Source organism: Rattus norvegicus, chromosome 8 (genome assembly GCF_036323735.1).
Source record: "Rattus norvegicus strain BN/NHsdMcwi chromosome 8, GRCr8, whole genome shotgun sequence".
NCBI lineage: Eukaryota > Metazoa > Chordata > Mammalia > Rodentia > Muridae > Rattus > Rattus norvegicus.
Window position 1 is genome coordinate 47,342,095 of NC_086026.1, and position 72,089 is coordinate 47,414,183.

Here is a 72,089-nt window from a genome sequence, read left to right on the forward strand (position 1 = left end):
ACAGTCAAAAACTCTGAGAATTGTTCCTGTCTAAAAGTACTGCATGGACAAAAATGGATAAGAGATGGAGAAAGCAGGTCCAGTGACAGGCCCAAAATTGGAACCATCTCAAGGGGAGACTCCAAGGACTGACACTATTACTGATGATTTTTGTGTGCTTATAGATAGGAGCCTAGCATGGCTGCCCTCTAAGAGATCCAACAAGCAGATGACTGAGACAGAACCAGATACTTACACCCAACCAACTGTCTGAAATTGGGGATCCCCGTGGTTGAATTAGGGAGAGGCTGGAAGAAATTGTGATAACCCCATAGGAAGACCAGCAGTCTCAACAATCCTGGACCCCTGAGGTCTCTCAGACACTGAGCCACCAGCAAGGCCACATACACTAGCTAGTCCGAGGTCCCTGATGCATATACAGAAGAGGAATGCATAGACTATCTTCAATGAGGGATGATGCACCTAACCCGTGAGAGATGTCAGGCCCCAGGGAATGGGGAAGCTTAGTGGGATGTGAAGTGTTCTGGGGGTATAGGGACATCCTCTTGAAGAATGGAGAGGAAGATTGGGATGAGGAACTCTTGGAGGGCAGAATGACAGGGGCAGGTGACCACTGGACTGTAAAAAAAAGATAATAAAACAAAGACATGTAGAAAAAAGGCTGATTGTCTCTGGCCTTCTAGAGCTATATCAAGGAATGCTTGCTGATAACTTCAAAAAAAAAATTCCTAAAACTTTTTTTTTGCTTATTTTATAGTCAAAACCCAAAAACCACTACCTTGTAATGGGGAATTAAGGAAAAAAAATACTGCTATTGCTCCCTTCTCTGTCCACATAGACAGCTGCCTCTCTGGCTAGGCTGGCTAACTCTTTGTGAACCAGAGAAGAAGTAAATGAAAAGAACTAAGATGCTGTATACACAGGCAAATTATATATATATATATATATTCACATTCATTCAAATATTAACATATTCATATTTTTGTTGGGTCCAGTTACCTGTCTCATGCATTCCACAAGTATTCATGCACTCATACATACTTACACATATACCTACACATGTATGTATAGACAGATGGACATATATATTTGGATGGATGGATGGATGGATGAATAGGGTAGACCATTCAATGAACAACTTTATTTCTTTTTTCTGACCTTTTTATACCTTTAGAAAATTACCTCAGAGATAAAGTGTTAAATAAAATGAGAGTTACAGAAGGATGATGATATTAAGTTCAAATCAGTGTTTCATTCTAATACACTCATAAATTCAAAGCAAGTTTTTTCATGAATTTGCCTTCTCATAGTGCACACCTACATACTTGACCCTAAATGTTTTTCTTTTAATACAAACTTGTCCACGTCTATTTCTCCTTTAAGTGTGATTATGAAAGCTGATTGTATTTTTTTATTCTTTCTTCTCTTACTATTATGAGGATTGGTCACAGTCGATTCTTGATTCTAAACTTACTACATATTTCTAGCAAAGCAACTAAGTTCATCTTTAAAAAGTTTCCCCCTAAAATTATTTGAATCAAATCAGGAATTCTACTGGATATAGGATTGGTAAAGACACTTCCCCTACCTGTTGGTTGCTTTTGTCCTATTGACAGTGTCCTTAGCCTTACAGAAGCTTTGCAATTTTATGAGGTCCCATTTGCTGAGCATAAGTCATTGGTATTCTGTTCAGGAAAATGTCCCCTGTGCCAATGTGTTTGAGGCTCTTCCCTACTTTCTTGTCTATTAGTTTCAGTGTATCTGGTTTTATGTGGAGGTCTTTAATCTGCTTAAACTTGAGCTTTGTACAAGGAGATAAGAATGATCAATTTGTATTCTTCTTCATGCTGACCTCCAGTTGAACCAGTACCATTTGTTGAAAATGCTGTCTTTTTTCCATTGGATAGAGAAAGAATTCTCAACTGAGGGATACTGAATGGCTGCGAAGCACCTAAAGAAATATCCTTAGTCATCCGGGAAATGCAAATCAAAACAACCTGAGATACCACCTCACACCAGTCAGAATGGCTAAAATCAAAAACTCAGGTGACAACAGATGCTGGTTAGGATGTGGAAAAATAGGAACACTCCTCCAATCTTGGTGGGATTGCAAACTAGTACAACCACTCTGGAAATCAGTCTGGCAGTTCCTCAGAAAATTGGGCATAGTACTACCTGAGGACACAGCTATATCTCTCCTGGGCATATACCCAAAAGATGCTCCAACATATACCAAGGACACATACTCCACTATGTTCATAGCAGCCTTACTTATAGTAACCAGAAGCTAAAAAGAACCCAGATGTCCTCAAGAGAGGAATGGGTACAGAAAATGTGGTACATTTACACAATGGAGTACTACTCCACTATTAAAAACAATGACTATGTGAAATTCTTAGGCAAATGGATGGAACTAGAAAATATCATCCTGAGTGAGATAACCCAGTCAGAAATGAAAACACATGGTATATACTCACTGATAAATGGATATTATCCCAAAAGCTTGGAATACCTAAGAAAAACCACATATAATATGAAGCTCAAGAAGTGTGGGGCAGTGGGCTGTGAAAGATATCCTGATTCCTGTTAGAGACAGGTCAAATTCCCAGTGATACAACAGGAGCACTCCCAATCTCCCAGGAGATCAGGCCCCTTTCATGTAGCTACAGCCACCCACAAACCCCTGTAGAGAGGTTTGAGACAGATCAGTCATGTAGGGCAATGCCCCAAGCTCTTCCTCCACAGGTGAGGCCATGACCAAAGGTCACTTAGGCTCAAGACAGATCAGTCACATAGAAGTAGGATCACATCCCCAAATATGTAGATCAGGTATTCCCAAGCTCTCAGGCCAAGCCAATAGGAAGTACCTGCTGTCAGACACTGACCCATTGCAAAATTCTATTTAAGCATCCTGTTCAGAAGGATTAAAGGTGTGCAGGAATTACTCCACTGTCTGAGAGCTTCTGTCATAAGAGGTGTAACATTGCCACTTCGGGAGGAGATCTGTTCTCCCAAAATTGCTGCCAGAAGCTCCCGTGTACCCTTGCTGGCTTGTCAGTCTCTTGCTGGCTCAGCATGGCTTGAGCAAGGGAAGGTTGCACCAGCTGCAGAGGCAGCAAAAGCAGTTACCCCTTCCTGCCAGAGTTCTCTCCCCTTCACATGAACCCACACACCTAGCTGGACCAGAGATCTCTGTGGAAAGCCTCCAACCCACAGGCCAAGAAAGAAGGAAGACCAAAGTGTGGATGCTTCATTCCTTCTTAGAAGGGAGAACAAAATACTCATGGGGGAAATACAGGACAAAGAGTGGAGATGACTGAAGAAAAGGTCATCTAGAGGCTGCCCCACTTGGGGCTCTATCCCATATGCAGCCACCAAACCCAGTCACTATTGTTGATGCCAAGAAGTGCTTACTGACAGGAGCCAGATATGGGTGTGCCCTGAGAGGTTTTGCCAGACCTCTACTGATACAGAAGAGGATGCTTTCATCTAACCATTGGACTGAACAAGGGGACACCAATGGAGGAGTTAGAGAAAAGATTGAAGGAGCTGAAGGGGTTTGTAATACCATAGTAAGAACAACAATATCAACCAACCAGACCTCAACAGATCTCTCAGGGACCAAACCACCAACCAATAAGTACACATAATGGGACCCATGACTCCAGCCACATATGTAGCAGACAATGGCATTGTCCAGCATCAATAAAAGGAAAAGCCCTTGGTTCTGTGAGGGTTCATTTCCCCCGTGTAGGGGAATGCCAGGACATTGAGGTGGGAGTGAGTGGGTGAGAGTGGGAGCATCCTCACAGAACCATGGGGAGGAGGAAGGGGGTATGAGACAGGGGGGAAGGGGAAAACATCTGAAATGTAAACATATAAAATATTCAAGAAAAATAAAATTAAAAAAGGAAATTCTGTAGAGCCACCAATTCATCTGAACATCATTAATTCATGAGTTCAACTTTATGTTGATCTCGTGGAAATCTGATCAATAGGGTATGCTAATGTCCAGAACTTATTATATTAACTTAATAATGACAGGAAAGGCACATCAGGTGAAAGAAGCAATCCTGAGATGAAGAATTACTTGAACTTTTCGCATTGAGCTTGCCTGTTGCTGAGCATACAAAAATGGTGGGCCACTTCCAGGAAGGCCACTGCTAGCCTATCATAGATGGCTGCTGACAGTTTTCTTGCTGTCAGACATTCTGAAAGAAGATAAAACGCCAATGTGGTTTTTTTTATATTTTATTGTGGTGGTGGTTATAGTTGGTATTGTTTTTCTTTTACCTTCTGAATCCTTCCCCCACAAGGACAACCCTCACAGAACCAAGGGCTTTTCCTTTTACTGATGCTGGACAATGCCATTGTCTGCTACATATGTGACTGGAGTCATGGGTCCCTCTATGTGTACTTATTGGTTGGTGGTTTGGTCCCTGAGAGATCTGTTGGGGTCTGGTTGGTTGATATTGTTGTTCTTACTATGGTATTACAAACCCCTTCAGCTCCTTCAGTCTTTTCTCTAACTCCTCCATTGTTGTCCCCTTGTTCAGTCCAATGGTTAGATGAAAGCATCCTCCTTGTAATCAAAGCTGTCATGAAATTTCAGAAATCCACTTGTTTCTACCTCCCAAGTGCAAGGATACAGTCTTTAAACTCCATGTGTGATTTCATGTAGTTTTGATTGCAAATTTCCTGATGGATAAGCAGTATGCATACTTTTCATATATTTATTAGCTATATAATTTTTGGAGAACTTGTTCTCAATTCATTTGCTCGTTTAATTATTTTGTTTGTTTACATTTTTGGAACAGTGGATATCAAAATAAGGGTCCCGTGCACGCCTGGCAAGCATTCGTTCAATGTGCCTCATTCGTGGCTCTTACCCATTTGCTAATTCAATTAGTAGTCTTTGTTTTTAGGTTTTTGAATTTGGCTATTTATACAATGTCAGTTGAATAGCTGTCAAATATTTCTCTCCTATTCTTCTATTCTAGCTGTCTCTTTATATCACTTAGTATTTTTCTTGAGAAGCATTTTAACTTTATGCAATTCCATTTATTAATGCAATTATTTTCTGTGCTATTGGAGACTCATTCAGAATGTACTTGTCTGTGTTCAGATATTGAAGCATATCCCTGGTATTATCCTCTAGAGATTTCAAGCATTTTTGCTCTGTTTGAACAACTTCGGTAAGTTTCGAGTTGATTTTTGTGCAGAGTAAAAGAGGGGAATCTAGTTTCCATCTTTGGTATGTACATAACATGTTTTCCGAACAGCATTTCTTGAAAAGGATGTCTTTATGTCACTATAAAGTTAGCGCCACTGTGCTGAAACATAGAAGACCACTGATGTACATGCTAGCCTATCTTTTATGAACCCCTTTTCCACATCTACACAGAGGAATATGGGGCTATAAATATAAATAAAGGTGAGGCACATTATGTTACTTCTTGACAGGTTCATAGTAAGAAAGCGCACAACCTGGGTTTAAACTCAGAAGGACTTAAAGTTTCTTATTTAATCTTTCTTCTGTTCTTTATAAAATGTCTGCTGAAAGTTAAAGAATTGCATATAATAAAATCCCAGAAGATTGTAGGAAATCCTCAGAGATAGCAAGTGATTATGTCCTTGGCTTTTCTTCTATTAGACTTACATAGTGGAAAAATTCCCAAAGGAGAGAATACAACTCTGCCCTGGGAGCTCGGTACTCCTAGGGAAGTTGAAGATTGGGTAAAACTTCAAACCCCCAAAGATTCAATGTTAGGTTTATAGTGTCTATGATATACAGACTCAGAAGTTTCTATCATCAAAGGGTTCATACAACCTGGCAGGAAATCCTAAAGGTGAGAAAAATTTTCTGGACAAGTTGATCAGAGAGACTGAAATCCGATTGAGGAGATATTTGTAGCTTTTTACATGTTCTTTTTTATTCCATCATTCAGGTAGGAGAAAAATAGAGATAAACTCTCACAGAAATCATGACATTTCCCCCAGTGAATGGCTTTTCAAAGGCCAGTGTTGGATCTGTTCTGATGGAAGTTAATACATTTATCATCGGACACCAGAAACTTTAGGACACTGGGAAGAAAGGGCTCTTGCGCTTCAACAGCAGTAAATGAGCCAGGAAAAAGGTAAGGTCTGAATCACCCGTGGCTTGATAATTTTTCCTTCGTATACAAAGCCATATAAATGATGGGATCTGCAATAAGCCCCTGGATGACTTCTTTTGCTCTGATTCATTAGTGGAGGCTAAATAATGGGGAAATGTTCAGCAACATTCTTCTCAGCACTATCTCAGGGCAGAGTCACTCCTTGTGGGTCAGGGCTTGAAAAGAAGTTCCTTGGATGCCTTGCTGTGTTTCTGTAGACAGGTCTGAGACTAGAAACACTGAACTTCAGTTCCTTTTCAGGGTTTAAGGTGCAGGTTTCCTTGATAAAATCACCAGGTTCTGAATGATGTTTCTACAGGTGCAACACATGAAGCAAATGGTCATGGAAAATCACTCTTCAGTGTCTGAGTTCATTCTTATGGGACTGACAGAGCAGCCTGATCTCCAGTGTCCCTTGTTTGTCCTGTTCTTGGTGAACTATACAGCCACTGTGGTGGGAAACCTGACTCTGATGACTCTCATCTGTCTGAATTCACATCTTCACACACCAATGTACTTTTTTATCCTCAACTTGTCCTTCATTGACTTCTGCTATTCATTTGTTTTTACCCCCAAAATGCTGATGGGATTTGTTTCAGAACAGAACACCATCTCCTTCACAGGATGCATGACTCAGCTGTTTTTTTTCTGTCTTTTTGTTAATTCTGAGTGCTATGTGCTGACAGCCATGGCCTATGATAGATATGTGGCCATCTGTAGGCCTCTGCTGTACACAGTGGTCATGTCTCCCAGGGCTTGTTGCCTGCTGATGCTTGCTGCACACTTGATGGGTGTCTCTTCTGCTTTTGTCCACACAGGGTGTATAATTCATCTCAGGTTTTGTGGTTCAAAAGTCATCAACCACTACATGTGTGATACATTCCCCCTCCTTGAAATCTCCTGTGGTAGCAACCATGCCAATGAGCTCGTGAGTTCTGTTTCTGTGGCTGTGGTTATTCTTCTCTCCGGCCTCATTATTATATCCTCATATGCTTTGATTATTGTTAATATTATCTATTCGTCATCATCCAAGGGTTGGTCCAAAGCCGTGAGCACATGTAGTTCTCATATAATAACTGTTGCCCTTTTCTACGGATTTGGTCTGCTTGCCCACATCAAACCATCATCGTCAGAGTCTGTAGTTCAGAGGAAATTTTTTTCAGTAGTTTATACTTTTGTGCTGCCTTTGTTGAACCCCCTTATTTATAGCCTCCGGAACAAGGATGTCAAACTTGCTGTGAAGAGAATACTAAAGAGAGTTACAATCTAAGTGACGTGATTGGGTTGTAGACATAATCCATCTCTGACTTGTCTCCTCTTCACTTTTCTTCCCTCTTCGCTTCTTCTATGGTACACTTTCCTTCTCTTTATTTTCATTTCTTGACTATAGGAAAGGAATATTTCCACTCTAATACATTTTTCTCTTTATCTTTGAAATGCTGTTACAGGTTTTTCTCTCTCTGCTTTTATGTGAATATGGTTCCAATTTTCTACTATACCTTGTATCATACACACACACACACACACACACACACACACACACTTCCCCTTCTCCTTCCTCTCATGTCCCCCAACTCTGTCTCAAATGCATTATTTCTAATTTATTTAACACATATTCATATATAATAGCATCTATATGTGTAAGTAGAACCAGCTTAGTTTATTTAGAGTTACTTATATATCTATATGTTTAGGGCTGAGGCTGACTGCTCAGGATCAAATAGCCTCTCTGAGAGATCATCTCAGGGGAACACTGAGTTCTCCTATACTAAGCAGCTATCCATCGCCTGTAGTTCTTTATCTATGGGTGGAGCCTTGTGAAATTTCACTTATCTACTACTGCATATCCAATGTTACAATTGTTTTTGTTGTGCAGGTCTTCCTTAGGCAGCCATATTTTTGAGATTTCATGGGTACGATTCCCTCATATAAAGAAGATAGTATCTCAAGGCCAACATCTGGTCTTTTGCCTCTTGAAACCTTGTCTGCCCTCATCTGTGATGTCCTATGCACCTTAGGTGTCGGAGTTATAGTGTATACATATTTATTAGTGAGGGGGCAACATGTAGTCAGTCTTTCTTTGTATTGTGGTTGGTTTTGGACTTCTTTAATAGTTTCTATCTGCAAACAAAACAAAACAAAACAAAAACCCTGTGGCTTTAATGATTTACCTGTGAGTATAAGGGTGTATATTTGGAATGTATTGACAAATTATACTGGTTTGGAGGAGGTAACAGTAGTCGGTTGTCCTCTATGGTCCGTGGCTTTACCAGCATGATCAGTTGTTTGGCTAGGTTTAAAGTATCAGGCATCAATTCCCTCATGTTATGTAGGACTTAAGACACTTAGAGAGTTGTTGGTTGATGCCATCATTGCACCCTTAGTGGTAGCTTGCTGTCATGGCCATTGTTAGTCATAGGCTTTGTAGCTAGATCTAGCTATGACCCTTGATTGTTTTCTTCCTTGTCAGTTTATAGAAAAATCTCTTAAAGCTAGTCCCCACAAAAACTTCAGTACTAGATATGAGAAGCCTTCTCTTGAGTGATTGTTCAAGAGAGTTGAATAGATTCTTCCCAGTAATTTAGGACATTCTTCTGATCCTTTGTCACCTCTCAGAATTTCATAGCAAGTCCCTATTGCTTCAGATACCCAAACACTGATTTTCAGAATTAGAAGAAATGAGCTGGAAATGAAATTTTATTATTTTAAACTAATACTACAAATTGTTATTTTTAAAATATATTTTATCCATCCAAGAAACCACAGAGTGTTGACTGTTTTCTAAATAAGTTCATCTATGCTTTAACTTTCTGAATCATGTCTGAATTTGTAGAGATGCATTTCCTGTTTAGGGGAATTTATTATCTCTACTTGCATTAAAATTGAAAATAAATATTAAAAATGTTAGAGTGTAAAATCATCAATCCTTTGAGAATTTTTCAGAGTCTTGTAAAAATATTTCTAATTTGTGGTTTTAAACTGTATACTTGTAGTTTTTACATATTTGAAGATGGATTTATATTACCTTTCTTCCCATCATTTTCTTCAAATCCAGCTGATATTGCTGTTCTAACAATGTATCTGAATATAAACAGAGTTACCATTAGATTCATCTGTGGATTATGTACGTGGTTTATTTTTAAAAAATTCTTGCCTATTGAACACAGCATTGCACATAATACTAAAAATACTATTTTTCTTATTATCTGACTAGAATTCTCTTTTACAACAAAAGATTCAATGCCAAAAAGTAAGCCACAGCTGTGAAATATTTCATTGATAAAACATATTTGTGTTCATAGTTTTAGGTTTGGTCATTAACATCAATATGCATATGTCACCATATTAGTACATATTAGTACATAATATTGTGTTCATGTACATTATTAATATCACAAATAAGGAGCAATCAGAAACTTTTTTAATGCGTAAGCTTTATTTTTCAAAATTTTTCCTTTGAAAAAATACCAGAAGTATTGTTCCATGCCATATTTTAAAAGATACTGTTAAATATATCTCTTTCTGTACTGCGGATGTGAAAATGGTTATAAGAATTCCTTAAGAGTCCGCAGTTGATGGTATGTGAACATGTAGGCAGGCCTCTAGTACCCCAGATTTTAAAACAGTGAATCCCATAAAGACCTGGAGGTATAGAAAGCGAATTGTGACAGAACTAGCGGAACTTCTTCAGATTTGTTCCATCATGAGTTCTAAAGTAGGTTTTATGGGCATGGAAGCACTGACAAAGGTGTTCACCGAACAGACATTACTACAAGGCTTTGCTGCCAGAGAGAGAAAAATGCATGTATTTCCATGAAGGAGCAATGTTAGCCTGAAGCACAACATTTCATTGTTTTAATTTTTTAAATTAGTGATGCTTTTTCTGAAGGAAGAAGCTAAGGAGTTTTGCTAAAGACCTTTCATTGAGGCACAGTGATCTTCCATTCTTTCCTTTTTAGCAATTAATTTACTTTGCCTCCAGAGACATTTCACAAGGAGCTACCCCTAGACAAGGATCAAAGGTAATCAATGGCTGCTGAGGATGAGAATTAGTCCACCTCAGGGGGAAAATAACCTTGATAGTCTATCTTATGTTTTTTATTTTTCTAAATAACACCTTTTTTTAACTTTTTTCATTTACTAATAAAATTTTCGTTGAACAGAAAGAGGTAAATGTAGACTGCTGTCTGTAAGCAGTTGAGAGCCGGTGAAAGATAAGGCTAGAACCTGTGATTGGACAGTGAAAAAAGAAGGTGGTTTGAGAGTTTTAGAGTGGGGACAGATGGACAGAGAGGAGGAGGAAGATGAAGAGATGAGATGGAACTTATAGGAGAGGAAGACGAACCTGATCCACGTGTCTTGAAAGAGTCACGGGTAGCTATGGCTATCACAGAAGATCAGTAGAATAATAAAAGCAGTTGCCCCATCTAGGAGTGCAGCTTGGGTTTATGTCAATTGAGTTTTGAATTATTTGTGTGGACATTTCGGTGGTAGAGAATTTACTAATGTAAATTTGACTGATAAATTACAAGCCTCTGAAGTTTTGATTTTACTGAATTAAAGGGATTTGTGACAGCTAGCTGAAGGGGGGCAGGTGGCTAGGAAGATACAGGGAGTTTGACAGCAGGTGAACCAAGGGGAACAGGGAAGACCACGGCTTGCAGCTCCCAATGGGGGAGAGGAGATCATGTTACTGGAGTTTAGCTGGCATTGGTCTGGATTGTTTGTTAATGATTGCATGTAATAATTATCTTATGGAGTCTGGTTAACTCACCTGTGCATTGTCAATTGAGGACAATGACTTTTCTTCCCTTTCAATCTATCAGTTTTCAATAATGATGCATAGACACCTTGGACCCAAGGAGCCTTTCTCCATCCAGCGCCTGAGTGTTAGCAGATCCAGTCTTCTCGAGGACTAGTTGAAACAACAACTTTGCTGCTATTTCATGATTCCAATGGCTCTGTCACATTCTGATGTCATAAAAGACTATATACAAAGCAAAATTCTCAATCATTACAAATGAAGAAAATAAGGTATTATACAATCGGGCAAATATAAAAAATATCTATCTACAACCCCAGCCATACAGAAGGTAAAAATCAGAAACTCAAACCGAAGGAGGTTACCTACAATCATGAAAACACAGGAAATAAATAATCTCAGAGAGGAAAACTCAAAAGAAGGGAAACACAGAAACATACACATGTACCATCACCACCACCATTAACACTACTACCACCACCACCACCACCACCACCACCACCACCACCAACACCAGCAACAACAATATATCAGGAATAAGCAAACATTTGTCATTGATATCTCTCAATATCAATGTCTGTAATACCCCAGTGAAAAGACACATATTAACAGAATATATGTGAAAACAGGATCTGTCCTGCGGCATCCAACAGGCATACCTTAACATCAAAGATGGACATTACCTCAATGTAAAGGGTTGATAAAAGTTGTTCCAGGCAAATTGTCCTAAGAAACAAGCTGATATAACCATTTTAATACCTAACAAAATAGACTTTAAACCACAACTAATTAGAAGTAATAGGGAACAAAACTGCATACTCATCAAAGAAAAAAATCCACCAAGATATTGCAGTTCATAACATCTCTGCCTCAAACACAAGGGCATCAAAATTTGTAAAAGAAACACTACTACAGATTTAATCACATATTTAACAGCATACACCAATAGTGGGAGACTTCAGCATGCTGCTTGCACTAATGAACAGATCATCCACACAAAAACTGAATAGAGAAATGCTGGAGCCAACTGGTCATAAAAAATGGACTTAATAGATATTTAAAGGACATCTACACCAAAAAAAATTCACTGCCTTTCATGAAACTTTCTCCAAATTTGGCCACATATTCAAATAAGTCTTAAAAGATAAAATAAAATTGAAATAATTCCTTGAATCCTACCAGACAACTACAAATTAAAGATGGATATAAACAAGAATAGAGCATAAAGCTGAAAAACTCTTATGAATAATAAAGTGGGTAAAGACTGGGGTAAAGTAATAAAAGACTGTCCAGAATTTAATGATAATAAATACACACCATATTAAAACTTACAGAAAAACAATGAAAGGGGTTATGAGATACTAGTTCATAGCAGTAGTTGCCTGCATATAGAAACTGGAGAAATTTCATACTATCAACCTAATATCACACAGGAAATCTCTAGAACAGAAAAAAGACTTCACATGCAAAAGAAGTAGATAACAAAAATAAATAAATAAACTAACTGCAGGCTAAAATCAATAAAATAGAAACAAAACTAACAATATAAAAGGTCAATAAAACATTTTTTTGAGGAATCGAACTAGACAGACAAGCATTACCAACTAGATAGAAAAACATCCAAACTAACTAAAATATATGGAGAAAATATTCAATTGAACAAAATCATAAATAAAAAGGGGGCATAAGAACAAACTCTAAGAAAATCCAGAAACTCATAAGAACACATTGAAAAAACATATACACTTTGGCGAGGGAGGAGGCAAGGGCACTCGATTTCTCCACTGAGGATCTTGAATGGGTGAGAAGCACATAAAGAAATGTTCAGTATCCTTTGACATCAAGGAAATGCAAAGCAAAACAACCCTGGGATTCCTCTCACCTTGCACCATTCAGAATAGTTAAGACAAAATCTCAGGCGACAGTACATGCTATTGAGGATGTGGAGAAAGAGCACCATTCCACCATTGCTGGTGGGTTTACAAACCGGTATAACCACTCTGGAAATTAATCTGGCGATTCCCTGAAAAATTGGGAATAGTTCAACCTGAAGAACCAGCTGTACTACTCCTGAGAATATACCCAAAAGATGCAACATTATACCAAAAGGACACATGCCCCACCATGTTCATAACAGTCTTATTTGTGATAGCTATAAGCTAAAAAACAACCCAGATGGCCCTCAACTGAAATATGGATACAGAAAACATGATTTATTTACAAATGATATTCAGCTATTAAAAATGAGAACATCATGTCTTTTGCAAGCTAATGGATTAACCTAGAAAATATCATCCTGAGTGAGGTAATTCAGATGCAAAAAGCCATGCATGGTACGTACTTATCCAGGATAAGTGGATATTTACCAAAAAGTACACTATACTTAGGATAAAACCCACTGACTGTAAGAAGTGTAACAAGCAGGAAAGCCCAAGTGAGGATGTTTCAATTCCACTTAGAATTGGAAAAGAAATAATCACAGGAGGCAAAGGGAGAGAGCGATCTGGGTGGGAGAAGGGAGGGAGAAGGGATCACGTTTGGAAGAACAGGAGAGAAACCCAGAGACCCAAGAGAATGAATGGAAATAAGCAGCATGAGGGAGAGTGGAGGGACCCTCTGGAAAGTACCAGAGATCCGGGAGGTGAGAGATTCTCAGGACTCATTGGAGCTAACCATAGCCAAAATGACCAACAATGGGGAGAGGGAACATGAAGAGTCCACCCCGAGTAGATAGACAAGTCTCAAGTGAAGGAGACAGGGCTTCTAACCCAGACTCAAATTTCTGACCCAGAATTGTTTCTGTCTGCAAGAACTGCAAGGACAGAAATGGAGAAGAGACTAAAGGAAAGGTGGTCCAATGACCAGTCCAACTTGGGATCCATCTCGGGAGGAGGGGGAGTGAACCAAGGCCTGACACTATTATTTTATGCTATGATATTCTTACAGATGAAAACCTGGCATGGCCGTCCTCTGAGAGGCCCTACCTGCAGCTGCCTGAGACAGAAGCAGATACTTACACCTAACTATTGGACTAAAGTCATGGATCGCCATGACTTTAAATTAGGGGAAGGATTGAAGAAACTGAAAAGGAGGCAGTCTCAACCAATCCAGACTCCACCAGGAGCATACACAGGCCAGTCTGAGGCCCCTGGCACATATATAACAGATTTGCCTGGTCAGGCCTCAGTAGAAGAATCCTTGAAAGACTTGAGGCCCCAGGGAATAGGGAGGCTTGGTGAAGGGGAAGCACTCCCTAGCAGACAAGGAGGAAGAGGAACAGGATGAGAAACTGTAGGAGAAGGACAGAAAGGGGGCAATGACTGGAATGGAAATAAACACAAGTTTTTAAAAGTATCTTTCTAAATGTTCCTCCACCCTCCAACCCAACCCCCAGCATCTCCATATTTCCTTTCATTCTCCTGGCCCTCTGGGCTTCTCTACTGTTTCTCCCAAAACAATGATCCTGACCCCCTTTTCTTTCTCCTTCCTCTCTCCAGCTCCCATGGTTATCCTAGGTTATCCCTCCCCTGCCTCCTATGATTATTTTGTTTTCTCTTCTAAGTGGGATTGAAATCTCCTTACTTGGGCCTTCCTTCCAGTTAAACTTCTTAAGGTCTATGGGTTGTATCCTGGATATTCTGTGTACATTTTGGCTTATATTTACTTATCAATGAGTGCATACCATGTCTGTCCTTTTGTGTCTGTGATACTCAGGATATTTTCTAGTTCAATACATTTGCCATCAAATTCATGATGTCCTCATTTAGACACCTGAATAGTATTCTGTTGTGTAGGTGAAGCATATTTTCTGTACCCATTCTGTTGAACAGGACATCTGGGTTGCCCCAGTTTCTGAAAATTATAAATAAGGCTGTTATGAACATAGAGGAACAGATGTCCCTGAGGTATTGTGGAGCATCTTTTGGGTATTAGCCTAGGGGTATATAGTTGAGTGTTCAGGTAGAGCTATTCTCAATATTCTTTTTTTTAATTGGATAATTTTTATTTACATTTCAAATGTTATCCCCTTCCTGGGTTTCTTGTTCATAAATCTCCTATCCCATACCCTGTCCCCCTTCTTGTATGATAGTGTTCCTCCACCTAACCACCTATTCCTTCCCACCTCCCCACCCTGATATTCCCCCTACTTGGGGATCTAGCCTTGGCAGGATCAAGGGCTTCTCCTCTCATTGGTGGTCAACAAGGCATTCTTTGTGTATATTAGATATTAGCCCTCTATTGGATGTAGAATAGGCAAAATCTTTTCCTAATCTGTTGGTTGTTATTTAGTTCTAATGACAGTGTCCTCTGCCTTACAGATGCTTTGCAATTTTATGAGGTCCCATTTGTTGATTCTTGATCTTAGAGCATAAGCCACTGGTGTTTTGATCAGGAAATTTTTCCCCTGTCAGGTCCCTCAAAGCAGAAGTGGTGGTCTTACCTCTGCTCCCTGGTGTGTCCTTCTGAGGGCATGAGGAGGGGAGTTAAGAGGGTAATAAGGAAGAAAGAGAGAGAGAGAGAGAGAGAGAGAGAGAGAGAGAGAGAGAGAGAGAGAGAAAGAAGAAGAAGAAGAAGAAGAAGAAGAAGAAGAAGAAGAAGAAGAAGAAGAAGAAGAAGAAGAAGAGGAAGAAGAGGAAGAAGAAGAGGAGGAGGAGGAGGAGGAGGGGGGTGAGGGTGAGGAGGAGGATGAGGAGGAGAAGGAGGAGAGTAGGAGAGGAGTAGAGTATAGACCAACCATGAGCATGTGGAGAGAAGTGGGAGGGGAATGGAGAGAGAAGGGACAAAGGAGTAAGAGAGAGCAAGAGGAAGCAGGAGCAAGAGAGAGTGAGGAGGGGGCAAGCAGCCCATTTTATAGTGTCAGGCATATCTGGCTGTAGCCAGGTAACTGTGGGGGTGGATCTTAGGCAGAATGCTAACATTCCCCCATTTTGGTTTAATTAAAAGAGAAAAATTAGAAGTGATGGTGGAGCAGCGATGGGGTCATTGTGATATCTGACTGCTTCATGCTTGTTTTGGGGTGACGTGTCTCTAGGGAACTGAAAAAAGTGGGAATGGGATATTTGTCTAGTCTTAGAATTGGCTGTTTCCTTGTTCTTCAGAGTCTGTGGAACCATCTGAGGATAGGGCCAAAGGAACAGGTTCAATAGAAGCGTCTGTGTTTGTGAGAGGAAATTGGAACATCTGGAGGTCCCTCCTCTGGAGCTGCCCCAGGTATAGTAAGTGCCTGGATTTGACAAGATGCTGAAACACACAAACACGCCCACCCACACACATACAATACATACATACACACACACACACACACACACACACATACACACATACACACAGGGAGGGAGGGAGGGAGAGAGAGAGAGAGAGAGAGAGAGAGAGCAGATAATAAGTATAGACAAATAAAATTCTTTTCTTAGATGTATATTTGAAACCCAGAGGAATCCTGCCCTCTGAAATAGGTAGTAAGTGGGGACTTTAGACAGATGTACTTATCTGGGTGGAATCGATTTTGTCCATAAGAGGTAGGTTTGAGTAGGTTTCTTGTAGCTTATAAGTTACAAAAGAGATGACAACATGAGTTAACAACATGAACATTCTTTAAGATAAGCTTTTTGTGGAGCAGAAGGAAAAACAATTTGTGATTACAGTTGGATCATATAGTAGAAAGTTTAGCAAGAAAAGGAAATATGAAGCATTTAACCAATAAAAACTAAGTTTAAGTAAGGAAATAACATTACATCTATGAAAGCTTATATCTGAACTGATTGTTAGAAACTGAGTCTCTAGAAGTCTGTTTCTTAATTGTTCAGCTACAGTTACCTTAGCTATCAATGTAGTCACAAATCTGGGGAAGAATAAACCATAATCTAGCAGTCATATATTATTTTTAAAAAATGATAGAGCCTAGTAGTCAGTAGTTCCAGTGGTCTCAGTGGTCTTCAGGGCAACTTGGGCAGGGTCAGTCTAGCTTTCAAGCCCAGAAGATGCAGAGCCTTTCCTCTATGGAATGGAAACATGTGACCCAAGAAATGAGTTACCTTAATTTAGATAAATCATTTGACTCTGAGGGTATCCAGTTTGTCCTCTGTGTTTCTCAGTGGTTATCACAGCACAGTCCAGGCAGACTCTTGAAGCTGTGTTCATATCTTCTGAGACCTTGTGGGTCAAACTGTTAAAGGCTTTGGGAGATTCTGTCTGTCATAATATTAAATATATATTAATAATTACCAGACTTCTGACATATCTGTCATATCTGAGTTATATAACATGTGCCTATTAAATTACACATTTGAGAATGTATATAGTAAATATAGAACATTATAATTCAGTGGCAATAGTAAAAATCATTTACCAAGGTACCAAAGCAAGATAGGAACATTACAGGTTTCGTAAATAGAGTAGGAATAAGTAAACTGTGCCGTGGGTGAGACCATGTCAGGGCAGATTCAGTCTTGTGACACTGAGCAAGCAGGCAAGCTTCCCACTGAGGGACCAGCCACCTGATGGTCTAGTATAAAATAGTTTATTCAGGGCATGGAGAGGATGGAGAGGGGAGTTAAGAGGGTAGTAGGAGAGAGAGAGAGAGAGAGAGAGAGAGAGAGAGAGAGAGAGAGAGAGAGAAGAGTAGAGGAGGAGTATAGAGGCTGGCTATGAGCACTTGGAGAGAATGTGGGAGGGGAATGGTGAGAGAAGGGACAAAGTGGGAAGAGGGTGAGAGCAACAGAGAACAAGAGAGCAAGAGACTGAGTATGGGTCAAGCAGCCCTTATTATAGTGTCAGGCATACCTGTCTATTGCCAGGTGACTGTGGGGGTGGAACTTAGACAGAATGCTAGCATTGTTTGAATTAATTTTATATCTAGTCATTTTGCAAGAATTGTTTATCAGCTGTAGGAGTTTTCTGGTAAAACTTTTGGTGTCACTTATGTACACTATCATATCTTTTGCAAATAGCGATATCATGACTTCTTCCTTTCCAATGTGTATAACCTTGATCTTTTGTTGTCTTGTTGCTCTAGAACTTCAAGTACTATATTGTATAGATAGAGTGGGCAGCCCTGTTTTGTCCCTGATTTGGGTGGGAATGTTTCAAGTTTCTCTCCATTTAACTTGATATTGGCTGTTGCTTTTATTATGTGTAGGTAAATACCATGAACTCCTGATCTCTCCAAAACTTTTAACATGAATAGGTGAGAAAGAGAAAAGGGTGGCAATATCAGGTATAAGGGAAGACAATAGAGAATCCTAGTGGGTCAGGAGAGGATGAATAGAAATATGCAGCTGCCCGGGTGGAGGGGTCAGGGAAAATGCTGGGGGGGCCAGCCTCAGCAGGGGTCTTCTTTCTTGTTTAATTCTTCTTGAGGCAGGGGAGGGGGAATAGTGTGGGCTTTGTCTTACAAGATTTGGGGGTAAGACTGTTTTACCGATATATTTAGGGTTGCTGTATAATAAAAAGTTTACTTATTTAAGTCTAAGTTACTATGCTACTGTAGGTGATTTACTTAACTATGTCTGTGTTACTATGATACTGTAGCTGACTGGCCTTCTGTGTTCCTCTGAGGCCAGAAACTGCAGTCTCTGACACTTAGCACCTCATTCTAAAACAGCAGGAGATAAAGTAAAGGATTAATTGCTAGAGCCTTTTTCCCTTTTGTCCAGATGCTTCTTACTTTTGGGGCTAGGGGGAAGTTTGGAGCAAAAACCTTCTATTGAACCTGTGGAATGTGCAAACTGAGCAGACAAAACTATCTCAGAAAACATCAGGTGTCTGGGACTTCCCATAAACTTGAGGCCTGCGAGTTTCACAAGATTTTGGTGAGTAAACACCCTATTCAAGAAGTGTCCCAACCACGGTAAGGGCGGGACTCTCCCCCACCCCTTTTGTGTACCAAAGATGTCTCCTCACCAATGGACTCCAATGAATTCAAAGGAAAATAGGCGATCACCAATTAATTCAAAGGTAATAAGCCCTGCCAATGAGAAATAACCAATTCATGCTGTAACCTAAAGCCTATACCCTGAAAAAGTATAAAAAGTGTGCGCCTTTGTTCTTCATTGTTGCCTCTGCCCCAATTGCAGAACGACCACAGGGCACTGGATCTATAAACCTCTTGCTTTTTGCATCGCGTTTCTGTGTCTCTGTGAGTGGGACATCCTGAACGTAGGGCTCAGGGGCTTCTCGAGTCTTACAAATCAAGAGAAGAGAATAGTGTTTGCACTAGGAAAAACTTTTACATAGGCAAGTATGCACATATTCACATAAGTTCATATACAGATTCATGAATGTGCATTATTTATACATTTCCACTCAGACCAGTTGGCCTTGCTTGCTTGCATTCTCACAATTACATTTTACACACACACACACACACACACACACACACACAGACACACACACAGACACACACACAGATGCATACATTCTCAGGCTTACATACTTACACACATGTTTATACTTACATATGCATATGGAACAAAAGACCAAGCACCAGTGCAGAAAGAACTCATTTATTCTGGATGAAAAATGAGGTCCAATCTTTATCGTAAAGAGAATGTAAAAGCTTCTACACTTTCAGTGCTAAATGAATTAAATCCAAGTTTTTGAGGAAAAAGCTTGTTCCTTTTAATAAGGCCTTGTTATTAAGCAAGGACTTGTTCTGTCCCATGATAAGGAGAAGCCTGCCTGCTCCTTCTGCTCTCTGCAGCTTCTTCTTTTTATCTCTTTCCCTCTGCATTCTGCACATTGCTCTCTTAGTAGTTTATGTTATCTACAGCTTCTAAGTTATTCCACTCTGTATTCTCCTTCTAATCTTGCTCTCTCTTTCTGTTCTGATGTCAGAAATGCTCTTACTCTCAATGCCTTTTCTCCCAAAGCTGTGCCTATGCTTCTAAGTTCTTGAGTTCAGTTCTGTCTAAAACGTGTTCTGTCTAAAATCTTCTCCTCAGCTAAGTTCTTCTGTTAGCTCGGTTCTTCTTAGCTTACTTCTGACTCTTCTTTTTGTCCTCAGCACTTAAACAACTTTCAGAATATATGACTACATGTTAAAAAGTTCATCACAAGTTTACATAAAAAAATCAAATCATAAATTGAAATAGAAGTGCACAACAGAGGATGTTGACATGCCTATCCATTAGGAGTAATAACCTGGCTAAACGTCCATCACCTGTCACAGCTCTACAGGTTCATTGAAGGTTTAAAGCTATAACTATGTTATTAGTGAAGTTTTGGATAAATAAACCTAGTTAATATTATCTTCCATCCTAGAACCTGTAATAAATCATTATTTTCCTTTTTATGACCTTTGGATTTTTGCAATCTCTTGGAATGTGCTCTGAGTAGGAGACAGTCTGGTTACTATCTAAGAGCAATTAACTGCTGTGACTTGGGAGACTGGCAGAGTTCTCATTGCAGTTTTGACTATCAGAAAAAGACCTAATAGCAGTCCCACTATAAAAGAGCTTAATAATCATTTTTATAATATTAGCAATTCTTATAGGATTATCATTAAGGCTTAAGAAATAATTTATTTGTCTATATAGCATCAGTACAAATCAGCACATCTCTGTGGATCTGCAGAGATCTGCTGCAAAGGGATGGGCTATTACTTAATGATTGTTACATATGTTTAATAATAACAGGAAAAGCATATTAATAGCAGGAATCTTTCCTAAATGAATTACCTTAGAGTCTTGTTAAATCAGGATGAACCTGTCACAAATTATATAGTAATCCCAAGCAGGACATCTCAGGGAGATCACCCGCTAGTTATTAGCTTGTCCCATTATGGCTCCTGACAGAAAATCTATAGAAATTCCCAGAGACCTGGGATATAAGAGACTCCTAGAACTCAATGGGGTGATCTTAGCCAAAATGCCCAACAACGGGGAGATGGAACCTGAAGAGACCACTTCCTGTAATTAGACAGGGGCCCCAGTGAAGGGATGGGGACACCAACCCACCTTCAACATTTTTGATCCAGAATCACTCCTGTCTAACAGATATGCAGGGGAAAAATGGAGTAAAGATTGAAGAAAAGGCTGTACAGTGATGGGCCCAACATGGTATCCATTCAATGAGCAGACAACAAATCCTGATACTATTACTGATTCTATGTTGTGCTTGCGAGAGGTTTCCTGCTGCAGTAGATGGAAATTCTGAGATTCACAGTCAGTCATTCATTACTCATAGAGTTAGATGTTGAACACATACTTCTCAATGGTATACTTCATTAAACCTCCTCCCTTAGCTCTCAGGGAAACCCATGGAAGCAGAGCAAGACAGAGTGTAAGAACTAAACACAATGCAGGACTACAAGAGAACAGAGCCCCCTGTGTCTATTGAGCAAATCTCATATGAAGTAAAAGAGAATCAAGCAGCAAGCAGAAGGACAACACTGATTCACCTCAAGCTCTGTGCATATTCTATATTTCAGTTTAGTGTTTTTATGAGACCCTTGAGTGTGTAAATGAGTGGATCACTGATTCTTGTGATTTTTCTTTGGACTGTTTTTCTACTGTTGACTTTTTTTGTTTGTTGGTTATGTCTTAGAAGTCTGTTTGTTTCCAATAAAATAAAAAAAAGGAGTGGATCGAGATGGGAGAGGAGGAGAGGGGAGAGGAGGAACTGGGAAGAGGAGAGGGAAGCGAAACTATAATGTGGATATATCAAGAAATGTATTCAATACACTACAAATTCTACAGAAAATTAAAATTAATAAGTAAGTTAGGGCTGGGGACATAGTTCAATGAGAAAGAGCACTTGCTTCACAAGTGGTTTGTTGGACCACAGTACCCAAGTAAAAAGTACATGTGAATGTTCATATAAAACAAGTTAAATGCATAAATAATTTATGTCATAATATCATTTAGATCAAATATAAAATATCATCTCTGATTTAAGTTAAGGTTGAGTAGAAATGTCTTCATCTCAACAACAGATGATAAGTAGATGAGAGAGAGAGAGAGAGAGAGAGAGAGAGAGAGAGAGAGAGAGAGAGAGGAGGGAGAGAGCCCGATAATAATGCAAAGTATTTATATACAAAAGGTGACCCTTTGATTTTTTTTCGGAGCCGGGGACTGAACCCAGGGCCTTGAGCTTGCTAGGCAAGCGCTCTACCACTGAGCTAAATCCCCAACCCTGACCCTTTGATTTTTTTAATGATTAATGTTTTAACAAATTATTTAAAGTCATGGCATGGTAATTCTTTTAGATTAAATTTGTTTTAATTTATCATCTCTTAGTAGTTCTCAACTTCAAACTAATCATCCTAATGGCACCCATGCTTTCACCTAATTTTCTCAGCCATGTAGCACTCATAGAATGTCTTAAAATTATCACAGAAATCCTTTTGATGGCAACATGTGCATGTGATGATGGGAGGTGATATTAACATGGAGGGAGTGTTTCCAAAGTGGCTGTTTTTGCTCCATTATTAGTATGGTCCCACAATATGATACCTACTTCAAATATCAACAATGCCAAACTTGAGTAATGACTTATCTGAATAAGAATAATGATAAATAATAAGCATAATGAAGGGTGACTAACACTTATCAGCCCCAATATTCATACATTTAGGAGAGTACAGACACATTTGTGAATCATTTCATTGAATTACACAGTAAGACAGCTTTTTTATTTAACAGTATTTCCATATTTTTTTGCAGTGGTAAATGTGAACCACAGATTTTATATTCTAGAAAAGAATTCTACAATGATATAAAACATAATTTTTATGAATATCTTTTACAACTATATATAAACAAGCGTCAGAGAGATCTGCAGTTTTGTAGTTACAGAGTAGGAAATCTGGATTTAAATTTATACTGACTTGAAATCTTCCTTGTATTAAGTTTTTGTACAATGTTACTCAGTGGTCTAATGTTTATTACTTTAATCATAGAAAAATTACAAATGGCAAGTGGGTATGTCCCTGGACATTAGACTTTCAGAGTTGTGAGAAGTATAATGAGTAGAACATGAAAGGAGGCCAGTAACAACTCTGCCCTGAGGCTCCAGTACTCCTGCTGGGAAATTATACTATCTCTAAACATCCAACACTAGTTATCACACTGGATGCACACACAAACTCAGTGACATCTACTCTGTAGGGCTCATCCAATGTGGGAAGAAATCCCACAGGAGAGAGAATAATTTCATGGCCTGCCAAAGAATTTTCTCAGAAATCCTGGTCTTATGATACAAACTCTCATTTAACTCGTGTGATGTTTGAGAGATTCATACAAGATAATTATTTCCCTTCCTTTACATGAAAATAAAATTGTGGTGTATTCTCAAATATAGATCATGTTCCTTCTCATTATACTACTCCTAGCATGACAGAGGCATGTCTATACTAATGATTATAACCTGCTTCATTGTTACCTCAAACCGTCTCTAGACAGTGAAAAGGAAAACCATCATGTGTTTTGATAGCAGAGAAGATACAGAAAATCAAGGTGAGCAGTAAATAATCCATGCTTTCTCAATTTCTCTTCAAACCTCTGTGGGTTAGTTACATGTTACAGTTTTTCAGTAATTCCTAGGAATGTCTAGGAAAACCAAGGGAAGTAATGTTCAGAGACATTGGGGTTCTGTGTGCATTTTTTTCTGGATGCATGGAGATAAAATAGGTGTGAGGAAAGGGGAAATGTTTGAGGCAAAAATGTGAATAGTAGTGCTATTTGTATGATTTGCTTGTATTCACTAAGCACCAAATTTAGTAGGCAGGAACTCCAGTTCTCACTCTGGGATCAATGATGGGACACTTATTAATTATGTCTATTCTCTTATTATTACAGATGCAAGTCATGAAGCAAACAATTATAGCAAATAACTCTTCAGTGACTGAGTTCATTCTTATGGGGTTAACAGTTCAACGAGAGCTCCAGGTGCCCCTGTTTGTCCTCTTCTTGTTAAACTACACGGCCACTGTGGTGGGAAACCTGAGCTTAATGAATCTCATTTGCCTAAATTCACACCTACACACTCCCATGTACTTTTTCATCTTCAATCTGTCCTGCGTTGACTTTTGTTATTCATTTGTTTGTAACCCCACAATGTTGAGGAGTTTTATTTCAGAGGAGAACACCATCTCCTATGCTGGATGCATGAGTCAGCTCTTTTTATTCTGCTTTTTTGCCAACTCTGAATCTTATTTGCTGACAGCCATGGCCTATGATCGATATGTGGCCATCTGTCATCCCCTCCAGTATACAAGTGTCATGTCCCCTATGATCTGCGGACTCTTGGCTTTTGGTTCTTACTTCATGGGTTTTGCTGGGGCCATGACTCACACTGGGTTTATGATCAGGCTCAGTTTTTGTAATTCTAACATCATCAACCATTACATGTGTGACATCTTCCCTCTCCTTTGGATTTCCTGCAGTAACACCTATGTCAATGAGCTTGTGAGCTCTGCTGTGGTTGGAACTATTATCATTTTATCTACCGTCATTATCTTTGTCTCATATGCTATGATTCTTTCCAATATCCTTCATATGTCATCAAGTAAGGGTTGGTCCAAAGCCTTGGGCACTTGTGGGTCTCACATCATAACTGTCAGTCTTTTCTATGGATCCGGACTGCTTGCTTATGTCAAGCCATCCTCTGCCGAGACTGTGGGCCAGGGGAAATTTTTCTCAGTATTTTATACTCTTGTGGTACCCACGCTGAATCCTCTCATTTACAGCCTCAGGAACAAGGATGTCAAACTTGCTGTGAAGAAAACAATGAAAAGAATCACAAGCTAGTGAACAGTTGTGCTTCTATATTCCTGTCCTACCGCATTGCTTTATCCTCTCTGTCTTTTCATTACATTCTTCTCTTCTATTTTCTTTAATCTCTCTTTAGAATCTGGAAAACATTTCCACTGTAATCTCTTTCTTCCTGCTACTATGAAATGTAAACTTGTGTCTAATTTTTTCTGTCAGAGTTGTTTTCACTTTCATATGGCTCCAGATCAAGACCCTGTTCCCCTGCTTTTTCTTTTCTTAAAAATAACAGTGCCTCTGTTTTTTTTATATGCCTGATCTCAAAAGAAATTCATGAACTGTCATCTTTATGTTCTCTCTCTCTCTCTCTCTCTCTCTCTCTCCTTTCTTTCTTTCTTTCTTTCTTCCTTTTCCTTTCTTGCCTTTCTTTGACAAGTTTGGTTTTCCTTGCTTGTTTATTTCCTTAGATAACAGTCAGTTTCATTAACTAAGTTGCTTAGATGAGATAAAAGAGGACAAAAATGTACATATGGTGTAGCTTTCAATTTTTCAAGATTATTTTGTGTCCTTTAGAGAGGTTTTGTTATTCCAGACCTTTAGTCTCACATTTATAATGAAACTCTGTATTTTACTCAAATAATATTTGATTCTTTCAAGACTCTCACGAGGTTATCAGCCTAGTTCACCAAAACCATTTTGATAATACACAAACAATTTGATTGCCTTGTTGAATCCAGCTGAAATTGTCACTGTCTTTCTGTGATATATTGATTGTCCAATGACTATTCTCTAAATGAATAATTACATTCCTCGGAATAGAACACAGGGCAATTTATTTCCTCTGTTCTTTATATACAAAATATGCAGTTTTGTAAGAACAATATATTTGTTTCTTATAAAAACCAAACCATGACTTCACTTAAGGTTTTGGAATATAGTGTATGCATACTTTTATGAGTTTATTTCTCAAGGCCAAGAGTAATACGTATATCTAAATTATTATTTCTATAGGAATCTGGACAAGGAAATAGTTATATAACTCTTTAAGGACACATAGCTTATGAATCAAAAACTAGGATCTCACCCATTTTATATAGGTGAAGAAATGCCAAGGCAGATGATTGTGAAAAAAACCAACAGACCTTCTGTAAAGTTATTTCATAATGATTTCCAAAGTTGACTTTCTGTCAGAAAATAGACTCAGCCATGATGCTGGGTTATAGAGATGATGAAAAGTTTAGGATAAGTTTTAAAAATGAAACTGTTCTTACACTGAACATAGTTTTTTAAAAAGATTTATTTATTTATTTTATGTCTTAATACACTGTAGCTGTCTTCAGCTACATCAGAAGAGGACATCAGATCCCAGTACAGATGGTTGTGAGCCACCATGCAGTTACTAGGAATTGAACTCAGAACCTCTAGAAGAGGGACAGCCAATGCTTTTAGCCACTGAGCCATCTCTCCAGCCTTACAGTGAACCTATTTAAGCGGCACAGGCATGGGACACAGAGTAATATTTTTATTCTCTTTTATGATTAGGGATCCTAATTCTAGGATGGTGAGACTGAGGGAGATTGAATAAGCTTTTACAAGGAGTCACGTTCTCTAAGTTAAAAATATATTTAAGTAGCCTAATTCATGTGACATATTTGTTTGTAGAGAAAAATGACTTAGCAAGGTACCCACAAAGCAGTTAAATATAGTGTGCAATACGTTCTTTTGGGTGTGTTAACAGGAGCAGAATCAGTTCAAAACACATGACCTTTCGACTTTTTCTGGGGTTGCAAGTATATACTACTTTTAGTTATTCTACTTAGGATATCAACAATAGAACAAAGAAACACTTGAACACAAGTCAAGCTGGTAAAACAATGAATTTGTTGGGGTTGCTCACAGGAGTGAGGATGATGGGACATTGACAGGGATATGAGAGACTCAGATAGAGCTGCTTCGCTGATCATCCCTGGCCTCATGAACAATGGCTCACTAAATGCCCGAAACTAGCAAGCAGTCAACTCTACATAGAGCGTTTTTCCTTCAGAGATCACTTACGAGTAACTTTTTCTTGTGGCAGTGAATTGTGAGTATTGTGAGCATCCTGAATATTAGCAGCATTGTCTTTTCCCCCAGGAGAGATTGTTTCACTTTGGAGGAAATATTATAAAAAAGAGTGGTTATGTGTGCTCTGCTGAACATTTAAACTGTGATTCTTTTATTTATGTTGACCATGATATTTGAAAAGATCTTAAACACTTGTTTGAAAATATAGTCTGAAAAATCACTATACCAGTTAAATCTTCAAATCAGTCTTATTAAAATTATTTGTGCTAGAGTTAAGCATTTATATTTATTATAATATTAATATGACTAACAAATGTGCTTAAAGTCAATGTCTCAAGAATATTCTATTTTCTGACATGGTACTTCTCACCTGTCTCCTGAATGGAGGTGAATAGCACTGGTGGATGAGAACTGGGAGTAGCCACTAGAAAGTCCCAGAGGCCAGGGTACAAGAGATTCCCAGGATACATTAGGGATGACATTAGCCAAAATTTCCAACAAAGGGGAGATAGAACCTGTAGAGACCATATAGAGTGGTTGGGGATGGCTCACAGTTGAGGGATGAGGCCACCCACACAACTCAATAGTTTTAATCCAGAATTGCTCCTGCCTAAAAGAAATACAAGGATGCAGAGACTGAAGGAAAGGCCATCCAGAGTCTCCCCTCCTGGGATTCATCCTGTATCCAGACCAAACACAGACACTATTGCAGATGCCAAGAAGTTTATGCTGACAGGAGCCTGATTTAGCTAACTCCTGAGAGGCTCTGCCAGAGCCTGACCAATAGAGATGTGAAAAAGTTGTGAAAAATGGTTTGAAATCTACTTACATACAAATACTTTAGTAGACATGCAGACTTTCTTAAGCCCCAGAGTCAGGTACGTAAAACCCAAACCTAAAATGTACTTGAACAAAAAGTAAATGTTTCGTTTACAGTTCAAGAAATGAAATGTCAATATGGAGTCTTTTCTCATGAACAGCACAGCCTGGTGGAATGCAAATAATAATAAAGTATGACTCAGTTCAGTGAAGTAAATGGACTTACTTACTTCTGTGATTTGCATATATTTATAGTTAGTCTTCATACAAGTGTGTGGACACACAAGGTGTGCACGTACATGTGTGTGTGTATATAGATGCAGAAGTAGAAGTAGGTGTAGAAGTCAGGAGACTTTCACCATCATTATCCATGTATTCTTTGAGTCTCCCAGTTGACATCTGAGCTCAGCAAAATAGCAAGTCTACATGTTAAGCTTGCTCCTAAGATATCCTGCCTCTGCTTTCTGAGTGGCACCTATAGGCAAATCAAGGTACCCATCTGGAAATTATGTGGATTCTCAGATTTGTTCTCCATTTATGATTCTTACATGGCAATTACTTTATCCATTAACCTATCATCTCAGTATAGAGGTTTATTTTACAATTTTAATTACCTTTATTGATCTGGAACATGAAATAATCAATTATTTAAATCAACTCCAAATTCAACAATATTTATGACTACAATTTTTAGCCACAAACTTACATAAAAACTGAACCTTAGTAAACTCCTCTTTCTTGGAAGGAATGTTTCAATTCAAAAGAAACATGTACAAAAAATTGAAATACCATACTTAGCATACAGATACAACCTGTTTGCTCTAAGTGTAACATTGATCTCAGGGTAACAAAGTCTGCTTTCCTGTCATTTAGAATAACATGACTACAGATGTGCTGCACAATACAATTCGTTACACCAGGTTACCATCGGGACAATGCTCTGTGAAACTTATCTGTGTTCATGACAGGGCCCATTTTTATATAATGTATAAATCTTGTAAGCTGGATCTGGAAGAGATATTTATTTTCAATTAAAATATAATTATACTATTGCCCCTTTTCTCCTTCTTTTAGCTTCTCCCCAATTCTCAATGCACTCTTAAATTAATGGCCTCTTTTTATTATATACATACATAATATTTATATCTGTTCATATCTATATCTACTTAATCTATCATCAAGCATAAATACATATACAAATATACATTGTGTGTGTGTGTGTGTGTGTGTGTGAGAGAGAGAGAGAGAGAGAGAGAGAGAGAGAGAGAGAGAGAGAGATGTCTATGTCTATCCTGGTGATTTTGTTTAGTGCTGCTTGACTGAATAATTTCAGGGTATATGACTTGGTATTTGGCAACTAGTAAGACAATTTATTGCTGGAGAAAACGAATTCTTTTTTACTGTAAGCATTAATTTGTCTAGATGTGGTGCCTATGAAATTTCCCCTCCACGTTTGCCTGTCTACTAAGAGGCTGTTTTACTTGTTCAGGTCTTGTTTAGGCATAAGTATTGTTGAAATATTGTGAGCATGTCATATCTAGTCAACTCAGTCTTACAAAAGACTTCCCAACACTCTGTCTCATAGTCTTACTGTTCCCATTTTTCTGGTGTTCCCTAAGGCTTAGGTGCAGGAATTGGGTTGCAGATTAATAAATTGGGACTCAGAACTAAAGGTCAATTGTTCTCTACAATTTTACCACTCGTAGTGTTCTTCACTTATTACAAAGAGAAGCTTCATTGATTGGTGCTGCAAGGCATACATATTGGTTTGGTACAAGGATAAGTATTTAGAACGGAGGTAAGAATAATTATGCTGTTTTAATAAAGTGGTGATTGTATGTTCTGCTTTAGAATCCATAACCTCACTAGCTCTGCTGATTGGCTTGGTTTTCAGTATCAGGCATTATATCCTTCTATTGAGCTGACCTTAATCCATTTAGAGAGCTGCTTCTTATTTCTTAGATATGAGTGATACTTCTTTTTTTTTTTTTTTTTTTGGTTCTTTTTTTCGGAGCTGGGGACCGAACCCAGGGCCTTGCGCTTCCTAGGCAAGCGCTCTACCACTGAGCTAAATCCCCAACCCCGAGTGATACTTCTTTTTTTTTTTTTCTTTTCTTTTTGCTTTTATTTATTTATTTTTTTTTATTAACTTGAGTATTTCTTATATACATTTCGAGTGTTATTCCCTTTCCCGGTTTCCGGGCAAACATCCCCCTCCCCCCTCCCCTTCCTTATGGGTGTTCCCCTCCCAACCCTCCCCCCATTGCCGCCCTCCCCCCATAGACTAGTTCACTGGGGGTTCAGTCTTAGCAGGACCCAGGGCTTCCCCTTCCACTGGTGCTCTTACTAGGATATTCATTGCTACCTATGGGGTCAGAGTCCAGGGTCAGTCCATGTATAGTCTTTAGGTAGTGGCTCAGTCCCTGGAAGCTCTGGTTTCTTGGCATTGTTGTACTTTTGGGGTCTCGAGCCCCTTCAAGCTCTTCCAGTTCTTTCTCTGATTCCTTCAATAGGGGACCTATTCTCAGTTCAGTGGTTTGCTGCTGGCATTCGCCTCTATATTTGCTGTATTCTGGCTGTGTCTCTCAGGAGCGATACTTCTTATCTTTAGGAGTGTCTTACCACGTTAGTCATTGCTGTGATTCATAGGTGTCACTACTGGGCTATACTATTGGTTGATTCTCTTCTTTGGCTGTCAAATAGTGTAGTACTATGAAAGCTAGTCCTTGTGGGGTAGGCTTTCAGGCCAGATCTTGATCAATTCTTTCACATCTTGTGTTTATAGTGTGTGGTATCTTCATCAAGGCATCGTATTTTCAACTTTTTGGAGGCAACCAAGGGCAACAGCTGTATACTTATACTTTTTGGAGTCTATTGGACTCCCTTCGCCAACAGCTCTACATGGGTCTTCCTATTCCTGTACTGGCATTTTTGCTTGATAGCCTAAATCCTTTGGGGGAAAGCATTATCAGCATAAAAACGATAATTTCATTTAAACTCTCTCTCTCTCTCTCTCTCTCTCTCTCTCTCTCTCTCTCTATCTGTGTGTGTGTGTGTGTGTGTGTGTGTGTGTGTATGCATGCATTGGAGATTCCTTATTTCAAGTAAGCTATATATATTATCATTTTTCACAGTCCCTGTCTGATGTGATTATAACTAGTAATTATGATTTTTAACAAACAATAATTTTGGGACAGCTTGAGCTCATTTGTGTTTAATTCCCTTTCCCACATTTTTTATTGAAAATAGATATTTCTCATATAATATATTGATTACAGTTTCCCCTCCCTCAGCTTCTCCCAGTCCCTCCTTCTGTGCCCTCCCATCCAGATCCACTTCCTTTCTTTTTCTCATTAGAAAACAACAGACTTCTAAGAGAGTACACAACAAATCCCAATAAACCCATCATCCCAAGAGAACACATTGATGGACCTATGACTCCATCCACATATGTAGCAGAGGATGGCCTTGTTGGGCATCAATAGGAGGAGAAGCCTTTGTCCCTGTCAAGACTCGATTTTCCAGTTAGGGGAATGTCAGGGCAGGGAAGTGGGAGGGAGTGGGTGGATAGACGGGTGAGGGAGCACACTCATAGAAGCATGGGATAGATGTGATAGCCAGTTTCTGGAGGGGAAACCGGGAAGGTGATAACATTTAAAATGTCAATAAAAAGTCAAATAAAAGAAAGAAAAAGAAAAAGAAAAAGCAGGAAGTACATCTAGAGACTTGAATATTAATAACCTGAAACAGAAAAAATTGAATATAGTAAAACAACAAAAATCATCACAGTGTAGTAGGACAAGGAATACCAACAGAAAGAAAAGAGCACAAGAAAACTCTCAAAACTCAGAAAACAAGTTCTTCACACACTCCAGACATTACACTGAAATCCATAATATATATGGAGGAGTTCTAGTGCAGACTTATGTAGGCATTCTGCTGCTACTTCAGACTATGAGTTCAGATGAGCTCTGCTCAGTTAATTTAGAGGAATTTCTACTCCTGGTATCCTTCATCTGCTATGACTCTTATACTCTTTCTGTCTTCTACCGTGTTCCATGAGGTCTGAGTGGAGGGATTTGATGGAGAACTCTTTCTTCCAAGATCTCTCTGTAATGGATGGTTGATCTGGTAAAGGAGGAAGCCTCTCTGACAATCTATGAGTATGGAAGAATATCTTTAGATGTCCATATTTATTTATTTATTTATTTATTTATTTATTTATTTATCTATTTATTTTTGCTACTTCTTTTGTACTTGGATTTGATAGGTCTATCTAAACTTTGGTTCTTGGTCAGCAAACAGTGTTAAGAATGACTTCTGTCTCAGGGAGTAGGCCTTAAGTCAAATTAGACAATGCTTGGATACTTTCATAAGGTTTGTGTTATTGTTGCCTTAACATATTTTGCAGGTAGGATATCATTGTAGACCAAAAGTTTTGTTTTATAGTTATTCATGCATTTGCATGGGAGATATCTGTTTATCTCTATCTCTATCACATCTCTGAGAGAGATAAACTAGGTATTACCAAATAATCCTAATTAAAAATGGATTAGAAATCAAAATAGAGAATTTTCAGAAAAAGTAACTCAAATGACTGAGAAACAAAGAAAAGTTCAGCATCTTTAGTTAGGAAGATGCAAATCAGAACTACTTTGAGAACCCATCTTACGTCAGAATGGCAAGAACTATAGCACAAATGACAGCTTATGTTGGTGATAATATTGAGTAAGGGAAATGCTCTTCTATTACTGGTAGGAGTGAAAACTTGTAAATCCACTACAGAATTCAGTATGGTGCTCTCTTACAAAGTTAGGAATCAACCTTCCTGATGATCCAGCTATGCTTCTCTTGGGCAATAACCCACAGGATGCTTTATCCTACCACAAGAACTCATGCTAATCCATGGCCATTGTTTCTCTATTCACAGTACTCAAAAATTGTTGAAGTCCCTCAACAGAAGAATAGGTTTAATAATTTTATGTGTGTGTGTGTATGTATGTGTGTGTGTGTGTGTGTGTGTGTGCGCGTGCGCGTGTGCATGTGTGACACTTTTACAAAATGCTTTAAACTCAAGGCTTAATAAAATAACTGTATAAAAGATACAGATAGGGGTTGGGGATTTAGCTCAGTGGTAGAGCGCTTGCCTAGGAAGCGCAAGGCCCTGGGTTCGGTCCCCAGCTCTGAAAAAAAGAACCAAAAAAAAAAAAAGATACAGATAAATTGATGCCACCTGAAAATTTTATTCTGAGCACGATAACTCTGTCCCTGAAAGACCAACATGTTATCTATTCACTTATATACAGATATAGCCATTAAATAAATAATAAGCATGCTATTATATGTAGAGTAAAAGGGTTTAGGCATAAAAGAAAGAACTGTAGTTGGCACATAGATCTTCCTAGTATAGGGGAATACAATGTTATACAATTGAACAGGGGGCAGGGGAGTGGAACAGGAGGGTCAGGTTGGGAAGGGAAGAATGTACATGGGGAGACAGTGAGAGTAGAAGAACATTTGAGGTGTGGTGTGGAAACATAGTACAGTGGACCATTCCTAAAATATATGAAAGCAATTCTAATGAAGTCTCCAAATCATGGGGGAGATGGAGTCCCAACATGTACCTCTTGTCACCAAACAGTTTCCAGTACTGGGACCGGATTACATCCTCCCTATTCTTTGGAGAAAGTTAAGGCTCTATTGACTTGAAAATGCTAATGCCAATAGACTCAACTGTGGTACTCCAGCCTTTGTTTTTGAAATATCACCCACCCATAAAGCCTTGTCACAAAACAAGGACCATAAGTTTGCTTCACTAGAAGGGAAAAATTTTGCATACAGTTTTTCTAGGCTGTTTCCAGAAAAACACAAAGTGTCTGTTTTCAGCAAAACATCCTTCCATGTGTCTGCTTCTGCAAAAATATCATCCTATAAGCCAGTTTCCAGAAAAAAATCACATGACATAACTGAGTCTCTAAAGAAATCAGGAATTTACACTTCAGAGGTGCCCATCAAGTGGTGCATGTACACAGATCATGTGATATCATACACTATGTAGGTTTATTACTTCAGTTACAAACAGTATTGAAATTATATTATTTGTGTGAAAAATGGATGGAACTGAAGGTCATCATGCTGTTTGTGGATATATAAAGAGATATAGATGTGAACTGGGTACTATTACAGTTGTAGAAGTAAAAAAAAAGAATGGAGAGATGAGAAATAAGATGAGTAACACAAGGTGATCATGCTCTAAGTTTATTAGATGCAATCCTTACTTTGTATAGTAAATATGCAATAAAATTACTAAAAATGTACATAAAAATAACATTTACATCAATTACATACAGATTTTTTACTAAAACTAATATTCTCCACAGACAGAATTAGCGAAAACCGTTTAATTTAATTTTATTTAGTTAGTTATACACTTTACCCCCAATTTAGTTCTCCTCTCCCAATCAGTCACCCATTTCCACAATCTTTCCCCATGTTCCTTTATCCTCTGAGTGAGTAGGGCTCTTTCTCAGTATCCTGCCACCCTGGCACTTCAAGCCTCTGCAAGGGCTGGGCTCTTCCTCTCCTACTGAGGCCAGACAGCATCCCAGAAAAAAGAAATATCCCACATACAGACAACAGATTTTGGGATAGACCTCATTCAAGTTGTTCAGCGGCTGCATGAAGACCAAACTTAACATTTGTTACATATATGCCTGAAGACCTGGGCACAGCCTGTGCGTGTTATTTGGTTGGTTGTTTAGTCTCTGAGAGCCCCAATGGTCTAGGTTAGTTGACACTGTTGGTCTTCCCGTGGAGTTCCTATCCTCTTCAGGACCCACAATCCTTCCTGATATTCTTTCATAAGAGTTCCCAAGCTCTATCCACTGTTAGGCTGTGGATGTATCAGTCTGAATCAGATACTGGGTAGAGCCTCTCTGAGGACAACTCCTATCTACTGGCAAGCATAAAAAAGGGTCATTAAAAGTATCAGGATTAATGCTTGTCCGCAGGATGGGTCTTAAGTTGGGATGGTTATCAGTTAGCAATTCCTCCACTCTCATCCCCGTGTCTGCATTACTTATAGACAAGATACATGTTGTAAAGTTATGTTGGAGTGTTAATGTCTCTATCGCTCCACTGGGGTTTCTGCATGGCTAGAAGAGGTTCCATATCTTCAGGTTCCAAATTCCCAATGTCGTGAGTCACAGTTAAGGTCACCCCAATTTATTCTTTGGTATCTCTCTTATCCTAGGTCTCAGTCTTTTCCTGGAGATGCCTCCCACCTCTTCATCCCTGTTAGTTCCAGATTTATATTTATTTTCATAGAGATCTAGCAGTCTCTCCTCTCCTTCCTTACACCTGAGCCTGAACCCCATTTCCTCTCTCCACTTCTGCTTCCTGACAGTTCCCTCGCTTTGGTTCCCCTTTTAAGTGAGATTCATGCTTCCTCACTTGTGCTGTCCTTTTTGTTTAGTTTCTTTGGGTCTGTACAATATAGCATGGTACTTGTATTTTATGGAAATATCCACTTATAAGTGAGTACATACCATGGCCACCTTGCCAAAAGCAATTTACAGATTCAATGCAATCACCATCAAAGTTCCAAAACAATTTTTATAGACCCCGAGATAGCAATTCTCAAGATCCTTTGGAAAAACAAACAAACAAACAAACAAATAAACAAATAAACACCCAGAACAATCCTGAACAATAAATGAACTCTGGCAGGAATCATCATCCCTGACCTCAAGCTACACTAAAAAGAGTAATAGTGATTAAAAAAACAAAACAAAACAAAGAAACAACAACAACAACAATAACAACAAGAACAAAAACCCTGCATGGTTCTGGTACAGAAACAGACATGTTGATCAATGGAATGGAATGCAAGACCCAGAAATAAACTCAGATATATATGAACATTTTATTTTTGATAAAGAAGCCACAACCATACAATGAAAAAGAGTATCTTTAACAAATGGAACTGGTCTAACTGGTAGACGAATGAAAACGTCCATATTTATTACACTGCACAAATTTCAAGTCCAAGTAAATCAAGGACCTCAATATAAAATTGGATACATGAAATCTTGGAAAAGAAAGTGGGAAAAACCCTTGAATGCATTGGCACAGAAGAAAATTTCCTGAATTATTGAAAATTTTAATGGTGTTAATTGTATTTACATCTTTCTAAGTCTATGCCCGATGGACTAGAAAACCCGTGGTGAAAATATTATGTGTATTATGATGTGTTACTTAAACATAAACATTGTTTTTTTTCCCTTCCTACTTGATCACCATGGAATGTTCCTTGGGGAGACCAGTTCCTAGATTTTTAATCAGGCCCAAAAGTTATAAGCAGGATGTGTGCTATATTTAAGTGGTGTCTCTGGCATGATATGTATGACTTTCCTTCACAGGTTCTGGGGGAAATGGCTAGTTAGAAGTGTTATTCACATCTCAGAGTGACTTCTGTAACATTCAGATGGTGAGACCTGTGCTATGATACTTTTGCCCTATAGGATATTGTGATGATATCTGGTCACTTTTAATTGTCATTTGATTCCAATTCTATAACCTGGATAGAGTGGAGGTGAGGTGCAGAGAGAGAGAGAGAGAGAGCGGTTCAAAAACGAGAAGAGGTGAGTTCATTCATTTCTTTTCATGTCTACAATTCCTTTTGTGTGTAAAAAAGAGGGTACTTATTACATTGAACAGCAAACAACATCAATGAATCGGTACTCCAGTGCTCAGACTCTGTGGTTGCCTGAATGTTTTGCCTCTTTGCTGTATTGGTTTCCTTTTCAGTCAAATAGCCAGACAAACATAATAGTTCCAGGTGACATATGAAATACAAAGCTACCATAGCAAACACGGTGTATTCATTTTAAACAATATACTAAAGTGCCATGTACAGAAAGACTTTATACATAATAAGAATAGAGTTTGGTCACTAAAAATATATATAACTAATGAAACCTACACCCACATTAATTACTATTTTTTCTTTCATACCTTTGTAAACCACTGAAAGCAAAACCTTTCTTTATCTCTATGTTAAGCTAGGATAGAATAGAAAAAAATGTGAAGAAACACTGAAGAATATAATTAGATATTTTATTATTAAAAAGGTAAAATGAGCTACTGTGGATATCCTCTATACCTGCTATCCATTGTTATCTTCATAGAGCCTAGTAGTAAGAGCTATGGAAACCTCACACACTGAAGAATGAATCTGTATGTCAAATGCCCTACCAGAATTCACTGTTTATGCACACCACAGGAGAACTAGAATGTCTAATTCAACTAAGGAATGGGAGTTGAAGGACCAGATCGATGACAGTGTTATTTTTAGATCACATACCACCACCTAAGTTAATGAACAGGCATGCAAGTCAGGCACACTACCTCAATAGGTTGAGGCAAGGATAAAATATTATTGTAGTATTCAGGTTATAAAGATGAGCATGGACTAACTCATATTTGCTATAATGGGATAGTGTGATAATATATTTAGATGACAAAGCATAACTTTTGTTAATTGTGCTAAATTCAGCTAATGTCAAAATCTTGGATCAGAGCTGGTCCATCCATTAATAAAATTCTCTTCCCTCCTAGATTTTCAATGGTAAGCATGCGGGCAGGAAATGGCTCCTTTGTGACTGAATTTATTCTTGCTGGTTTGACAGACCTTCCAGAGCTCCAGCTGCCTCTCTTTTACCTGTTTCTAATAATCTACATAATCACAGTGGTGGGAAACATTGGCTTGATCACCTTGATTAGCCTCAATCCTCACCTGCACACCCCGATGTACTATTTCCTCTTCAACCTCTCCTTCATTGATCTCAGCTACTCTTCTGTCTTCAGCCCCAAAATGCTGATGAACTTTGTCTCTGAGAAGAATTCCATCTCCTATGAGGGGTGCATGACTCAGCTGTTTTTCTTTCTCTTTTTTGTCATCTCTGAATGCTATATGTTGACCTCAATGGCCTATGATCGCTATGTGGCCATTTGTAATCCACTGCTATATAAGGTCTCAATGTCCCCTCAGGTCTGTTCTATTCTATCTTTTGCTGCTTATGGGATGGGGTTTGCTGGAGCCTCTGTCCATACAGGCTGCATGCTCAGACTGACTTTCTGTAATGCCAATCTCATCAACCATTACTTGTGTGACATTCTCCCTCTCCTCCAACTTTCTTGTACCAGCACTTATGTCAACGAGGTGGTTGTTCTTGTAGTTGTGGGTATTAACATCACAGTCCCCAGCTGTACAATCCTCATCTCCTATGTTTTCATCCTTGCCAATATTCTAAACATCAAATCCACACAAGGAAGGTCAAAAGCCTTCAGTAACTGTAGCTCTCACATCATGGCTATTTCTCTTTTCTTTGGATCAGCTGCATTCATGTATCTTAAATATTCTTCTGGATCTATGGAACATGGAAAAATATCTTCAGTTTTCTACACTAATGTTGGGCCCATGCTCAACCCTCTGATCTACAGTTTGAGGAACAAAGATGTCAAGGTGGCGTTAAGGAAATCATTGATTAAGTTTCAGAGAAAAGACAAATTCTAATTAGAATCAATAATCCTAAAAAATTGGAATATTTAAATTTTTCTTGGTCTTTTCAGTGAAAATCTTTTCTATGTCAATGTACAGTTTGGTAAACTTCTTTATAATATATGGATAATTTTATTTTTGTTTCTGTTTTTTCAGCATAATTTAACAGGTGCTCTAAACGATTGATACCATATCCACGATGCAATAAAATCACAAATAATTTTCAATTTTCATTATTGTTCCATACTTTGTCTCCCAGGCTATTTCTTACCTCAAAGAAAAGTAAATTTTATGTTATAAACCAATGAAACTTTTCACATCTAAAACCAAAAATGACAAATAATAGGTGCTTTCTCACTTTGTAATAGAATCATAATTACTAGAAGTATAGGGAGCTGTGTAGAAGATATTAAGAAGAAAGCAGATCATGTATACCACACGGTGTCTCTGGTTATTGTTTTTTGGTTTTTTTTTTTTACTTTTTAAAAGAATAAATTTTTCATTTCAATTTAATTACTTCACCGTGGATATCCATTATCTAGCATTGTTGCTCATAAACAACATACATCGGTCTTTATTTTAAATTAAAAATAAAATCTCAGAAAAATGTATCATTTGTTTACACAATTTCTAATTAATGTAGACATAGTCATTAAAAACTAAGTTTAATACCTGATGAATTGTGCTTCAGAAAAATTACGTATTTTCATTAGTGTATACATATATACATACATATATAATTTAAAATACTGTTTAATAAAAATAAAAATGAATAGTATCTTCTGGGATTTTTACACCTTGGAAGAACTTTATACATATTTATAGCTTGTAAGTGTGTGTGAAGACTACAAGTCCACCTTCAGGTGTTACTTAAATCTACCCTTTGCTTTCATTTGATTACTTGATAACTGTCATTCTGACTGGAATGTGAAGAAATATCAAAGTTGTTTTAATATACCTTAATTTAATTTGCATTTTCATTTGTATACACCTTCCCTTTCTAGCTCGATTTTCCACCAATGTACTAGGCTACAGTAATTTTCAAATGTTGAAATTAGAATAAAAAACCCACAAACAAAAATAAGTCAAACTTACATGTGATTAAATTTTCACTACTTTCATTAATATATAGATAATATGCTTACTTATTGATTAAAGTTTATCATTTGCTTGTTTTTTAACCATTTAATAACAAGTTTTTTACTGGGAAGAAATTTTCATCTTGTTACTAAACTGCTAATGACCAAGCGGGGCACCCACTCAGAACATTTTCATAATTGTTTAAAAATATTTAGTTGAGGGGTTGGGGATTTAGCTCAGTGGTAGAGCGCTTGCCTAGCAAGCGCAAGGCCCTGGGTTCGGTTCCCAGCTCCGAAAAAAAGAAAAGAAAAAAAATTAAGTTGAGTTGCAACACCATAAATGTGATTTTGTTTGTTTGTTTATTTTATTTATTTTTATTTATTTAAGAAAATATATTATAATGTAGACCTGAATGGCTTGGCATTTAATATGTAGAACCAGGCTAGTTTTGAACTCACAGAGATTTGCCTGCCTCTACCTCTTGAGTGGTGTAAATTCAAGACTATTCTACTTCACACAGAGCAATAAATGTGATTTTAGGGTTTTGGAGGTCTGGATATATTGCTCAGTGGTAGAGTGCATGCCTAGCATGGATGACTTTCTGAGTTTTATGCAGATCTATAATAGCAAGGCATGGCCATGAGAAAAAAATATTTAATAAAGGGTGACTTCCTTGAAAAAAAACACAAAAATAATTGGACAGTAGACAATAATGGAAATAGACTCTGAGGAACATTGCCGTACAAGGATATGGGAGTAAGGAGAAAGAACAAAAGCAGCAGATTTCCCTAAAGAAATAAGGCAACTGTCTGATGGGAATTCAGTATTGGTTGTAGCAGAAAGGAAGTACATTCCCTTAGGAGAAGGCGTAATTGAAGAGAGAACTGGTCCCTAAAGGTCTAGACACACATCACAGTCTGACATGCAAATGCAATAGCACCATTTCCTCTTTATATCTGAGGCCTGTGTCCAGAGATCAGAGTGAGAAAGTCCCTTCCTTAACCATAGCCACATGTAGGAGAGTAGTATGTAATCTATGTAAAATATCCAGTGTTCTCCAGTGGCCAGCATGATAAAAAGAAGAGTTGCTTGCTTTCCTGTTATTCTTCAGAGAGTTAGGGAATAGCTTTGTGAACTACGACGGTAGTTCAGAAAGGTTTCCAATGAGTATAGGATATTAATTTTGTACTGCATCACCTTGGAATCAAGAGCATCTAACTCCTCCTCAGGATACCATGGAAAATAAAGCCTGCAAGTAAGCAAGCACATTTTTATTACCAAAGGAGGATAAGTTTTGAATCCTCTGATGGTATTTTACTTTTTAATTGGCCCTTTCACTTAGATATCTCTAAACTCTAAAATGTTCATGTGAGACAAATTTGTTTTGACCAATGTGTTTATAAAATGCTTAAAAATGGAACTGATTTTAAGGTAACATTTTTGAACATAGGACTGCTTTAATTTGTTTCAATATGTATGCAGTAACAAGGTAACCTTAAGATATGCCCTCTTAACAAATTCATGATGACAATGGGGCATTGTTCCTGTTAGTATGTTAAACAGTAGATCTCTAGGTCTAGGCATCTTTCCCAATTGAATGGATTTCTTTTTCGTATATAGTCCTTGTAGGTTAAAACCAACATCTTGTATTCGTACCTTATTTTTTTATTCATCAATTTACACAGTGACATATACCTTCCATTTACTCTTTAACTCTGACTTTTTTCCCCTCTCGTTTACTCTAGTAACCAACATCCTATGATCTTTGTGTCTGGACAAAACTCTTGGATTATACATATCATAGAGGTCATAAAGTATTTTCCATTTTATGCATTGAGCTCATTTTGTTTGCAAAATGGCTTCGTATTGAGCTGAAGCCCAGCACCCAAGATATTCCTTTCTTTCCAATCTGTACAGTCATAAGATTTAACCAAAATTCACTAGGAAATATTCTGGAAACAGTGCAGAAGATTTCTATAGAATCAGTAAACCTGGAGTTACTTTTGGTATCTTAATCAACAAGTTCTTTTCAATAGCTAGAACTCACTTCTGATTTTATTTTATTTTATTTTATTTTATTTTATTTTATTTTATGTTTTGTTTGGTTGTTTGGTGGCTGTTGTTGTTGTTGTTGTTGTTGTTGTTGTTGTTGTTGTTGTTGAGAAAGGCCTGGTAACTAAACTGGAGAGTGAACCATCAACAAGAAACCAGGAAATGAAGGTAGTTCTTTCAAAGGAATTTTTTGTAATTCTGGGAATCCCAAGCACATCAAGAATGCTGGAGCTGACTTTAAGGACTTGCATCCTAGCAACAGGGCCTGACCTAAAGGCCCTGAGAGTTCTTATTTAGATGGCCCTTACTTTATTAGCATGGCTCCTATTTGACTGACAAAGATCATCTACCTGGAGATTCTTACTTGCAAGGTGGTTGACAATGACTGTATACCAAAGTGCTTTTCTTTTTTTTTTCAATTTGTCAATTTTGTTATGAATTACTTTCTGGGAAAATACATGCATGAGCTCAACTTGTAAACACATACACACACACACACACACACACACACACACACTCACGAGAGAGAGAGAGAGAGAGAGAGAGAGAGAGAGAGAGAGAAGGAATCGCATGGACAGATGACCGACTGAGCTAGTAACAGACTGAGTCAGAGAGAGGCGCATCTAAACCTCATAAACACTATTAAAAGTGATCCTTTCAACTCACTATTAAAACAATAGATAGTTCTCTATTGCCTTGTCCAAGCTTGCTACACTTTGAGGTATACACAATAAACCATTTGTGTTATTGTATAAGAAGTTAACCTGTTAATATCTACTGGTTCCTTTTATACTAACAGACTAGACACATAGCACACTCCATTAACTATCTGTAGAATTAAGTTTTTTGTTTATGTTCTGCAAGGGTTAAATTTACATGACATTTGGCACTATTACACTAGCCTCTTCCAGTCCAAAAAAGAGGCTAAGTTAAGAGACTTGGCACAACCTGCTTCACCCTTCTCCCTTAGTTTTTCTAAAAGTTGTATTGAATGTGACAGTACTGTAGTTAGCTTGCATGACTTGTTGTTGAAGGTCTAGGATACAGTTCATGTTTAAAGCGATAGACTAGCCATTGAATAATGTGGTATCATGATATGTAACTGTTTTTTTTCAAATTAATAAATTTCAGACATTTCTAATGCATACCTTACTTACATAGGAGAAGTTTTGGTGGTGCGTTCTTTTATGTTACATAATTTCATCTTTCCTTCTTCTTACAGATACTTTTAGAGAAGTATGGCTCTGGAAAATGCTTCCTTGGTCACTGAGTTCATCTTGGTAGGATTAACAAACCAGCCTGACCTACAGATACCCCTGTTCCTACTCTTTTTGGTGATATACATGATATCTACAATGGGGAATTTGGCTTTGATCATCTTGATTTTCCTGAATTCTCACCTTCACACACCCATGTACTTTTTCCTCCTTAACTTGTCCTGCATAGACCTTTGTTATTGCTCCGTCGGTACACCCAAGATGCTGATGAACTTCGTACTAAAGGAGAATGCTATTTCTTATGAGGGATGCATGACTCAGTTCTACTTCTTTTGTTTTTTTATTATATCTGAATGTTATGTGCTGACAGCAATGGCCTATGATCGCTATGTGGCCATTTGTAATCCACTCTTGTACAACATTGTCATGTCTCCTAAGGTGTGTTCTTATCTTATGATTGCTTCATATTTGGTGGGGTTTTCTGATGGCATGATTCATACTGGATGTGTCCTGAGACTGACCTTCTGTGATGGAAACACTATCAACCATTATTTCTGTGACCTCCTCCCTTTGCTGCAGCTCTCCTGTACCAGCACCTATGTCAATGAGATAGAGGTGTTAATTATATCAGGAATAAACATCATTGTACCCACTCTCATCGTCTTTACTTCTTATGGCTTCATCCTCTCAAGCATCCTCAAAATAAACTCCACAGCAGGCAGATCCAAAGCCTTCAGTACATGTAGTTCCCACATAATAGCTGTTTCTCTGTTCTTTGGATCAGGTGCATATATGTATCTAAAACCTTCCTCATCTGGGTCTTTGGACCAGGGAAAAATATCTTCTGTCTTTTATAACATTGTGGTTCCCATGATGAATCCATTAATCTATAGCCTAAGGAACAAAGATGTTAAAACTGCTCTGAAAAAAACCTTAACTAAAAGAAACTTTTAAAAAGAATTTGGTATTTTTTTTTTTTACCTTTAGTTCCTTTAGTTATAACATCCAAGAGTTACTGTGTACTGATCGATATATTTTTCTGGATTCTTCACTGTATTGTGTGTGTGGGGGTGTGTGAGGGGAGATAATTTGTAACTTGTTTAATTTTTAGTAGGTTTTCTTTGATCCTTACCATTGGAAAGCTTTCCTTCACCCTTTTAAATGATTTGAGAACACCAATAACTTCTCGCTTTCATTATCATTGTATCACGTTTCAAATGTATTAATTGTCAGAACAAGTCCACATAAAGATTACATAAATAATAAATTAAAGCCCTTCATTGGATGGTATAATTGTTATATGTCTTTTTCTTAGGTTGTGATTCAAATAATCTGCCTTTATTCCTGATTTAATTTCTTTGGTGACCACACGTCATTTGACATGATTTGAAAATGATTCCACTTGTTTTGGTCACTCACTTGTTGTACTAGCAGAATGTTTTATAACATGGCTGCATAATTGCATATGTCCATAAGCAATGTATTCCATGTTTTCCAGATCTTCAACATCCATTTTTATTGTTCAGATTTGTAATATGCCCAACCCAGTGGATTATGACACAGTTTTTTTTTAATGAAACCAAATGAAGATGTCTTAAATATGGTGAGAATTTTACAGTGACAACTGAAATACTCCAGAAAACTTATTCTATAGAGAACCACTTAACTTTATACATGACTGAGTATAGAACTGGAAAGCATACTGATCACACTAATCTATTCTCACTCTGCAGTGTGCCTCTGAGAAATATAAGTAAGGGCTTTCCAAACTAATGTCCTCAGATCAGGAGCATCACTATAACTTGGCAACACTAGAAATGGAGATTTTCCATCTATGTGTTATTAATGATGTAACCATTAATGTAACCATATTAATGATGCCTCCTCAAGTCATTGGAATAGATAGAGCTCATTGCAGCACAACTGTTCTATGAAAATAATTTTTTAAATAAAGATTATTTTTTAATTTTATGAGTATATTTGTAGCTGTTTTCAGACACACTAGAATAGGGCATTGGATCTCATTACAGATAGTTATGAACCAACATGTGGTTGCTGGGAATTAAACTCAGGACCTCTGGAAGAGCAGTCAGTGCTCTTAAACACTGAGCCATCTCTCCAGCACCTGAAAGTTATTCTTAGTGACTTACCTAGTGGTAATCAATGTGAGCCAAGAATAGTTTCCCATTTCAAATGAAACTTTTAATGACACAGGAAAGAACCTTGCAAATGACAATCACAGAAGTGGAAGTACTCACCATTTTCTAATAACAATGGACTTTTAAATCATAAATCTTCAAACTAATTTTACACACAAAAAGCCACTATGGGAGGTCAATAGACCTTTCCCAATGCATTTTAAGATACTAATAATTTCCTTCATCTTTGCTTTTCTAAATATTTCTGCATATTCAAAATTTAAAAAAAATCATGTTCTTCAGTCACTGGAAGAAGCATAGAATAATTGTCCTATTGATCAATTACTTTAAATTAAAGACCAGGTTGGGAAGATAAAACAGTAAATAAAAGAGTTGCATGCAAGACTGAGAGCCTTCTGACTCTTACCCATCTTCAACCAAACCCAAAGTGTAATGGAAGGAAGGGATTTCTAATGACCACAATGGACAGTTACAGATAGGCAGGTCCTTAAGCTCACTGGTATGCAATCTTAGTTTAATAATCAAGTTCTTGGTCAAAGATAGACAGTAAACTGAAATAACAGGCATATGGTGCCCAAGAAAATAAACTAGTTGTTGAACTGTAGCACACACAGGCAAGTGCATAAGTGTGCAAATGCACACACACACACATATACACACAAATAAAAATAGATATAAGTAAATAAACTGTAAAAGTGATGAAGTGAAACAATTTTGAACAGACAACATCAACTCTGATGCACATATCTTTTTGAGATATTCCTAAGGTATTGATTTTGGGTGCTGTTGGATGATAACAGCTTTTAAATGTTTTAATTTTCAAATGTTCTTTGATGGTAAGAGAAAATTACCATAATTTAAATCTCTCCCCTGAAAACCATTATGAAATGAAATTGCCAGTGTAAAGTGCTTTTAAGAGATGATCAATCCTGACAGCAGTTGTCCTGATTGTATTGATGACCTATTAAAGATCTGGAATAATTTTTAGGGATGCATAAAAATAATATATTTGTCCCTCTACTGATGATTTTCCTACTTGCTCATGACTCTGACTCCCAGCATAACTGTCTACTTCTCACATGAGAGGCTGCTGCAGGAAGGGCCTGAATAATTCAGACAAATTGACTATAGACTTTGTAACATTCAGACTATGAACAGCTGAATTCAGGATTATTATTGATTATCTTAGGGCAACAAATTGAAAGAATATACATATATATTATATACAACACTATTATAAATTACATAGCAGTTTGCAGTAAAATTGCTTCTACTGCATTTTCTGTGTCATGCCTACTGGTGAAAGAGTTATTTTTTTTTTCAGGATAGGTGTCATTAATTACCTGCTCTATTAGCAAGAGTAAAATTACAGCCCTGGTAAAACTTTATCTATATAATTTTTGTCAGATAAAGGTTTGTTTGGTTGTAATTTTTTTCTATATCAACTGTTCTTTAAAAGTCATTTAAAAAAAAGAGATGAACTGGAGAGAAGCAAACTTTTGAAGAAATGAAATGTATTTTATGAGAATTGTTCTCAATGATTGTAAGATAGGAGATTGTAAGAAACTATAAACTATCACATAGATCGAAGGTTTTGTAAGAATATATTCTATTACAGAGATAGGGGTTGTATAGGATATAGATCATTATTGCAGAGAGCTTATACTTTTGCTTTTTTAAAAGTTTAACACTACAAATTTTATTCCCCTCCTTGTCCACCTTCTGACTGTTCCACATCCCATACCTCTTTCCTGTCTTCTGTCTCCATGAGGATGTCCCCACCCCACATTCCCCATTTCTAAACTCCCTAAGGCCTCCAATCTCTTGAAGGTTAGGTGAATTTCTCTGAATGAACCCAGACTTGGGAGTTCCCTGCTGTATATGTGTTGGAGGCCTCATATCAGCAGTTATATGTTGTCTGGTTGGTGATCCACTGTCTGAAAATCTCGAGGGTCCAGGATAATTGAGACCACTTGTCCTCGTACAAGGTTGCCCTCCTCTTCAGTTTCCTCCAGCTTTTTCATAATTCAACCAAAGGGGTCAGCAACTTCTGTTCATTGGTTGGGTGCACATATCTGCATCTGACTCAGCTGCTTGTTGGGTCTTTTGGAGGCTAGTCATGAGAGGTTCCTTTCTGATAGTGACCCATATCATCAGTAATGGTGTCAGGTCTTGGGGCCTCCCCTTTAGCTGGATCGCATTTTGGGCTTCTCTCATGACCTTCTTTTTCTCATGCTCTTCTCCATTTCCATTCCTGCAGTTCTTTCAGACAGGAACAATTATGGGTCAGAGTTTTAACTGTGGGATAGCAATCACATGCCTCACTTAATGTCCTGTCATTCTACTGGAGTGATCTCAGTAATTTTCCTCTCCCCACTGTAGGGCATTTCAGCTAGGATCTCCCCCTTTGAGTCTTGAGAGTCTCTCACCTCCCAGGTCTCTGGCACATTCTGGGGGGTCCTTCCAATCTCCTAACTACTGAGGTTGCCTCTTTCCATTCTTTCTGCTGGCCCTCAGGGCTTCAGTCCTTTTCCCCAAACTCAATACCAGATAATGTTCCCCTCTCCCCCAACCTCCAGCCCCTTTCCCTCCAGGGTCCCTTCCTTTCTTCCTGGTTGTGGTTGCTTTCTTTTCCCTCCCAAGTGGTATAGAGGTGTCTTGACTTGGGCCTTTCAACTTGTTGACGCTTAGAGTTCTGTGGACTGTATCTTGGGTAATCTGTACTTTTTTTCTGGCTAATATCCACTTTTTAATAAGAACAGACCATGCATGTCCTTTTGGGTCTGAGTTTCTCCACTCAGGATGACATTTTTCAGTTCCCTCAATTTGCCTGCAAAACTCAGGATGTCCTCATTCTTAATAGCTGAGTCATATTCCATTGTGTAAATGAACCCCATTTTCTGTATCCATTTTTCTGTCATGGGACATCTGGGTTGTTTCCAGCTTCTGGCTATCACAAATAAGGCCGCTATGAACATAGTGGAAGATGTGCCCCTATGGCATGGTGGGGCATATTTTGGGTATGTTCCCAAGAGTGGTATTGCTTGGTCTTTAGGTAGGTCTATTTTCAATTTTCTGAGGAAGCTCCTAATTGATTTCCAGAGTGGTTTCACCAGTGTGCAATCCCACCAGTAATGGAGGAGTGTTCCTCTTTCTCCACATCCTTTTCAAAATGTATTTGTCACATGAGATTTTGATCTTAGCCATTCTGACTGGTGTAAGGTAGAATCTCAGAGTCCTTTTGATTTGCATTACTCTGATCACTAAGGACTTTGAACATTTTGTTATGTGCTTCTCAGCCATTCAAGATTCCTCTGTTTGGAATTCTCACATTAGTTCTATACTACATTTTTGGTTTGGTTGTTTGGATTTTTTGGTGGTTAGCTTCTTGAGTACTTTATATATTATGGATATTAACCCTCTATAGGTTGTGGGGTTAGTGAAGTTTTTTTTCCCAATCTGTAGGTTGCTGATTTGTCTTCTTGACAATGTCTTTTGGTTACAGAAGCTTTCTAGTTTCATGAGGTCCCATTTCTCAATTCTTGATCTTAGAACATGAGCCTCTGAGTTCTGTTTAGGAAATATTCCTCTGTGCTAATGTGTTCAAAGCTTTTTCCCACTTTCTCTTCCATTCAGTGTATCTGGCTTTATGTTGAGGTCCTTGATCCACTTGGACTTGAGGTTTGCGCATCGTGACAAATATGGATCTATTTTCATTTTCTACATATAGACAGCCAGTTAGACCAGGACCATTGATTGAAGATGCTTTCTTTTTTCCATTGTATATGTTTTGGCTTCTTTGTCAAAGATCAATGTGTGTGTGTGTGCGTGCGTGTGTGCTTGTGTGTGTGTGTGTGTGTGTGTGTGTGTGTGGTTTTATTTCTGGGTCTTCAATTCTATTCCACTGATCAACCTGTCTGTCTCTGTACCAATACCATGCAGGTTTTATGAAGATTGGTCTGTAGTAGAGCTTGAGGTCAGGAATGGCGATTCCCCCAGCTCTTCTTTTATTGTTAAGAATTGTTTTCACTATTCTGGGTTTTTTTGCCTTTCCTCTCCTGTTTTAATTTCTGCTCTATGGCAGCTGGCTTCCTTTTCTTGGTCTTTTCCTCATAGTCCTCTCTTCCTAAGCCCATGAAAACTCAACTCTACCTATGTCTCTTCTGCCCAGCTATTGGCTGTTAGGATCTTTACCAATCACAATTAACTGGGGGTCCAGATCTCTCAGTGTGTTATATGCGGACTCGCTTGTCTTTAGGGTAACCACACTTAGGGTCCCAAATTAGCTATAGAATGCAAGCAGCATTAGGCCAACCCACTACATTTGTGTCAAGAAATAAAAATGAAGCAACCATACAATGACAGAGAATATTTTTGAAATGTATTATATCCCATGAGAAATGCTTATCATCAATAAGTAAATAGTAAAAAGCATTCAGTCACAAAGAAACACAACAGAAAGACATAGGCAAAAATCTGAATAGTAATGTCATCAAAAAACATATGGGGATGGAATATCAGCTTTTGAAAAAAATTATATTTGAAGTTAGAAAATTACAAAATAAAACCATTAGTATATTATATCTATTGGGAGGACTAAATTTGAAAAGAAAATCCTGATCCCAAGATGTTTCAATATTGAAAAATCTGGAAGAATGGATAATGTCGTTTCCTTTATATGAGAATTTAAAATGAAAGTCATTTTGGAAGAGAATGTGGTAGCTCTTATTTTTTAATTGAAAAAAAATTTTAGGCAATATATTTTCCTCATATTTTCCCCTCCTGCAGTTTGTTCCCAATACTCCCTACCTTCTTACCCACCCAACTTTATCCTCCACTTTGCCTAAAATCCAAACAAAACCACACTAAAACAAAACAACAGCAACAACAAAAACAAAACAACAACACCAACAAAAACAAAACAAAACAAAACAAAACAAAACAACAACAACAACAACCCCTAACGGGATAGGAATTCTCCAGGAAGACATACTATGTTATACTTAACTAACCTGGACCCTTGGGTCTCACAGAGAATGAACTACCAACCAAAGAATATATACAGGCTGGACCTATGTATTCCTGAATATATGTAACAAATAAGCAGTTTGGACTTTACTTGGTACCAAAAACTGTTGCCTGTATGTGGGATGTGTTCTTCTAGTTGAACTGCCTTGTTTGGGCTCAGTAGGAGAAGAATTGCCTAGCCTCACAGTGACTTGAAGTGCCAGGATAGGGAGGTACCCAGGGGAGCCCTTACCCACTTAGGAAAAAAAAGGGCGAATGTAGGAAATATAGGGGGATGGACTGACAGGGAGGGAACAGTCAACAGAATACATATTGAATAATTAAAAATATAATTAAAAACATGGGTAAACAAACAGTGTGTAGTGCATTCCAAATAACAGAACAAGAAGTTAGGTACTGAGCCTTGAAAAAATGTGGAGGAGTCTTAAACACACATTACTATGTGAAAACCCAACCTCCATAGGTTGTATACCAGACGAGTCCAGTGCCACTATTATGTAAAGTGCGTAAACTCTCGGTAACCCTGCAAATATTAATGATTGCTGGGGATTAAGATGGTGTAGAGAAAGAATAAGAGAAATACAATGAAGTTCTAGAGGACAATGCTTTTGTGCATTGTGCAAAGGTTATCTTTGTGTTATTCAAATGTTGATTTATCTGCCCTCATATATCCTTTAAATCTGTACACTGCATTGTAATGTTTAAGCCAAGAATCTTCTGTCTCAAGTTTGTGTTAGCAATTCATTCTTACCTTTTATACTTTGACAAATAAATGCTAACCCTTCAATGACTGGGCAGAAGAAAGAAAAAGGTGGGGCTTTTGCCAATGAGGGAAAGAGAGATAGAAAGAGCAAGAGAGAACTAGAGAATGAGAAAGTGGAAGAGCTGGAGGGTGAGAGATCAAGAGATCAAGAGATCAAGAGATCAAGAGCTAGAGAGAGAGAGAGAGAGAGAGAGAGAGAGAGAGAGAGAGAGAGAGAGAGTTCAGACAGAACAGTGAAGAAGTGATCGAGAGGGAAGAGCTGCCACCAGAGGAAGGAAATAAGTTCATAGAATTTTGCTGATCAATAGAATCCCTAATTGCCAGTATTGGAATTCTTGGCTGGGAGGTAACCAGATTAGCTGAGGATATTGACTATAAATAAGTAGACTTCCCATATATTGAGGTGAAGTTTTGAAAATGAATCTTGTGTTTTCTTTGTTTTGTTTGTATCGTTATTGGGAACTAGTTAGGATAAAGTTATACATCTGATGCTTTAATTTACTAATTACATCTATGTTAAAAATAATTCAAATAATTCAATCCAAATATATTGACTTGAAAACTAATGGTTTTTCATATATTTTTATTGTGTAAATAACATACATAATTGTGCCCACACCATACTCTCTTCAATCTTAGTTCTACCCAGGAACGAAAACCTGGTCTTTCTGAATCCAGTATCTCTTGACTTGTCTGAACTTCCATGCCATTCCCTTCAACAAACAACACTCTATCATGAATCCACAATACATTCTTTATCCACTAATTCAGTTCTATGCTTCTATACTGGTTCTTTAACTTAGCTACAGTGAGGAATTTCCTGGTAAAGGCAGGTATGTAGGTATAGCTTTTGGATGCCAGGAATGACAAAACAGAATCGCATGAGAGATCTCATTTAAGCTCTTCAGGAGAAACCTCCACAATCATTTCTATTGTGTCTCAGCTACTTTACACTTCCACCAGTTTTGTAAGGGATGCTTTCTCTTATCATCCTAGCCAGATATTAATTTTTCTTGCTGACAGATGTTAAGAATAGAGTCGGATAGAATCCCAATGTGTGTGTATGTGTGTGTGTGTGTGTGTGTGTGTGTGTGTATGTGTGTGTGTGTATGTGTGTGTGTATGTGTGTGTATGTGTGTGTATGTGTGTGTGTGTGTATGTGTGTGTGTATGTGTGTGTGTATGTGTGTGTGTATGTGTGTGTGTGTATGTGTGTGTGTATGTGTGTGTATGTGTGTGTGTGTATGTGTGTGTGTGTATGTGAGTGTGTGTATGTGTGTATGTGTGTGTGTATGTGTGTGTGTGTATGTGAGTGTGTGTATGTGTGTGTGTATGTGTGTGTGTATGTGTGTGTGTATGTGTGTGTGTATGTGTGTGTGTATGTGTGTGTGTGTATGTGTGTGTGTATGTGTGTGTATGTGTGTGTATGTGTGTGTGTGTGTATGTGTGTGTGTATGTGTGTGTGTGTGTATGTGTGTGTGTATGTGTGTGTGTATGTGTGTGTGTGTATGTGTGTGTGTATGTGTGTGTGTATGTGTGTGTGTATGTGTGTGTGTATGTGTGTGTATGTGTGTGTATGTGTGTGTGTATGTGTGTGTGTATGTGTGTGTGTGTATGTGTGTGTATGTGTGTGTGTATGTGTGTGTATGTGTGTGTGTATGTGTGTGTGTATGTGTGTGTATGTGTGTGTGTATGTGTGTGTGTATGTGTGTGTGTATGTGTGTGTGTATGTGTGTGTGTGTATGTGTGTGTGTGTATGTGTGTGTGTGTGTGTGTGTGTGTGTGTGTGTGTGTGTGTGTGTGTTTATTCTGCCATGATGGTGATGGTAGTTGTGGTTGGTGTTGTCTTTCTTCTAGGTTCCTGCTGATCCCACCAGGACTTATTCAGTAATCAAGGTGGTCTGAAAATTTCTAAAAATCCGCATTCCCATGTCTCACATGCAAGGATTACAGGCTGGAGACTCCATGTACTTATTCACATAGTTTTGATTTGTAACTTTCCTGATGGCAAAGGGTATTGAATATTTTTGTATATTAGCTATTATAATTTTTGGAGGACTTGTTTTCAATTCATTAGCTCATTTAATTATTTTTGTTTGTTTATATTTTGCAACAATGGTTATCAAAGTAAGGGTTCCATCATACTCGGCAAGCATTCTTTTAGTCTGCTCCATTCCCAGCTTTTACTTGACCATTTGCTTCATCAATTATTATTCTTTCAATTATTATTCTTTGCTTTTTGGGTTCCTGTCAGTTAAATACCTGTCATATATTTTTCTTCTACTCTGATTGCCATCACTTCACTAAATATTTTTCTTGTGAAGAAACTTTTGAATTTTCTTTAATTCCATTTATTAATTCAATTGGTTTTTCTACTATTGCAGTCTTATTCAAAATGACATATTATGACACTGAGGCATACTGCTGATATTTAACTCTAGAAACTTGAAACATTTTTGTTTTATTTAAAGAACTTTGGTAAATTTTGAATTGACTTTTTTATGGAGCAGAAGATGGGAACTTAGGTACATAAAGAGTTTTCCCAATTGCATTTCTTGAAAAAGGATGTATTTTCACTAGCATAAAATTAGATCTATTGTGTTGAAACATAGAGGAACACTGATGTGTATGCCAGTCTACGTTTTATGAACCTTATTTCATATATACACATAGGAGTATGGAACTATAATTATAAAGAAAGGTCAGGCACGATATATTACTATTTGGCAGGTAAGAAAGGTCACGCACAGGGATATAAACTTAGAAGCATTTAAAATTCCTTCTTTATTCTTTACTCTAGTCTTTACAAAATGTTTGCTAAAAGTTAAAGAATTTCATATTTATTATTAAATCCCAGAAGATTGTAGGAAATCCTCAGAAATGGCAAGTGATTATATTCTTAGCTTTTCCTCTATTAGAATTGTTCTGACATAGTGTAAAAATTCCCAAAGGAGAACATGTAACTCTGCCCTGGGAACTGGGTACTTGTGGAGGGAAATTAAAGATAGAATAGAGCTTCAAATCCCAAAAGATTCACTGTTAGGTTTATGGAATCTATGGTAAATAGGCTCAGAAGTTTCTATCATCAAGGGGTTCACGCAACCTGGCAGGAAATCATAAAGGTGAGAATAATTTTCTGTGCTGGTTGATCAGAGAGATTGTAATCTGAATGAGGAGATATGTGTAGCTTCTTGTGTGTTCTTTTTTATTCCATTATGCAGGTAAGGAAAATAATCGAGATAAACTCTCAACTAGAAATCATGTCATTTTTCCCCACTGTATGGGTTTTCAAAATCCAGTGATGAACCAGTTCTGATAGGAGGTAACTCATTTATCATCAAACATCAGAATCTTTAGGACACTGGAAAACTCTGCCTCAACAGCAGTAAATCAGCCAGGAAACAGGTAAGCCCTGAATCACCCATGGATCGAAAACTTTCCCTTCGTATACAAAGCTTTATAAATCATGGGATCTGGAGTGGGCCCCTGGATGACTTCTTTTGCTCTGATTCATTAGTGGATATTAATTAATGGAGAAATATTCAGCAACATTTCTCCTGGCATCATCTCAGACAGAATCACTTATTGTGGTGAGAGCTTGAGAATAAGTGGTGGTCATGTTCTTTGAATGCCTTGCTGTTTCCCTATAGACAACACTGAGACTGGAAACATTGAAATCCCGTTCTTGGTCTGTGTTTAAGATGCAGGTTTCCTTGCTAAGGTCACCTGGTTCTGACTGATGTTTCTACAGACACCACACATGAAGCCAATGAGGATGGAAAATGACTCTTCAGTGTCTGAGTTCATTCTTATGGGACTGACATACCAGCCTGATCTCCGATGGCCCTTATTTGTCCTGTTCTTGGTAAACTATACAGCCACTGTGATGGGAAACCTGACTCTAATGACTCTCATCTGTCTGAATTCACATCTTCACACACCAATGTACTTTTTTATCCTCAACTTGTCCTTCATTGACTTCTGCTATTCATTTGTTTTTACCCCCAAAATGCTGATGGGTTTTGTCTCAGAACACAACACCATCTCCTTCACAGGATGCATGACTCAGCTGTTTTTTTTCTGTCTTTTTGTTAACTCTGAGTGCTATGTGTTGACAGCCATGGCCTATGATAGATATGTGGCCATCTGTAGGCCTCTGCTGTACACAGTGGTCATGTCTCCCAGGGCTTGTTGCCTGCTGATGCTTGCTGCACACTTGATGGGTGTCTCTTCTGCTATTGTCCACACAGGGTGCATAATTCATCTCAGGTTTTGTGGTTCAAAAGTCATCAACCACTACATGTGTGATACATTCCCCCTCCTTGAGCTCTCCTGTGGTAGCAACCATGCCAGTGAGCTGGTAAGTTCTGTTTCTGTGGCTGTGGTTGTTGTTATGTCTAGTCTCATTATTGTATCCTCATATTCTTTGATTCTTATCAATGTTATCCATTTGTCATCATCCAAGGGTTGGTCCAAAGCCGTGAGCACATGTAGTTCTCATATAATAACTGTTGCCCTTTTCTACGGATTTGGTCTGCTTGCCCACATCAAACCATCATCGTCAGAGTCTGTAGTTCAGAGGAAATTTTTTTCAGTAGTTTATACTTTTGTGCTGCCTTTGTTGAACCCCCTTATTTATAGCCTCCGGAACAAGGATGTCAAACTTGCTGTGAAGAGAACACTAAAGAGAGTCACAACCTAAGTGAAGTGTTTGGGTTGTAGATATAATCCATGTCTTCAATTTACCTCCTTCTCTTCACTTCTCTTCCCTGTGAACTTCTTTTATGGCACACTTTCTTTCTCTTCCTTTTTATTTCTTGAATATGCCCAGAGTGGGATAAGAGTATGCCCACTCTAATGTCTTATTATCTTTCTCCATAAAATGAAGCTACATTTTCCTCTCTATATATACCTTTTACATTAATATGGGTCTAATTTACTCCTGTACTAGCAACACATAGAGATCTTATGGGGTTAGTTTTCTACATACTTTTCAATTACTTATTTATTTACTTATTTAGAGTTTCATGATTAATATATGATATAAATACATATATATATATATATATATAATTTGCATCTAATTATTCTACCTGACACCTCCTGTGCTCCCCCACCTCTCTCTTAATGACATATTTATTTAATATATATGCACATATATATAACAAAAACATTTGCATATATATGTAAATAGAGCTAGTTTATTTCTTTTAGAATTACTTATATACTTTTAGAGCTGACTATTTGGGATCATGTATTCTATGAGAGAACTCATCTCAGGAGAAAACAATTCTCCTGTAATCAGCAGCTATTCATTGCTGGCAGCTCTTCCTCTAGGGGTAGAGACTTGTGAGATTTCATATAGCCACTTTGGCATGTCAAATGTTGCAATTGTTTTTGTTGTGCAGGTCTTTTTTCTGTCCCCACATTTTTGAGATTTCCTGGGTACAACTTCCTATCATATAAAGAAGATACTATCTCAAAGCAAACATCTGAACTTCTGTCTCTTGAAATCTTTCCAGCCCTCATCCTTGATGTCCTGTGAGGCTTTGGTATAGTAGTTGTAGTGATTATGTTTTTATTTGGGAGGGCAAACCCATATCTAGTCTTTCTTTCCATTTTGCTTAGCTTTACATTTTTATAATGCAAATTTCTGCTGCAAACAGAAGTGTCTTTTATGATGGTGAGTACCTGTGGGTATAAGGATGTTTATTGAAAGTAGTGAGGAATTATACTGGTTTGGGAGAGTGACAGTACTAGTTTTCCCTGTCCAGTTCATGACTTTACCAGCTATGGTTAGTTGTTTGGGTAAGTTTAAAGTGTCAGGAATCAATTCCCTCATGTCATGTAGGACTTAAGTCAATTAGACAGCCTTTGGTTGGTGCCACCATTGCACCTTTAGGGATATCTTGCCGTGATGATCATTGTTATTCATAGGCTTTGAAGCTAGGTAGGAAAATCGGTTGTTTTCTCCCTTGTCAGCGTATATCAAGTTTGTAGATACTCTAAGAGCTAGTTCCCACAAAAACTTCATTTCCATGTTTGGGAAGCCTTCTTTTGAGTTGTTATTCATGGAGTTAAAAAGAATCTCCCCCATAATGTGGAGCATTCCTCTGACCCTTAGTTACCTCTCAGAATTTGACAGCAATACTCTATTACTTCAGACATCTTGCTTTTCAGAATTGGAAGAAATGAGTATTGGTGGATAACCCAGAAGAATTGTCAACTCCTGTATCGTTTTCGAGCCTCTGGGGTTCAGTGGAACAAGAGTTGAGAAGGAAGTATCCTATATGTGACACTGGGAGTTTTGTTTAATATCTCATGGTTTCAAGAGCAGCATTGTCTAGCAATACTGCATATCTTATTTCAAACTCCTCTATTTTTCACAGACTTACAAAATACTAGGTTTTCATATAGCATTTCCATGTGTCCCTGACTATCTTTGTTTCTCCTCTAACCACCTGGCCCATTCTCCTGCCTCCATCCCTGCTTAAACTTTTCTGCTTCCAGCATTCTTCCTGGGATCCTGTACATCCATTTCTCCTTCCTCAGACCTGTATTTCACTAGGACCTCTCTATTAAGGAAACTGTTGTTTCTTTTTTAATGACTTATAAAATAATAGATTTTAATAGCGCTTTTCAAAGCATCTCTTAATGCCTTTGTTCCTCCTCTAATCCCTTTGACCTACCTTTTACTTGTGCTTCATTGAATTTCTCTACTTTGACATCCAGAGTACTGGGCAGAAACCACATCATGCCAACCTACCATGGACTTTCTCAATGCTTTGTTGTAATTAAACAGTCTCCTGCTACACATCAGTTCTAAGTCAGCTGCTAGGCACTTGCCAGAAGGCAGACAAAGTAACATATAAAGGAAGACCTATTACAGTTATACGTGACTTATTAATAAAGACTGTAAAAGCCAGAAGTACCTAGAGGGATGTGCTGCAGACTCTACGGGGCCACAAATGCCCGTACATTATACCAAGCAAAGTGTCCAATCACTATTGGTGAAGAAAAAAATATATTCTATAATAAAGCCAAATTTAAACAATATCTACCTACAATTGCAGTCTTATGGAATGTACTAAAAGAAAAACTCAAACCTAAGGTTAACTGCAACCATGAAAACAGAGGTAATAAATAATCTCAGAGCAAAAAGAGAAAAGACGGAAAGCAAAGAAACACACACACACACACCACCACCACCACCACCACCACCACCACCACCACCACCACCCTAGCAATACCAACACCATCACCAACAACAAAATAGCAGGAATAATCATTATTTATAAACATCTCTCATATTAGTGTCCTCAATACCCCTAAATAAAACGATACAGACTAACAGAAAGATTTTTCATTCAGCATCTGAAAGACATACCTCAACATCAAGAATAGACATCACCTTAACGTACAGTATTAGGAGAAGATATTCCAAGCAAATGGTGCTAAGAAGAAAGCCATTTCAAAATCTAACAAAATGATCTTTAAATCAAAACTAATAAGACAGGATGAAAGGACACTATTCATTAAAGAAAAATAATCCATTTAGTGGACATTACAATTATTAACATATACAGCCTAAACACAGACACTCAAGTTAGTATAAGAAACATGATTATTTAATCACATATTGATTCTCACACACTGATAGTAAGAGACTTCAGTACCCTAGTCTCACCAAAAGACAAGTCATCCACACAAAAACTAAGGAGAAAAATGTTGGAGCCAAAGAAGTCATAAAAAAATGAGCTTAACAGATACATTCAGGTCATTTCACCCAAACACAAAAGATTATGCCTTTTTTCCTGTACCTCATAGAGCTTTCTCCAGACACAAAGCAACTTTATCAGATATAATAACACTGATGACTCCCTTCATCATATCAGACAAACATAGATTAAAGTTGGTTACAAACAAGAATAGAAGCAACATAAAGCTTACAAATTCATGGAAACTGAACAACTCTTTATTGAATAAAAAAAGTAAAGAGAGAAGTAAAGAAATTAATAACTAGAATTTACTGAAAATGAATTTATGGCATACACAAACTTACAGAGCACATTGAAAGGTGTTCTGAGATGCATTTGGTAGCATATAGCATTTGGAGAAACCTCATTAGCAACTTAATATCCCATGGGGAAATCTCTAAACATTAAGATGAAATCACAAAAATGGTAATAGATATCAAAAAACAATCAAACTGAGGACTGAAATCAATAAAATAGAAACAAAAAGAACAATTCAGAGTCAACAAAATAAAGAGTTTTTTCTTCGAGAATATCAACAAGATAGACAACCATTATCCAAACTAACTAAAAGTTAGAATACCCAAATTTAAAAAAAAAATCAGAAATGAAAAGGGAGACATAACAACATACACCAAGGAAGTCCAAAAGTTCATAAGGACCCACTATACAGCCTATACTCCAATATAATGGAAAAAATCTAAAAGAAAAAGATAATTTTTTGACAGGTACTATTTATAAACTTAAATCAAGATGAGATAAATTTTACACAGTCCTCTAAATCCTAGTAAAATTGAATCAGTCATTAAAATTTTCTCATAACCCAAAACCCATTGGCTAGATGATTTTAACATAAAGTAACACTTTCAAATAGATTTAGTGCCAATATTCCTCAAAAATGAACGTTGCCTAACTCATTGTACAAGACCACAGTTACACTAACACCCAAAGCACAAAAAGACCTAACAAGGAATCACAGACCAATTTACTTTATTAATATAAATGCACAATTTTTCAATAAAAATGCAAATTAAATCCTAGAACACATCAAAAAGATCATCCACCATGATCAAGTAGGCTTTCATCTCATAGATGCAAGTATGACTCAATATACAAAAAGCAATTAGAGTCTACCATGTAAATAATTTTTTAAACACAAGTCTACATAATCATCTCATTACATATAAATAAAAAAGACCTTTGACAAAATCCATCACCCCTTCATGATAAAATTCCTGGACAGATTAGGGACATATTTAGAATGAAAAAAAGACGTCTTACAGCAACCCTGTAGCCAACATCAATGGAGAGAAACTCAAAGGAATTTCACTAAAATCAGGATAAAACAAGGTTGTGCATGTCCTCCAGTCCTCTTCAATACAGTACATGAAAGTTTAGCTTGAACCAAAAGACAAAAGGAGGTCAAACTATCTTTATTTGTAGATGACATGATAATATAATAAAGTGACCTTAAAAGTTTCCCTAGTAAATTCCTACAGATAATACACTTTCTGCAATGTGGCTGTATATAAGACTAACTAAGAAAGAAAGAAAGAAAGAAAGAAAGAAAGAAAGAAAGAAAGAAAGAAAGAAAGGAAGAAAGAAAGAAAGAAAGAAAGAAAGAAAGAAAGAAAGAAAGAAAGAGAATTAGTAGCCCTCATATTTACAAAGACAAAACAGGCTGAGAAAAAAATGAGGAAAACATTACCCTTTGAAATGGCCACAGATGATATAAAATATCTTAGGGAAATTCTAACCAAGCAAGTAAAATATATGTTTTATTAAAAACTTTAAGGTGTTCAAGGAAGAACTTGAAGAATTTGTCAGATGGTGGAAAGATCTTCAATGCTCATGAATTTATAAGATTAACAGTTAAAAAATGGCCATCCCACAATAATAATCTAGAGAATTAATGAAATTCCCATCAAAATTTCAAAACAATTCTTCACAGATTTTGGCAGAATTCTCAACCTCATATGGAAAAACATAGAACCCAGAATAGCTAAAAACAATCCTGAACAATAAAAGAACTGTTGTATGTCCTACCATTCTAGATTTCAAGATAAACTACAGAAAACCACATGGTATTGCATAAAAACAAATGTGTTGATAAATACACATAGTTAAAAACCCAGACATAAATGTATATACATATGGATCCCTTATTTTTTCATAAAGAATCCAGAAATACAAACTGGCAATAAAAGACAGCATCTTTGACAATTAGTGCTGTTCAAACCATATATCTGTATGTAGAAGAATGCAGACAGATTAATATTCACCAACCTTTACATAACTCAGCTTCTAAAGGACCAAAGAACTCAACATAAAACTACTGGATGATGTCATTATGCAGCAGGACAAGTCCATGATAAAGAGAAGCCATCACTGGATGAGAAGGAAGGGTAGGTAGGGAAAAAGTCCAGGAAGGAGAGAGGAGGCATAAAAGAGATGAACATGGAGTCTACAGAGGAGGATGGTTCAGATTTAGGCGAACTACATCGATTTTATCTTGTCTAGGTGGGCAGTTTATATTTTTATCAGCTGGCAGTAAATTTATTGTGTGAAAGAACTAGGGATTGAGAATTTAACATGTAAATCTAATTGCTAAATTACAAGTTCCTGGAACTTTGATTTACCGCACTAAAAAGGACAGCGTGTGAAAGAAATGGCTGAGGGTCAGTTGCAGTGTGTAGATCCGGTTCTGTTGCCCCCGTGGAGTTAATACAGGCAAGGGCCCACAGAACAAGATGTGTGTGTGTGCGTGCGTGCATGTGTGTGTGTATGTGTGTGCCAGGCGTGGTAACTACACCTAGGGGACTGCATGGAGAGGGTGGTTAGAAGGGATTCAGCTGAGAGAGGGCGGCTTTCAGACCACGTGGCAGAGTAGCAGCTGGAAGGAGCGAATCTGGCACACAGGAACTGATAGAAAACGTTCCCTTTAATTTTTACTGCAATTTAAAATCAGATAAATTATACATGGTAGACGAGAAAGTACGGAATTACTTTGAATTCATTGGCACAAAATATGACTTTCTGAACAGAACATTAATAGTGTAGACACTGTGATCAACAATAAATAAATGAAGCTTCATGAAACTGAAAAGCTTATGTAAGGCATACGATATAGTCATTAGGCAAATTGGCAGCCTACAGAATGAATAAAGATATTTACCAACTCCCCATTAGAGTCTTAGTTTCCAAAGTATTAAAGTACTCAAAAGACTAGATTCCAAAACAACAATTTCTTCAATTAAAAATGTTGTACAGATCTATCAGAATTCTTAATAGAGTAAACTCAAATGGCCAAGAAACACGATGAAATATTCAACATTCTTAGACATCAGACATGTAAATCAAAACTACTTTGAAATTCCATTTTATACCCGTCAGAATGGATAAGATCAGTAACACAACTGATGTCTCATGCTCTTGAGGATGTGGAATAAGCTATTGATGGTAGGAGAGCAAACTTGTAACGCCACCATATAAATTAATGTAGTATTTCCTCACAAAATTAGGAATATAGATACATTAGCATACATCTTTACCACTCTTCATCACATACCTTAAGGCTGTTTCATACTGCCATAGGAACATTTGCTTGACCATGTTTATTGCTGCTCCGTTCACAATAGTCAACAACTGAAAACAACCTAGATGTCCCTCAACAGAAGAATCGATGAAGAAAATATCATGTGCTTTACACAATGGACTATTGCTCAGTTGTTTTGAAAAAAGACATTATAACATTTGTAAGCAAATGGTTAGAACTAGAAAAAAAACCATACTGACTGAGATAAACCAGACACAAATGATAATTATGATATTCATTCACTTATATAGATATTAACTGTTAAACAAATGATAACCAAGTCACAATTCATACACCCAGAAAGGTTAAGTGTAGAAGAAGAGACTGGGAGGGAGTAATAAAATAGAATCTATCCGTGGACTGAGGGTGGGTAATTTGAATGGGAGTATCAGGGGTTTATGGAGGGGAAGCAGGTTTGAGGTAGAGAATGCAGGGAGAAAATTGAGGGACAGTTGACATGTGGTATGGTGCAGTAGAAGCTTCCTACAGTATATGAAGGTGATCATAATAAAGTCTCCAAATAATGAGGTAGATAGAATCTTAACTGGCCATCTTTAGTCACCAAGAAATGTGTCAAATGATGAGACTGGGTCACATGCAACTGAGATGTTGGCCAAAGCATTCCCTTGGAAATTCATAAGTAAACCAGCTATTGCCAAGACAATAGATTGCTCTCCACAGACTGGCAGCAAGGTCTACATTTTGAAGAAAAGACCCACACAACTCATTAAACACAGAGAGGGAAAGTTTGTCCCCACATGAAAACTTCATCCCTACTTTCTAACATCTTCTGTCTGGATATGCCTTTCTTTTGAATATTATCAAAATAATTCATAATAACCAAACCAATCATAAACCCTTCAATCTATAATCTGTCATACCTAAAAAATATGCTATGCAATGGTGACGCAAAGCTTGTAAGAATAACCAATCAATGTCTGGTTTGATTAAACTCCATCCCAGAAGAGAGAAATCATAATTAGTACTGTGTCTATGACCAACAATGAGGGATTAGATAGCTCATTAAAACCGTGATAAAAGCAAATACTACTGGTCTAAAAACAATAGTAACAAGAAAATGACTCATACTGTTCTTAATGATATTCAGTCACCATCAAAGAGGCTTCCTGCTGTAGCAGTTGGGATCAAATTCAGAGACACATGGTCATTCATTACTCATAGAGTAATACCTCGGAATACATAGTTATAAATGGGATATCACCGTCAAGTCTCCCCACTTATGTATCAGGAAACCCCTCAGAAGCAGAACTAGAAAAAGTGTAAGAGCCTAATCGTATGTGTAGCATGATGTCACTATACTGGTGAAGGTAGGTACATGTATGCAACAAGAATGGAGGACGGCAGGTAAGCAAGGACCTCTATGTCTTTTGAGCTATACTCAGAGAAATCACAGAATGAAGTACCAAGCATGGGACGACAGTGGTCGGCCTCAAGCTCCATGCATATACAGTCTGGCTTTCAATTCAGTATTTTTCTGGCACCACTGAATGTGTAACTGATTGGGTCTGACTTTTCTTGGGGCTCCTTTTCTTCTGCTTGTTTTCCTTGTTCAACTTTGATGTGATTTTTTTTTGTTTTATCTCGTTATCTTTTTATGTTTGCAGTCATTTTTTTAGAATCATATTTGTCTCGAGTAAGAGGCAGAAAGGGATGTGAGGGGTGGCAAGGAGGAACTGGATGGAGTAGAGGGAAGTGAAACTGTAATCTAGATATATTTAAAAAGATGTTAATACAAACATCTTTTTAAATATAAACAAAAATTTTTAATAATTACAAAATCTACAAAAAAATCAAAATTAATAGGTAAATCAGAGTTGGGGACATAGTTAAGTTTGAGAGGTTTCATCCCCAGAACCCAAGTAAAAGTTACATATAATATTCATATAAGATTAGTAAAATTGTTTTATATGAATATAAATCATTTATATGACACAAATAATTAATTTCATAATATCATTTATTTCCAATATAAAATATCATCTCTTAGGTATGAATTAAAATTGAGTAGAAACTTTATCATCTCAATTAAAAACTGGTCCATGATTTGTTGATCCATTGATAGAAAGCCCAGAAATCATGCAAATTATCTATATACGAAGTATTAACCCTTTGATATTTAATATATACTGTTTTAAAATGACATTTTAATTTCATCCAGGAGAGAACAGCTTGATAATTGTTCTTAGAATTTGATATAAATGTATCATCTTCTCAACTTCAAAGTACTCACCTTAATGGCTCACCTTGCTATGGCATTTCATTTTCTCAGTCACAGAGTGTCTTTTTTTTTTTTTTTAAGATTTATTCCTTTATTATATATAAGTACACTGTAGCTGTCTTCAGATACACCAGAAGAGGGCATCGGATCTCTATACAGATGGTTGTGAGCCACCATGTGGTTGCTGGGAATTGAACTCATGACCTCTGGAAGAGCAGTCGGGTGCTCTTAACCGCTGAGCCATCTCTCCAGCCCCAGAGTGTCTTAAAATAAAAACAGAAATCCTTTTTGGTGTTGGCTGGTGTATGTGATGAGGAGAGGTAATATTAAAATGGATGGGGTGCATTCCCTGGATACCGTTTGGCTCCACTCCATATTAAGGAGCCACAAGATACCTGTAAAAATGCCAAATGTGCCAAAGCTGAGAAACAATTTGTCTGAATAAAAATGTGTAAAAAAAGGGTAGCTGACACTTAGTCCTTCCTCACACATGTAGGGGGAGTTCTAATACATTTGTTATTCATTTCATTGAATTGTGCAGGAAGATCACTGTATTATTTAATCATTTTTTGCATTGCAAAAATTAAACCATAGTTTTATATACTCTAGGGAAGAATTCTACACTGATATAAAACCAAATCATTTTGATAAGTGTGTTTTACAATTATATAAAACAAGAACCAAGGAAGTCTGAAGTTTTGTATTTACAAAGTTGGAAATCTGGATTCAAATTTATATAGAATTGCAAATCTTGTATTAATTTTTTGTACCGTTACTCATAGGTCTATGTTTTTTACTGTAATCATAGGAAAATTATAAATGGCAAGAAGGCATCTCCCTAGACATTTATTTCAGAGTTATTAGTAATATAATGAGTAAAATAAGAAAGGTGACTAGTCACAACTCTGCCCTAAGGCTTGGGACCTCCTGCTGGGAAATCAGATCACCTCTAAACATCCAACACTAGTTATCACACCGGATGCAAACACAAGCTCAGTGATGTCTACCCTCAAGGGCTAACCCAACATGGGAAGAAGTCCCATAACAAAGAGAATAATTTCAAAGACTACTAATGAATTTTCTCTGACATCCTGGCCTTATAATACAAATTCTCATTTAACTTAATAATGTTTTAGAGATTCATAGAAGACAGTGATTATCTTTCCGTTATGTGAAAAGAAAGTTCAGGAAGAGTACTCAAATGCAGATTCATGTTACTCCCTGTTATGCTACTCCTACCGTGCCACAGGCATATGTATACTAATGATTATAAACTGACTTATTAGTTAACTTTAGCCCTCTTAGAACAGTGACGGGAAATACATCATGCGTTTTGATAGCAGAGAAGGCTCCAGAAAACCAAGGTGAGCAGTAAGTAATCCTTCTGTTAACAATTTCTTTTCAATCCTCTGTGGGTTAGTTATCTTATACTCTTTTGCACTAATTCATAGTGAAGTCTAGGAAAACCAAGGGAAATAATAATGTTCAGAGACATTAGAGTTCTTTCTCCATTTTTTTTGGATGCATGGAGATAAATGGCTGTGAGAAAAGGGGAAATGGGATTTTTTGAGGAAAAAGCATAAGTATAAGTACTATTTGTATTCCTTGCTAGTATTCACTAAGTACCAAACTTAGTAAGCAGGAACTCTAGTTCTCACTCTAGGATTAATGATGGGATACTTATTAATGACATCTTATTCTCTGATTATTACAGATGCAAGTCATGAAGCAAACAGTTATAGCAAGTAACTCTTCAGTGACTGAGTTCATTCTTATGGGGTTAACAGTTCAACAAGAGCTCCAGGTGCCCCTGTTTGTCCTCTTCTTGTTAAACTACATGGTCACTGTGGTGGGAAACCTGAGCTTAATGAATCTCATTTGCCTAAATTCATGCCTTCACACTCCCATGTACTTTTTCATCTTCAATCTGTCCTGCATTGACTTTTGTTATTCATTTGTTTGTAATCCCACAATGTTGAGGAGTTTTATTTCAGAGGAGAACACCATCTCCTATGATGGATGCATGAGTCAGCTCTTTTTCTTCTGCTTTTTTGTCAACTCTGAATGTTATGTGCTGACAGCCATGGCCTATGATCGCTATGTGGCCATCTGTCATCCCCTCCAGTACATAACTGTCATGTCCCCTATGATCTGCTGTCTGCTGGTGTTTGGATCTTACTTGATGGGCTTTGCTGGTGCCCTGGCTCACACAGGGTTTATGATCAGGCTCACCTTTTGTGATTCTAACATCATCAACCATTACATGTGTGACATCTTTCCCCTCCTTCAGCTTTCTTGTACTAGCACCTATGTCAACGAGCTTGTGAGCTCTGCTGTGGTTGGAGCAATTATCATTTTATCTAGCATCATTATCTTGGTCTCATATGCTATGATTCTTTCCAATATCCTTCATATGTCATCAGGTAAGGGTTGGTCCAAAGCTTTGGGCACTTGTGGGTCTCACATCATAACTGTCAGTCTTTTCTATGGATCCGGACTGCTTGCTTATGTCAAACCAACATCTGCTGACACTGTGGGCCAGGGGAAACTTTTATCAATATTTTATACTCTTGTGGTACCCACGCTGAATCCTCTCATTTACAGCCTTAGGAACAAAGATGTCAAACTTGCTGTGAAGAGAACAATGCAAAGAATCACAAGCTGAGTGAACAGTTGTGCTTCTATAGTCCTGTCCTACCGCATTGCTTTTTCCTCTCTGTCTTCTCATTTCATTCTTCCCTTCTGTTTTCTTTTCCTCTCTTTAGAATCTGGAAAAAATTTCCACTGTAATCTCTTTTTTTCCCAGCTACTATGAAATGTAACTATTGTGTCTCATTTTTTTCCACCAGCTATTTTCATTTTCACATGACTCCAAGATGGTGATCATTTTCAATATCACATCAAGACCCAATCTCAGGTTTTTCTTTATTCTCCTAAAGATAACAATATCTAGGTCTTTTTTGCTTTGTGCCTTCTCTATGTAAGCAAAGTCAAAAAGTGTGTCCTTTGTGACTTTTTCCTTTCTTTCTTGCATTTCAGAGACAATTTTGATTTTCTTTGCTTGTTTGTTTCCTTAGACAATTTGGAGTTTTATTACCAAAATTACATAGATGACATTAAAGATGTACATATAGCATAGTTGTCATTTTTTAATATTATTTGGGCACTTTAGAGAGTTTTCCTTAGTCTAGACTTCAGTTTAAAATCTGTAACAAAACTGTGTACTTTATTCAAATAATATTTGATTCTTACAAGATTCCAAGAATGCTATTAGCCTTGTCTGACATCACAATTTTTATAATGCACAGACAATCTGATTATCTTGTTGAATCAAACTGAAAATGTCACCGTTTTTCTCTGATATATGGATTGGTCTATAATTATTTTTAAAAGACATGCTTACATTTCTGGCTACAGAACACAAGGCCATTTATTTCCTATGTTGTTTACATATGAAGGATGCAGATTGGAATAAAAATTGATTTGCTTCCTCTGAAAACCAAACCATAAATATGCTTAAGGTTTAGAAATAAAGACCATACATTTGAATTTGATTCTTGGGGTCAACAGTAATGTCTATATCTATACTTTTATTTTATCATGTATCTGGTATCTGGATAAGGAAATAACTATGTGACTTTTTAAGGCTACACATCTTATGAATCAGGGACTCTTATCATACTCACTGTGCATTTCATAAAGAAATACAAAGGCAGGTGATTGTGAAAAAATAGATAGACCTTCTGTAATATAGTTTCATAATGATTTTAAAAGTTGAGATTCTGTCAAAAAATGGATCTAGCAATCATGCCTTTTATAGAGATAATCAAAAAGATTTAGGATCCAATTTTTAAAATATACATGTTCTTATAGTGTACATATTAAAGAGGCACAGACATGGGAGACAGAGTAATATTTTTTATGATTATGCATCATTTTCCTAGGACAGTGAGTCTGAGGAGATTGAACAACTTTTTATAAGGACTTATGTTCTCTTAGTTCAATGTAAATTTAAGGAGCCTACTTCATGTGACATATTTATTTGTAGAGGAAAATGACTTAGGGAGACACACAACACATCAGTCAGTTGTACTGTATAGCACTTTCACAGGACTGGAATCAAGTCAGAATATGTAGTTCTTCATGTATATCATAAGACTTTTTCTGAGGACACAAGGATAAACTTTCAGTTATTCTTCCTAGAGTACCAACAACAGATCAAAGAATCAATTGCATATATGTCAAGCTGATAACACAACATATTTTGGAGTACGTTGCTCACAGAAGTCTAGATGCTAGGATACTGACAGAAATATGGGAGACTTGTGTGCTCCTACACTACTTAGATAAGCTGAGCCCATGATGGACAATGGTTCACTGAATGTCTGTCACTAACAAGCAGTTAGCTCTACATAAAATCTTCTTCCTTCGGGGACCATTTACTAGTAACATATTCTTAGGATAGTGAATTGTGAATATTGTGAACTGCTTTAATATCAGAAGCCTTACCTTTTCCACTAGGAAAGACTGTTTCAGTTCTGAGGCAATAACATAAAAAATCATAGTATGTATATTTGAAATAAAAATGAATCTTTAATCTGTGATTTTTTTATGTAGACCATGATATTTGAAAAGATATTTGCTTGAAAATATACACTGAAAAATCAATCCGAATAAAAGTATTTGTACTAAAGTGAGCCATTTTTATTTATTATATTTATAGGATTATCAAATGTGCTTAAAGTTGCCTTAAGATTATTCTATAATTTTTAAAAGTTTTGCTTTATCCTTACTTTACATGACATATTACATTTGTGAAAACTGATTTGAAATCCACTAACATACATATGTTTTAGTTGACAGGCACCATTTCGTAAGGACACAGGGTCAGGTGTGTAAAACCCAAACCTAAAATGTACTTAGACAGAAAATAAATGCTGAGTTTTAAGTTTAAGATGTGAAATGCCATCTGAGGATTCTTTTCTAGTCAAGAGCAAATCCTGGTGCAAAACAAATCAGAACACAGCATGGCTCAGTTCTGTGAAGTAAATGGGCTTATGCCATTTGCGTGTGTGTATAGTTAGAGTTCATATGAGTGGGTGTACACACAAGATGTGCATGTACATGCATGTGCATTAAGATGCCGGAGGCTAATATCAGATTTTCACAACCAGTATCCGTACATTCATTGAGTTAGAATCTCTCAGTTGGCATCTAAACACAGCAATATAACTAGTCTAGATAGCTATTTTAGTACAAAGATATCCTGTCTCTGCCTTCTGAGTACTGCAACTACAGGCATTTCAAGGTACCGGCCTGGAAACTATGTCAATTCTTAGGTTTGTCCTCCAGTCCCCACTTTTACACAGCAAGTGATTTATCTATTGAGCTACATCTTAGCAAATGGGCTTTTTACAAGTTTAATTGCTTTCATTGACCTAGGTAAATAAAATAGCTCAGTATTTAAATCAATTCAAACTTAATAATATTTATAATTACAATTATTAGCTGCACACTCAGATAAAAGTGAGTCTTAGGAAACTCATCTCTCTAGGAAGGAATTCAATTTAAAAGAAATAGGTGCAGAAAAATGAGATATCCTACTAAACATAGAGATACAAAATGCTTGCTCTACAAGTAACTATGATTTCAGGGTAGCAAAGTCTGCTTACCTGTCATTTAGAGTAACAGTTCAGTAGACATGCTGCATGATACAATTGCTTATACCAGGTCACAAATGAGACAATGCTCTGTGAAACTTAGCTGCAGTCATGACCGGGCCCATTATTGTGTAACATATCAGTCTTGTAAGCTGGAGCATGGAGAGGATTTATTTTTAATTGAAATATAATTGCATTATTGCCTTTTGTCCTTCCCCCTCCCCCAGCTTCTCCCCATTTCTGAATTCTCTCTCAAATGTATGGCCTCTTTACACACACACACACACACACACACACACACACACACACACACACATACACACACACACAGACACTATCTATCTATCTATCTATCTATCTATCTATCTATCTATCTATCTATCTATCTACCTAATTGTCATACACACATATCATCATCACCATCACCATACCATCACCATCACCATCACCATACCATCACCATCATCACCACCACCACCACCACCACCACCACCACCATCATCATCATCATCATCATCATTATCATCATCTGTCTATTCCCTGAATCCTTTGAGTGTTGCTTGCACATGTGATTTCAGGATAGATGACTTGGTATTCAGTAACCAGTAAGGGAGTTTACCATGAGAAGGCTAATTCGTTTTCAATGTAAGCATTTCTTTGTCTGGGTGTGGGAGCGCATCAGATTTCTCCCTCCCACATTAGCATGTGTATTAACATGCTGTTTTTCTTGTGAAAGCCTTGTATAGGCATATTATTGAACTATGATGGGTGTTTCCTTTCTAGGAGACTCAATCTCTCGAAAGATTTCCTGGTACTCTGGCTCATAATCTTACTGCCCCCTCTTTCCTATGTTCTCTGAGCTTTACGTGTAGGAAGATTGGGACTTGAAACTAAAGATCAATTGTTCTCTATTTTTTGAGTACTCTTAGGTTTCTGTAGTGGTCTTCATTTACTGCAAATGAAAGCTTCTATGATGGGTTGTGAACGCTGTATATTTTGATGTGTACAAGGAAATGTATTTAGAGTGCAGGTAATAATTATGCTGTTTTAGTAAAGCACTGATTGTATCTTTTGCTTTAAGATCCATAACCTCACTAGCTGTTGGTATTGACGAGGTTTCAATTATCAAGCATAATTTCCTCCTAATGAGCTGACCATTTAGAAAGCTTCTCGTTACCTTCTAGATAGGAGGTGTTACTTTTGACTTTAAGATTGCCATGTTGGTCAGTGCTGTGATTCGTAGAGCTCACTGCTGGTTCAGAATATTGGTTGCTTCTCTTCCTTGGCAACTCAAAGAACACATTGTAATACCATGGAGGCTAGTCCTTGTGTGGTAGGGATTTCAGGTCAGATGCTGACCAATTCTTTCAAGTTTGTGTCTGAAGTGTGTAGTGTCTTCATCAAGGCATCTTATTTTCAACTTCTCAGAGGCAACCAAGGGCAACAGCAGTACTCTATAAACTTTTTAGAGTGTATTGCATTCCCTTGGCCAACGACTCAAAGTGGGTCTCCTTATTCCTAACACTAACATTTTTGTTTGATAGCCTATGTCTTTTAGGGGAAGCATTGTCAGCACAAATGTAATAATTATTTCATTTAAAATGTATATGTATGTTCATATATATAGATAAACTGATATGTATTACATGTTTTAAGTGTGAGATCATTTTTAATTGAAGGTCCTTGTGTCAAAAATGCTATGTATTTCATTGTTCACAGTTTTTAACTTCCCAAGTCTCTGTTCCTGTTTAGTTTGATTATAAGTAATAACTATGTTTTTTTAACAACACATAATTATGAAACAGATCAGAGCTCACTTGTGTTTAATTCCCTTTCCCACTATTTTTCTCTTTTATTGAAAATAGATTTTATTGTCATATAATATATCCTGAGTGTGGTTTCCCCTCCCTCATTTCCTCCAAGTTCTTTTCTTCCTTTTGTCCTATCCAGATCCCATTCTTTATGTTTCACAGTAGAAAACAAGAGAATTCTAAGAGATAGTAACAAAACATAACAAAATAAAATATAATGAAATATAACAAAACCCATCACATCATAGTTGAAAAAAGCAAAACAACAGAAAAAAAAGAGTGCAAGAGAAGTCAGAAGACTCAAAGATTAACCCATTTTCACACTCTGGAGTCCTATATAATCCAAGATATATATATATAAAGTGTGTGTGTGTGTGTGTGTGTGTGTGTGTGTGTGTGTGTTTGTGCACATGCCCATGAGCTCAGGAGTTGATTTAAAGGGCTTTCTTCTGGTATCTACTATCTCTTCTGGTTCTTATACTCTTTATGTCTCCTCTTCTGCTTGTCTGCTGGGTTCCCTGAGCTCTGAGGGAGGGATTTGGGGGAGACATTTCTTTTAGAACTTATTGTTCTAAGGTTTCTATCTTTCTCTGTACACTGTGTGGTTCTATGCCTATTTTTTCTCATCTGGTCAAGGAGGAAGTTTCTCTGAAAACTGCTGACAA

At 37.4% G+C, this 72,089-nt stretch overlaps 6 protein-coding genes and 1 long non-coding RNA gene across 7 annotated transcripts; all 7 read left to right on the forward strand.

The window, feature by feature from the left end:
• Window positions 1-6,483: 6,483 nt before the first annotated feature.
• Window positions 6,484-7,425, forward strand: Or8c10b (olfactory receptor family 8 subfamily C member 10B). The gene has a single exon (NM_001000444.1). It carries the CDS (start codon window positions 6,484-6,486, stop codon window positions 7,423-7,425), a length of 942 nt encoding a protein of 313 aa, NP_001000444.1.
• Window positions 7,426-9,898: 2,473 nt separating this feature from the next.
• On the forward strand, window positions 9,899-23,373 carry LOC134480033 (uncharacterized). Its single transcript, XR_010054136.1, has 3 exons — window positions 9,899-10,177; window positions 18,570-18,725; window positions 23,312-23,373. It is a non-coding gene; the product is annotated as an uncharacterized LOC134480033 (long non-coding RNA).
• Window positions 23,374-23,720: 347 nt separating this feature from the next.
• Window positions 23,721-24,662, forward strand: Or8c20 (olfactory receptor family 8 subfamily C member 20). Its single transcript, NM_001000595.2, has one exon. It carries the CDS (start codon window positions 23,721-23,723, stop codon window positions 24,660-24,662), a length of 942 nt encoding a protein of 313 aa, NP_001000595.2.
• Window positions 24,663-37,131: 12,469 nt separating this feature from the next.
• Or8b3c (olfactory receptor family 8 subfamily B member 3C) lies at window positions 37,132-38,082 on the forward strand. The gene has a single exon (NM_001000813.1). It carries the CDS (start codon window positions 37,132-37,134, stop codon window positions 38,080-38,082), a length of 951 nt encoding a protein of 316 aa, NP_001000813.1.
• Window positions 38,083-42,437: 4,355 nt separating this feature from the next.
• Or8b44b (olfactory receptor family 8 subfamily B member 44B) lies at window positions 42,438-43,370 on the forward strand. Its single transcript, NM_001000445.1, has one exon. It carries the CDS (start codon window positions 42,438-42,440, stop codon window positions 43,368-43,370), a length of 933 nt encoding a protein of 310 aa, NP_001000445.1.
• Window positions 43,371-54,125: 10,755 nt separating this feature from the next.
• Window positions 54,126-55,067, forward strand: Or8c10 (olfactory receptor family 8 subfamily C member 10). Its single transcript, NM_001001084.1, has one exon. It carries the CDS (start codon window positions 54,126-54,128, stop codon window positions 55,065-55,067), a length of 942 nt encoding a protein of 313 aa, NP_001001084.1.
• A 10,609-nt stretch (window positions 55,068-65,676) lies between these two features.
• Window positions 65,677-66,618, forward strand: Or8c11 (olfactory receptor family 8 subfamily C member 11). Its single transcript, NM_001000446.1, has one exon. It carries the CDS (start codon window positions 65,677-65,679, stop codon window positions 66,616-66,618), a length of 942 nt encoding a protein of 313 aa, NP_001000446.1.
• Window positions 66,619-72,089: the final 5,471 nt, after the last annotated feature.

What these genes read in the sequence shown, in the direction of transcription:
- Or8c10b (NM_001000444.1), top strand. Translation starts at nt 6,484, where the DNA reads ATGAAGCAAATGGTCATGGAAAATCACTCTTCAGTGTCTGAGTTCATT.
- Or8c10 (NM_001001084.1), top strand. Translation starts at nt 54,126, where the DNA reads ATGAAGCCAATGAGGATGGAAAATGACTCTTCAGTGTCTGAGTTCATT.
- Or8b3c (NM_001000813.1), top strand. Translation starts at nt 37,132, where the DNA reads ATGGTAAGCATGCGGGCAGGAAATGGCTCCTTTGTGACTGAATTTATT.
- Or8b44b (NM_001000445.1), top strand. Translation starts at nt 42,438, where the DNA reads ATGGCTCTGGAAAATGCTTCCTTGGTCACTGAGTTCATCTTGGTAGGA.
- Or8c11 (NM_001000446.1), top strand. Translation starts at nt 65,677, where the DNA reads ATGAAGCAAACAGTTATAGCAAGTAACTCTTCAGTGACTGAGTTCATT.
- Or8c20 (NM_001000595.2), top strand. Translation starts at nt 23,721, where the DNA reads ATGAAGCAAACAATTATAGCAAATAACTCTTCAGTGACTGAGTTCATT.